This window comes from Melitaea cinxia, chromosome 30 (genome assembly GCF_905220565.1).
Source record: "Melitaea cinxia chromosome 30, ilMelCinx1.1, whole genome shotgun sequence".
Taxonomy (NCBI): Eukaryota; Metazoa; Arthropoda; class Insecta; order Lepidoptera; family Nymphalidae; genus Melitaea; species Melitaea cinxia.
Window position 1 is genome coordinate 5,449,970 of NC_059423.1, and position 61,960 is coordinate 5,511,929.

Sequence of the window (61,960 nt, forward strand, 5' to 3'; positions counted from 1 at the left end):
CCAAAACAAAAGATCTCCAGAACCATGTCGAGAACCTGTTTTAAAAGATGACTGAGACTTGCAGCCTATAAAGGACACACTGGTCATTTCTTAACGGATAAATTAAAAAATAATAGGGTGGTAAAATCAAAACAACTAGATACGTAAACGGTACGCAAAGAGAGGTTAAAGAAAAATTTAGTTTACGGTTGAGACATTTTTTACTATTGACCAATATTTTAACAAACAAAATGACCGTATTTATTTATGCTTAAAACTCTAACGAAGCTTCCCAATTACTCACCAGAGTACAACGTGGCCCGTGGGGACTTCACTGATAGTTTAGTGGGGTGTTAGCTACGAAGGAGCGACTGAGCCACATTTTTGTGAAAAGGGTATCAAAACATCGATTCAAGTGTATCAAAATACCATTCTTGAGAAGGAGTTAAGCCCCTTAGCAACACCATGTTCAATAACCAAGAATGGTCCTTTCAGCAAGACTCGGCGCTGATATAAAGCTCCACCCAATCTTGGTTAGAAATCAACGTTCCGAACTTCATCAGAGCTGAAGAATGGCCGTCATCTAGTCCCGATCTTAATCTGTAGTAGTGTAGGTTTGTAGTCAGTTTTAGAGAGTATGACTTGCTCTAAATGCCATGATAATTTGTAGTACCTGAAACAATCCATACAGAAAGAGTGTGTGCTTCTATTGATAACTGGCCTCAACGTTTAAAGTACTGTATTTCAGTCGATGGAGAGCACTACAAATCATCATCATTGGCCTTAGTCCGTCTATTGCAAATGATTTAGACAGTGTCAAACAGACACTGTGTCGCCTAGGACACTCTTCAGGAAAACGCAGAGTTGCCTAAGCTCTGCGCCACCCTCTCGACCTCACTGGCAAATCGATACGTATGGAGCCAGTTCGGCTTCAAATAAGCTTTATATATTTTTAATGGATTTATATTTAAAGTATTAATCTAACACACTGTGATATGCAAAATAAAAAATGTTTGTTTTTTTGCAACAATATTCACGGCAATACTATGTATACGATTATGAATGTGTAATTGTAGTAACCTTTGCCCTATTAAATTTATTTTATTCAAATGACAAGTGGAAGTCGTTATTTTATGTTAACTATATGATAAAAATGTAAATTACAACAAGGAATGTATTGAATTTTTTTTTAATGACAGTGAAAACGTTTGTAAAATAAAACATATACATATTTCATAATGAAAAGAAGAGTATTCGTAATACAGTGCTGGAATTTTTTTATGTTGTAATTTTCAGTGTCCATATCACTGTTTATTTAAAAGTGAATGACTGTAAAATTATTTACTCCGTGTTTAAATAAGAAAATCTTATATAGGTATAATAACGAATAACTTTAAGACTTTATACGAGCTTACTGGCCGCGGTTTTCCCCGCGTGGATGACACGATTTTGTCCCGCTTTCTCCCTTTAAATATAAGGGGAGGGGGGCTAAGGTCGGAATCGCGCTTGCGAAGCTTCTGGTGTAGCAGGCGTCTATAAGCTACGGTAGCCAATTACCGTCTGATGAGCCGTACGCTTGTTTGCCAATCTGGTGGAATAAAAACGACTTACCACAATTTTCAAAGTCGCCGATATATCGGGTGTTTCTAAATGATGATTGAGTTAACTACTACTGTTAGTACTGTGTGGCTACGGTACTAAAGAATATAGCCACCCCCTCTCTTCTTGTGGGTGTCGTAAGAGGCGACTAAGGGATAGCACGGTTCCGCTCCTACCTTGGAACTTATAAAGCCGATCGATGGCGGGATAACCATCCAACTGCTGGCTTAGAAATACACAGGCCGAAGAGGGGCAGCACCGTCTTCGGTGCGACAAAGCCAAGTACTGCGGTCACCAACCCGCCTGCCCAGCGCGGTGACCATGGGCAGAACACATAATTTCACGTTGTTTTTGGCGTGAACTTGTGGAGGCCTATGTCCAGTATTGGACTGTATAGGCTGTAATGATGATGATGGTGATGATGATTAAGTCCCACTCGCTTAAGTAATAGTATTATTTTATGCTTGTAATAAAAATCTAATTTCGCGAGATAGAATAATAAAAAATTACCTAAACATTTTTTAATATCATATCAAAAATCTACCGTTCCAGCGGGGATCGAACCTCCATCTCCGACTGACTGTGTCTGTGCTCTAGCCAATTAAGCTATGGAACGATATACCCGCTAGATCGAAATTTTTGATATGATGATTTTATTATGTACGATTTTATTTTTGTGTTACCCACACATTAGGTATTCAGAGCATTGACAGTGGTGGTATGGTCCTATTATTGCAAGCGTCCAAACATACGGTAACCGGTTACCATCGGATGGACCGTACGCTTGTTTGCCACAATATTGGTAAAAGGTCAATTGGTGTTGCAAGTATCAAAATATACATATAGTTGCTACCACTACCACCATCTCTTAATAGACTTGTAAACAAGTTATTATCTGTATCCTGTTCTTTTTTTAAATAAAGTCAGTGATCTTGATCAACGAACGTTGTTATTTTAATTGACAATATTAATTAACTTCAAGGTCTAAACATTTTTGAATATCATATCAAAAATTGAACGCTCCAGCGGGGTTCGAACCCGCGTCTCCGACTGACCGTATCGACGCTCTAGCCAATTAAGCTATGGAACGATGTACCCGCTAGAGCGAAATTTTTGATATGATGATTTTTATTTTCGGTTTAAGCGAACCGTGGCGCCGTCTATAGTGAGTTCTTTACAGAGACCCAAAAGACCCAAGGTAACACAAAAATAAAATCGTACAAATTAAAAAATTACCTACCTGCCTACTTTCCTGTGATATCAAATAACTTTTTACTGGGTGTACCGATTATAATGATTTTCTTTTATTCAAATTTTATCGAGATCTGTTCCAAATTGCTCCGAAATTTGAGCAAGACGTTTCCGTTATGACATTACACCCACACAGCATAGTTTATATTTTGTTTCATAGATGGCGCTAGCTAGGCAGACTCATGTCAAGATGGCCGAAAAATTAAAAGGTGGCGTCGAAGATGATTTGTCTGAATCTCAGATTAGCAAAATATTCGTCGGAGCGACGGTCTTCTTGACTGGTGGGACTGGTTTCTTGGGAAAACTACTCATCGAAAAATTACTGAGGTAAGCTTATTACTACTGTAAATAAACTTAGGTAGGGCACAGCAGGAAATTTTCTGCTCAAATATGGAGCAACCCGACTGAGGTACTTCGACATTACCATTACAGCGACTTTTTTTTTACGAAATTTGGTGATAACTTACCTTTTTATGTCCAAAACACAGTATTTTTTTTGATTGAATATATTTATTTTTTCACCATACTTTGACCTCAATATCGAAAAAGCACCCTAATTTTCAATACAAAATTCTCACGTCAGAATTTCAATTTTTTTAAAAAAGTCGGTAAGATTTTTGTTCGTTGATTTCTCTACTTTCTGAGTGTGTAAAAACATTTCTATGGTAAATGTTGTCAGAAAATGCAAAGAAATAATTGGTAGGCATTAGATGAACATTGAACGATTACAGTTTTTTTAAATGTATTTGTTGGCACTTACGCTGTCGTAGGTAATTAGCAAGGAATTTATAAACAACAGATGCACCGATCACGCCACCTGCCACATCGTTCGATAGTCACCTATCCTCACTCATTCTATTACTCGAGTCATTCTGACGTGTATAAAATGAACAATGCAACCGTAACTAAGGTAGTTTTGGCTCTGGCTTGGCATGGTGCACTTGTTGTATCCTGCTGGTAGCTTAACCTAGACTCTTTAAATAATTACTTTTTGCGATCGAATTAATTGTTACATATTATATCACGATTCGACTAGGCATTGCGGGCAACTCGTGCAGTGAAGGTGAGCGTTGATGCGCATCTCAAAGGGGGTCTCTTTAAACCTACACGTAGGTCGCAAGTCCTGGGAACTGTTCAGAGTTTTTCCCTCTGCCACACGATGGAATCGACGCCCTCACGATAAATCCATCGAATGCTAAGAAGTTAATCTCCCCGTTAACTAATAACTATCTTGTATTACCTTACATTGGAATTAACTAGTCTGACCTCCTTCTTTCCTACATACATATTTATTTACTAGCTAACTCGGCAAACATTGTCTTGCCGCTAAACGCAATTTAAAATAGGGGTTGGCGGTAGAAGGGTGAAAATTTAGGGTTGTATATTTTTCAACGCCAAATCATAATTAAATAAAAAATAAATAATTTATCAAAAAATTAAACAAAAAAATTTAGGGGTAGACTACCCTTAACATTTGGGGGGATGAAAAATAGATGCTGTTCGATTCTCAGACCTACCCAATATGCACACAAAATTTCATGAGAATCGGTCAAGCCCTTTTGGAGGAGTTTTACTACAAACTCCGCGACACGAGAATTTTATATGTCAGCAATAGCACTGTCGTACGCAATTATTCGATAGTCAACTACCCTCACTTATTATATTATTCAAGCTATTCTGACGTGTATAAAACGAGCAGTGCAACTGCCGCTAAGGCAGTCTTGGCTCTGGCTTGGCACGATACACTTGTTGTATCCTGCTAGTAGCTTAACCTAGACTCATTCATAATTAATTTGTGCAAACGAATTAATTGTTATCTATTACGATTAATTTGGCTAGGCGAGGCGTATAACTCGAGCAGTGAAGGTGAGCGTTGATACGTATCTCAAAGGAGATCTCCTTAAACCTACACCTGGGTCGCAAGTCCTAGGCACTGCTCTGAGTTACTCCCTCCGCCACACGATAGACACGTGTTCGGTGGACGTTACAATTTTGTTATGATCTTTTTAAGTACTACCTACATAATATTGTAAAGAGTGTGAGTATAACCTACGCCCGCGCCCTGCAAATATAGAAAAGGACCTTCCAAAATAGTCGAAAGACTACATCAGAAGTGGGATAAGATCCACCCCCACTTTCAAAATTTAACTAATTTAGTTAGTTACATTGAACGAAGAAATGTCTCTCTTCGCTTTCGGTATGGAAGCTATGTCAGAAAATAGCTGAAGTTATAGGCCCACCTCCTGACGATACATCTGTTTTTAGCGAGTGTGCAAGTTAGTTGCATTATTTTGTGGTGATTAGTGGGTACATCGATCATCGTTTTATTTTCTTTTATTAGTGGGTACATCGGTATTTTAGTTCTTTTCGGTCGTTCTGTAATATTCTTATCGGTTAGTTAGCTGGTTGAAGGGGCCTTGTACGCCCGGCCCACGCTACAGAGTGAGGGTGAAGGGGCCTAGCACGCCCGACCCACGGTTGTTAGCTGGTTGAAGGGGCCTTGTACGCCCGGGCCACGCTACAGAGTGAGGGTGAAGGGGCCTAGCACGCCCGACCCACGGTTGGTAAGCTGGTTGAAGGGGCCTTGTACGCCCGGGCCACGCTATAGAGTGGGGGCGAAGGGGCCTAGCACGCCCGACCCGCTAGTGAATTACGGTCTCAGCGTTTTGGTCAGGAATAGCCGAACAGTTATTAATGTCACCCGTTACTGTTGGTCGGTAGGTCGAGAGTAGTAACGCCGAGTTGGCGGATGCACGACATGGACGCACGAGGTCGTGCGATTGTCAGGGTTGGCCGTGTCAGCAATTGCACTGTCGTACGCAATTATTCGATAGTCAACTACCCTCACTTATTATATTATTCAAGCTATTCTGACGTGTACAAAACGAGCAGTGCAACTGCCGCTAAGGCAGTCTTGGCTCTGGCTTGGCACGATACATTTGTTGTATCCTGCTAGTAGCTTAACCTAGACTCATTCATAATTAATTTGTGCAAACGAATTAATTGTTATCTATTACGATTAATTTGGCTAGGCGAGGCGTATAACTCGAGCAGTGAAGGTGAGCGTTGATACGTATCTCAAAGGAGATCTCCTTAAACCTACACCTGGGTCGCAAGTCCTAGGCACTGCTCTGAGTTACTCCCTCCGCCACACGATAGACACGTGTTCGGTGGACGTTACAATTTTGTTATGATCTTTTTAAGTACTACATAATATTGTAAAGAGTGTGAGTATAACCTACGCCCGCGCCCTGCAAATATAGAAAAGGACCTTCCAAAATAGTCGAAAGACTACATATATATTAGATTTTGTTTATTTATTTATTAGAACACCAAAAAAAGTATACACCATATTTCAAGTATACCATACAATAACAGTAAAGAGTGTGTTTTAATTATCACTACATGGTATAAAGCAAAGTCACTTCCCGCTGTCTGTGTGCCTAGATCTTTAAAACTACGCAACGGATTTTGATGCGGCTTTGTGTAGTAAATAGTGATTCCAGAGAAAGGTTTATATGTATAATTCATGTATAATATAGGGAACACTGATAGTTTTTGCACCCGTGCGAAGCCGGGGCGGGTCGCTAGTAGGTTTAAACTAAGCGGTTTATAAGCTAATAGGTATAAAGCGGAGTTGTCGTTTATAACTACTCGAAACTATAACCTCTAATGTCATTTTACAAACAAAATTGAATTGCAAATAGTGCTGTACTTTGTAATAATAAAAAATAATGTGAACATTTTTATTGTAACACAATTACAGTTGACGTCATTATAATTTTTTAACGGGTACAGAAAATGTATATATATATGTGGAATTTGCCAGAAAATAAAAAAAAAGTTTATATCACAGACTAGCTGGGCCCTGCGGTTTCAAACGCATTATATTTGAGTGAAAAAAATAGCATATAGCCGTCCTCGGCAAATAGGCTACTTAACACAAAAATATTTTATTCGATTTGAACTAGCAGTTCCTGAGATTTTAGGTTTATACTATCAGTATATATGTATATATTTGAGGGTTTCGCCCATAGTTACCACGCTTGGCAGGCAGTCGGTGACCGCAAGTCTGGCTTTATTGCACGAAAGACGCTGGTGCCCGTCTTCGGTGGTATTAAAAAAAAAAACCAGCTGTAGGATGGTTATCCCGCCATCGGTCGGCTCTTTAAGTTCCAATAAGGTGGTATTGGAACTTTGGTAATCCTTAGTCGCCTCTTACGACACCCAGGGGAAGATAGGGGGTGGCTAAATTCTAGACTGTCGTAGCCACACAGCACACTTCACTTCGAAGATTCCGCAATGCTTGAAAGCAAAAGGCGTTGAGCAATACGTCCTGCCTGTATTAACATACGGAACCGAGACGTGGACAATGACGATGGGACTAGTTTTCGAAGATTAGCCCAGACAAACATAAAGATAGATAGACAAAAATTTTAAATCGTTTATTTTTTTTAGTCGATTAGGCTACAACTTTACAAGTCTCTGGTGGAATTGAAGTTATGGTTTATCAACTAATGCAGAACGTACAAAATTCTCTTAGATAAAATTATATATACATTACAATTATGAATTCTAAAAGAAATTGTTTCTATTAACATTAAAAATAAATTAAAATATAATTACCATCAATAATTTGAATTTTGTAAAATAATATCTACATTTTAAGTGAAGAATTTTTTAACGATTCCTTAAAAGTATTTATGAATTTAGACCCCAACAGTGTACTGTTACCGAAATACAATTAATTAATGCTGTGATAGTAGAATTATGTACTTTAGCATTAACGAATGTTTATTGATAATGTCGACAATACTATACGGTAAAACTCGAATAAGTTCATATTACGAGTACAACTTATTATTAATAATAATATTATTGTAATTTATATTCTTTCATGTATCATAATAAATAAATACTATAATGTAAATACGTATGAGTTATGGATTTGGAAAACACAGTTATTTTGAAACAACAGACGCGGACGCTCCAATTTTATTTATATGTGTAGATGTATAAATTATTTAACAGTTAGTTTAGTGGCGCAGTATTTTAGCTACTGTATAATAGAAATGCTGGTGCGTAATATTTTGCCTGAACAAAAATTCCACAGAAGATAAACATCTACTCCGACCTAAAATCGAACCTAAGCTAGAATCGTCATAAATAGAAATATATGTGTAGATAGTAACCCATAAACCCTGGAGACTAATACAAGGTGCACTGCACACTCTGTCAATGGGCTAGTTGAATTTTAATGCAAAGAAAAATCATTTTAGTATCTTAATTAAGAGTTAGCAAAACGTAGTGTTATAGTTTTATTAATTATCAATCATCTTTAGGAACGTGGCAATGGCTCGTTAGTAATATAGCCTTTACTTTTAAGCCCAGCTCAGGCTATTTATAGGTCATTTCAGTTAAGTTCAATTACGTTATTACTGAATTTTATTTTCAGATGCTGTCCAGCTATCAAGAAGATATATCTTTTAACAAGAGCAAAGAAGAATAAAAGTATATTGAAGAGACTGCAAGAACAATTTGATGATGCCGTATGTAAACTTAATTGAAAACTCTATTTACATAAACATCTTTAAACCTCAAATTTTTAATTTTAGTTAGATGAAGTATTTAATACATGTATATAATACTGCCCTCAAGTAGTGCTGTGTCCCTGTGGTGAGTGAGGTGGCAGAGCTCCTGGGGAGGATCGGGAGTAAGGTCGACAACGCCTTTACGAGGCTTCTGGTGTTGCAGGCGTTTATAGGCTACGCTATACAGTAACCGCTTACCATCAGGTGGTCCGTACGATTATTTGCAAACCCAGTCGTATTTATATATTTTTTAATATTTACCAATTCCGTTAACAGGTATTCGATACTCTTCGTAAAGAAGTGCCGGATTTCATTGAAAAGATAGGAGTAATTGAAGGAGATATGGTAGAACTGAATCTTGGAATAAGCGACGAAGACAGGACGAAACTAATCAATGAGGTAAAGTACTCGTGTATTGTACCTGATTAATATTAACATAATGAAGAAGTTTCCATGTTTTATGGATAAATTATAAAAACTTAAATAAAATAAAACAAACACATCAAAAAATCGATAAAATAGCTCAAGAAATGCGAAAGTTATGGGACTTTAGTTGTTGCGCTTGCAAAAATAATTTTGTTACAAGCGGCGCTCCAGCGTCTGACGTCATTCGACCTAGACGACGCAGCACGTATTCGCCGAGTACGTCCGAATGAATGTATTGTTGTGTAGTTGCTTACGCCGTTCAATTCGTATTTTGTTTATTAATCGATAGCAAAACTTTAAAAAAATGCCTACAAATATTGTATTGTTCATATATGTCAAAGCACAATAGTTAAAAATCCCAATAACTTTTAAGCAAAACGTCTTTACGCACGCTTGACTTGAAAAGTAAGCTGGTGAATACATGACGCGAGGGTTACGTAAAGTGTATTCGGGCGAGGCGAACGGAATTTGTAAAAGAAATATATAAGTTAGATGGATTTTAGAAGTTTTACGTTAGTCGTGAGGTCTAAAGCACACTCGCACAAAAAGGAAAAAGAAAGGTGATATATCGAAGTAAAGAGATGTATGTACGACACGATGACCGTTCGTATCCAAGACCAGAGAACAAGACCCATTTTTCTCCGGCATGGGTTAAGACAGGGAGATATAAAATGTTCACCACTGCACTGGAGAATGTCTGTAAGACAATGTATTGGGGAGAACGAGGCATCAACGTCAATGGCGAATGCATCTCTCACCTTCGTCTCGCAGACGGTATCGTCATGTTTGCGGTGACGTTGGATAAGCTAGCCCAAATGCTAGGCGGTTTAAACGAGTCCTTTCGACGAACCGGTCTCGGTATAAATTTGGACGAAACGAAAATTATGTTTAACAACCAAGTTATACCGACACCGGTAATCAGTCAATGGTATCCTTAACGAAGTTGTTTGAATTTCTTTAGGATTATGTCTACTTAGGTTACACCGTTCAACTAGACCGAAACTACTTCGAGAAGGAAACTGATGGGAGGATTTGGTTGGGCAGGCGGCATTTGGCGGGCTTCTTCAGTTCTTAACTTCGAAGACTCCGCAATGCTTGAAGACAAAAGTCTTTGAACAAAGCGTTTTGCCTGTTTTAACATACGGTGCCGAGTTGTGGAGACTGATGAGGGGATTAGTCTACAAGTTTCAAGTCGCTCAGCTATGCTTGGGGTCGTTCTTAAAGATACGATCAGAAATTAAACTATCTACGAGAGAACGAAAGTAACCGACACAGCCCACAGAATTAGCAAGTTGAAGTGGCAGTGGGCTGGTTACCTGTGTGCACGATCGATGGTCTTACAGCAGACGTGTCCTGGAGTGGAAACCGCGTGTTGGCAAACGCAGTGTGGGACGCCTTCCAGCCCGTTGGCTGACGATCTACGTAAGATTGCCAGTGGTGGCTGGATGAGAATTGCGGAAAACCAGGGTGTTTGGCGTGAACTCGGGGAGGCCTATGTCCAGTAGTGGACTGCGATAGCCTAAAGTGAAGGAAAAAGTGGTACAAACTTATGAAGCGTGATTTGATTGGCGATAAATACACTAAATATCTAAATATGCGTGTGAAGATCTTTTTGAAGTAACTATTAATAATAGCTGCCTACTTCTAATTGATATATCTATTGAGTCGTGAACAGGTTCGGAATAACTTATTCACAATAATAACTATATATTATTATATATTTTATGTAAATTTCTTAGTGTGTGTAACTTTATATGTATTATATGTACTGTAAAAATTTAATTTATTTATTGGTTAGAAATGACGCAGAAAAGTTAGTCAAATTAGTTTAAGTTTAACTTAGTCAAGTTTGTCCTTTGACAGAGCCTTCTTCCATTATAGTACACACTCATAAAAAAAGAAACAAATGACTACACACAGAAGCAAGAGCCCTAACGTGACTCTGAAACTAATACTTGTATGATTCGAGGTGCGATGACATCGAATAGGTCAAATGACGTCGAATGAAACTTGGTAAGATAGCTGGCGATCAAGAATTACACATAGGCTGCTTCTTATTCCTTACTTCTCACGAGATCGTTGGGCACAGCAAGTTGTAGGATAAAGTTAACTCCAGTTCAATTCTCATACATATCGTAAATGAATTACAGGTAAATTTTATATTCCACGGCGCAGCGACTTTGAGATTCGATGAAAGCTTAAAAACAGCAGTCAAGATCAACGTGCGCGGAACGCGAGAAATATTGAACCTTGCACGAGCTTGCAAGAAATTGCGCGCTCACGTTCACATATCAACCGCTTACAGGTAAATTTTACAACAGTATCATGACTGTATTTTACCCAGTAAGATTTATCGGTGTCTGTAAGGTCCTGTTACAGTAGGTGTCTTACATTTGGCAATACAAGTTGGAAGTTGTAAGTTGAAAGTAAGATGAGACGACGCAGCCCAAACCGATTTAGTATTACTAAAAGCTTATTAAATGTACTAACTCATCCATGGCATCCACTTGAGTAGTTAATTGTTCCTGAGCAAAAAATAATATTTGTTAAAAATAGATTCAGGAAATTCTGAGTTATAAATATATCCATTTAAAACTCTTCTATCAACACACAGTAAGAACGTAAAATATTAAGCTTTAAAGTCTTCGTTCGAATAGCAACAAGATAACAAAACGAATAAACTTAACAGTCGGTTACGTTATTTAGTTGGTAGAAATTAGGTATTTATTATCATTCTTATAATTCCAGTAACTGCACGAGAAAAGACATTGACGAGGTATTCTACGAAAGTGTTATACCGGGAGAGAAGCTGATTGAAATTGCTGAATACATGGATGAAAAATTATTAAACGCCATAACTCCAGGGTAAGACATTTTCAATATATGAGCTAAGTATCGCTGGTTTTTACATAAAATCTACTGCATAGATTTACTTAGTTCTGCAAGTTTTAAAATAATAACTCTTGTTCCTCGTCCGAATTTTTCAATTGAATCCACGCTCCAAATTCGGTGGTAATTTGATATGTGTATTGTCACTTTTTACCCGACTGCCAAGGAAGGGTTATGTTTTTCGCGCGTATCTTGTATGTATGTATGTAATATTCTTTACTACCTCATATTTCCAGAACCACTGAACGGATTTACATAATTGAGGTATCGTTAGGTTCGTCTTAGCTGCCCAAGTGTTCTTAGATAGGTGACATTAAAAAAAAAATCAAACATGGCGGCTGCGCGAAGCCATTGTAGTTAATGAAAAAACAATTTTTTCTCGAATACAACACATACAATATGGGTATCAAATTGAAGGGCACAATACAAAGATTTTAAAAAGGTATATCATGATTATTATGTGTTGTGTTTATTGAAAAAATAATTTAACTGAAATAATCAAATTAGTGCATTGTTCACGTAATGAGCGAAATTAATCTTTATACACAGTTTTTCAGTTATTTTGTAGTTTTCAATAAATCTTTACTGATACTGGTTTTTTCAAATCAATTCCTTGAGAAATAAAATGATACCTTAAGTCGGGTAACAGAGAGGGCTCTGCATGCCAGAGGTTTGACTACCACATTTGTGTAAAAGATGGTGCTTGAGAGTGGATATAAAAATTAGTCTTAGGTTAAATGTAGACATTAGTAGACAATAAATATACAATATATTTATCTCATCTTTTCGTTCTCGATATATCTGTACAAAATAAATAAAATTGAAGTGTCTTTTTGTAATATTAAAATAACCGCTTTTTACTAAATGCGTATGGATGTATACATGGTACATATACCAAAATTACATTTTTTACAATTATTGTCTGTCTGTCTGTTTGTTCCGGCTAATCTCTGAAGCGGCTAGACCGATTTTAGCCGGACTTTCACTATCAGATAGCTGACGCAGTAAGAAGTAACTTAGGCTATTTTTTTTAGAAATTTATTTATTTTATAACTGCGAACTGAACAATAAATTTTTCTTAAGAAGAAATAGGAGATCGGCTTCCTACCAATTAGTATACCAAATAGCAATATTTGTAAATATTTTAAGAACTCTAATTTACAGAAGTCGTTGTTAACAAATAAAACTTGATTACAGATTACTGGGTGACTATCCAAACACTTACGTGTACACAAAGGCGGCAGCTGAAGACATAGTCCGAACATATTCAAAGGTTCTTCCGGTCGCTTTGTTTAGACCGTCTATAGGTAATAACTTTGTACTACTCTAGATTGGACTATTATATTATATAATATATTAGTAGACCTAGGCATACGTTTCGAGACCAAATAAGGGACGTCTTGAAAAAAGTAACCTAAACCGAAGAGCTTGTATGAAGGAATAATGAAAGAGAACGAAGCGAAAGAAGTGTGTAAAGGTCGTAGCAAGTGGAAAATAGTGGTCTCTGCCTACCCCTACCCCTAATTCCAGGCGCTTATTTATCATCATATATTGTTTTCTTACAGTTTTATCAACCTATAAGGAGCCTGTGCCTGGATGGACAGATAATCTATACGGACCAACTGGTGTAAGTAAAATAATTTATTTACTTTTAAGTTAAATTTTTAAAAGGTTGATAGTTTAGTTTAATTTTTAAATAATAATTGTTTGCTCGCAAACGAAAAAAAAGCAACTTCGGTTGCAAATTAACATACAACACAAGTAATAACTTTGTCGCAACGCCATCTATCGAAATTAGGTCAAACTATTCGGTGACTATCGATCAAATGGCCACTTTTACTATAACGCAGTGAGCTGTATTATCCACTAGAGGGCAGACGCTGTCACAGAGGGTGTCTGTTTTTAATATTAAAATAACCTCTTTTTACTAAATGCATTTGGATGTATCCACGATACGTATACCAAAAGAACACTGTTTACAATTTTTATCTCTCTGTTTGTTCCGGCTAATCTCTGAAACAGCTGGACTGATTTTGACGGGACTTTCACTGGCAGATAGCTGATTTAATAAGGAGTATCTTAGGATACTTTTATTTTAAAAATATATTCATTTTATAAGACTGCGAACTGAAAAACAACTTTTTGTTAAATTTCACGCGTACGAATTCGCGGACACAACTAGTTGTAAATATATTTGAGCATTTAATTTTTGATTTATCGCTAGTAAAATATGTCCAATTTCAATTAAAAATTGTAAAAGGTTAATAGTTTAGTTTAGTTTTTACATTATAATAATTATATTGGCGAGCAAACGAAAAAAAGTCCGATTTCAATTATATCCAATAACACAACATAGGAAAGTACATAATAGGATAATAGGAATAGGGAATAATAAATAATTGTGTTTGCTCGCAAACGAAAAAAAAAACCGACTTCAATTACATCGAAGAATAATACAACGTAGATCGACGAAAAAATAGTCAAGTAACTACGCGTTATCAAAGATTACTCAAAAAGTAGATATCAGAGCTCAATAAAATTTATATGTGACCACATGACAAACGTCAGCTTTCGATTAAATTAAAAATTATTAAAATCGGTACACCCAGTAAAAAGTTATTGCGGATTTTCAAGAGTTTCCCGTGATTTCTCTGGGTTCCCATCATCAGATCCTGGTTTCCTTATCATGGTACTAAACTAGGGATATCTCCTTTCCAACAAAAAAAGAATTATCAAAATCAGTACAACCAGTAGAAAGTTATGCGGTATAATACAACATAGGTCGACTAAAAAAGCGTCAAGTAAAAACGCATTATTAGATATAGTTCGAAAAGTAGTTGTTAGATCTCAAATAAATTTAAATGGGACCAATTGACACACACCACCTTTCGATTAAAAAAAATTGTCGAAATCGGTCCACACGGTCAAAAGTTCTGATGTAACATACATAAAAAAAATACAGTCGAATTGAGAACCTCCGCCTTTTTTGGAAGTCGGTTAAAAAAAGTCAGCTGACCATAATATGGTGGATTATACGTCAGTTCATATTATAAATCCCTAATGCATTTTACGAAGTTTCGATTGGGTGGAAATTGGTCAATTCACCATTTCATTTTACATCAACGCATTCCTTTTAAACGCCTACGATTATCTCCTATTACTGCTATGTAGCATTACTTTCACCTGATTTCAATAGATTTTTATAATACTGTATAATAAAGTAAACGAATAACAATAATAGGAACTAATCTACAAAATCATTTTATTGTCTAGGCGATTGTTGGCATGGCTGTTCGTCTTCTGCGTGTTCTGAACTGTGACCCAAAGGCTGTAGCTGATATGATCCCAGGTGACTTCGTGGTGAACGGTTGCCTTGCTGTCGCTTGGAAGACCGCTAAGACTTATCTTCGTAACCACGAAGAAACGCCAGTGGATCAACTGCCAATGGTGTATAACAGTGTATCCTCGGTAGAAAAACCCATCACATATGGTAAGATATCAGATCGAACTGAACCGAATCCAGTAACGTTGTCGCGACGTTTTATCTACATTATTGTTCTCATGATGCTTTCCAGACTTCTACCGCGACAAAAGGATATTGTCTGGATAATAAATTTCAGAAATCGAGTGTTCACACTCACCTAAGTTCATGATCCGGTACCTTCTCCAGTCTGTTCCGTTACCAATGACTCGAGATGTCTAGTCATGTCAATGAGATCTGCTTCGCATCCTGTAAGTTTAAAAATACCAATGACGCTGCTGTATGCAACGCCATTGGCACATGAGGTCAGACCTCTGACCACCGGGGTGGTCAGAGTCACCTCGTTTCTCTTTGGGTTTCTGTAAACAATAGATTCATGGTATAGTTCGAGATATGGCTGGCACCTTCATGCCACACGGTTATATTTAGTCCTAACAACCTTTGTCCCTTGTAGAGGGAATTCCTTGTGTCCATAGTGAAACCATCTCAAGCTAGTGATCCTTGTCCCTCTAAGGGAATTCATTAATCCTTGCCTCAATACAAGAGGTCCTTGTCCCTCAAAGGGAATTCATTAAACCTTGCCCCAATACAAGGGGTCCTTGTCCCTCAAAGGGAATTCATTAGGTCCTACATTCTCTGGTGCGTCAAGCACCACAACCTGCACCAACCGAGGTGCCATTCTCAGTGTGTCAAGGAAGACACCCTTCAGTATAGTTAGTCAAGGAAGACATTCTTCAGTATAGTTTGTCTAGGAAGACATCATTCATTATGTACCTGCATTTATTAACAACCAGAAGTCATATATGTCATATATCGAACTATAATCAAACGGTTAACATTTAGAGGATAGATTCTTATATACTTAGAAACTCAATCTTAAATACTTCGGTAGAAACCCAAATACTTAACGGCTTATATATGCTTATATTATGGGTTGTCTGGAAGAAATGGCTAATTAGCCATAAGTCCGCCCATTGTACTTCACTGTCTGTAACTATCTTTATGCTTTGTTTGTAATATATTTGTGGTGTACAATAAAGTATAAAATAAATAAATAAAATAAATACTTAGATACTTAGGTACTTAGCTTTCAGTGAAGGTGACTCGTTGGACTTCTCTGGCTTTAGTTTAAATAACAATTTATTGTTATAAAGGTAAAACACTCTACTTTAAACACTATTTACTTTCATTTATAAATCCGCGTCCACCTTCGCCGATCACCCGCATGTGAAAAGAAAGAAATATGTCATACTCACAGACAGGTCGGTAAATTGGTGGGCTGTCAAAATATAGTGATGTTACATGTCATAGCTGGGTTGTCTATGGAATATCGCGAATCGACGCGACAAACGTCCCACAGCTGAGTGTAGGAGAAAGGTAGCTTAATCCACGCTGCTGCACAAAAGATGTGGGCAGTTTCTCTAGCACGAGTAACAATCGCTATAACGATTTCTGATAACAACCGGGACAGAAAAATTTACTTTCTTCGAAAAATTCGAAATTACGTTCTTCCCTGCGGTCACCAACCCGCCTGCCCAGCGTGGTGACTATGGGTAAAACACATGAGTTCACGTATTTTTGGCGCGAACTTGTGGAGGCCTATGTCCAGCAGTGGACTGCAATAGGCTGGAATGATGAAGTACGATGGGGAGACCTAAAACATATAATCATAGACCAAAACCAAATATTTGTAGAAATATATGGCCTAAACGTGAATCGGTAATACCGGATATGATCTAGGTATGTAGTGGTTTTAGGAGTAGCGGAGACAATTGAAACTCGATATTAATTCTTGATTACGATATATTTCAGATTATTCTGTGCTCAACTATATAATGTAGTTTGGTGATAGAAATAGTACAAATATTAGCCAAATAAAATAACTAATTACGAGTCATAAACTGATCGCGCGTCCCCTCTCTTCCAACACACATGTAGAGGTAGTAAAATATAGTGAGTCAATACTCGCTCACTAGCCAGTGTTCAAAGTATTTTGGCGCTGGGGTGTTGTTGAATGTGGAGCCTAAGATAAAGTGGCGTAAATATTTAACGAATCTTATAGGTACATTACGCGCACCACTGCATCAGAACGGTTGTCACATATATAATTAATAAATTAATAAGCGTCTCACACTTATGGCCTCCAGTAGGATTGTTTGTCGGGGGTTGGGAAACACACACAATACACAGTCACAAAAACCCAGATCACAAAAAACGTCTGTGTGACCTGTAGTCCTATACGAATGTTTGTTGCGAGCGCGGATCTAACCCACGACCGCAAGCGCAGCGCTGTGACCGCTGCGTCAACGGGTCGTCAAATAGAATTTGGGATACATATTTATCTCGGAAGTTAAATATGTTACACCTACATATGTGTGAAAGGAAATACTATGTACTATTTTTGTCCTTTATAAAACTTACATTATACTACTTATTACAGAGTTATTCGTCAAATACACCAAAGCGTACGACTTAGAAGCTCCGTCGACCAAACCTATATATCCTTATCTCTTCATCCTTATGCCGTATGCATTTTTCTACCGCTTGTTGAACTTAGTCCTACACTGGATCCCGGCTTACATAGTCGATGCATTTCTGGTGACGATCGGCAAGAAACGCATGTAAGTAATAGCAGTTGCAATAGTACAATCATTATATTACAAACATTTAGGAACTCTTTGTAAACTATATTTATGGTTCACCTTTCCTTTTTTTTAACGTGGTGAAAATCCATCATGGATACACTCCAGCGCGGGGGCGCCAGAGGGTCCCGACTATAAAAAAGGTCAGGCTCCACCAGATCATGTATCTGGACCGGATCAGGATACAATGTGGTATGCCGGATCCGGCAAGTTCTATCAGGACCAGGTCTGGCCCAGACAAGGATAGACTGCTGTAAAACATAATCAAGTATGGTAAGGCATACTGGATCAGGACCCGGTCCGGTCCAGATCAGGATAGCCTGATGTAAAATATAATCAAGTATGGTAAGGCATACTGGATCAGGACCCGGTCCGGTCCAGATCAGGATAGCTTTAAAGAAATTACGCGAACTGAGTCTGAATCGCGCTATTAATGTTTTTAAGCGCACTTAGTATATATACAGTTATCAGGACAGTCTAGCTGGGAGTCCATTTCTACACAGTGGAACAGCCGTAAGTAATAGGAAATAGTTAATTATTAGAAGTTAATAAATAAAATTTGATTAATAATAATAATTAATTAATAACATAAAAATAATTAATATTTTAAAGTAAAAACATAAATAAATAATACATTGGAAAAAATAAATGATATTACTTCAGCTAGTAAATAAATAAATAAAAGTGTGTGTGTGTGTGTGTGTGTGTGTGTGTGTGTGTGTGTGTGTGTGTGTGTGTGTGTGTGTGTATTTGTATGTGTGTGCATGTCCTCCGACGCACGACTGGAGCTTAACTCCAGATTGACTGTCTAAATAGGAATAAAAAAGGCTTACTAGTGTAAGAAAAAGATTAATACCATATCTAATGGTAAATAAACGCATCAAATAACACCATGTATCGGATCTAGATGGCGTTACGAGAAACGTAACGAAGTAATTCGTTCAGTAAATTTTACTCCTCATATTTTTTTCATACGGGGGCCTTATATGACAATCGATACTTAAGGGGTAAGCTCCAATTATAATACTTAACAAGTATTAACAATGTTTATCTTTGTTTCAGGTTAGTCAAAGCCTATACGAAAATAGCAAAATTTATAGCGGTAACCGACTATTTTAGAATTCGAGAATGGAAATTCAGTAACGACAATACTCAGAAACTTTTCAAGGAACTCTGCGACGTCGACAAACGTACTTTTAACTTTGACGTGAGCTCGTTGGATTGGAAGGAATACTTTATAATTTACATCAAAGGACTTAGGCAGTATATTTTAACGGATTCGCTGAAGACAAAAACCCTCAAGGTATGAGGAAACACTTTCGATTAAAAATACTACATTATATCGTTTTCGTTTTTTTTTTTATGAATCTCATTGGAAAAGTAATAGAATACAACGAACATGAAAGGAAAAATAAATTACGGGCTTATTATACATTAAATAAGAAATAACATGTAGTAAGGCCCAGACCCTCTGAGCCCCTTCCCCACTTCTCACATCAAATACCTTTTGATGGACTAAATTTTTTTTCATAATATTGTAGACGTCTTTTTGCATTTTCTGAAACTACCATAGTAATGTATATTTTTTTTACACCACCAGATAGTAGAGATTTCAACGAACAAAAAGCAGACTCTAAAAAAAAACTGATATTTTGACGTGAGAATTTTCGATTGAAAATTAGTTCTTTTTCGTTATTGAGATCTAAATGAATTAAGGTGAAAAAATAAATATTTTAAATACAAAAAAAAAAAAACAGTATGCTTGGGACATACAAAGTTAAGTTTCACTAGATTTCTTAAAAAAAAATGTAAAAGAAAAATAAAATACCAAAAACTCGGTTTTTTTTTATTTTTCACATGTAAGTACATGGTAAGTACTAAAGTTGTAGATCTTTTTATTCTTGATCTTGCCATTTATCTTTTTTTCTATAAGACGGAAGATATAATTTGGCCGGAAATTGAGATAAACCGTTTCTTACTCTTAAAACCCTCCCACCACTTTCCGACCTCACATCGACATCGCCCGTAATTTTTTGCCTTTCATTTTCGTTTTATTCTCTTCCTTTTTCAATAGGTTCCATCCTACTATATTTTTTTTTGTTTAAAAAATTCTCGACCCTGATCTATTACGTTTTTTATCGTTTAAACCTTTCCTGAACTTTCACAAATGTTTCAAGATCAAAATAAGCCAAATCGGTCCAGTCATTGTCGAGTTTTAGTGAGACAATCAGCTTTTATATATATACAGATTAAAATTTTGGGATGATTGATAACATAAATAAAATGATGTTCACTTCTTTTATTTTAAGTGAATTTAAAATTTACAATAAATACACAAAAACAGAATACAATAGTAATATCTTTATGCGGAATTACGGTAGTGACAGATATTATGTAACTTCAGCCTATCGGAGGCCACTGCTAGACATACGCCTCCACAAATTCGCACCAAAATAGCGTGAACTCATGTGTTTTTCCAATGGTCACTACGCTGGGCAGGCGGGTTGGTGACCGCAGGGCTGGCTTTTGTTGCACCGAAGACGCCGCTGCCCATCTTCGGCCTGTGTATTTCAAAGCCAGCAGCATGGATCCCGCCATCGGTCGGCTTTTTAAGCTCCAAGGTGGTAGTGGAACTGTGTTATCCCTTAGTTGTCTCTTACGACACCCTCGTAAAGAGAGGGGGTGGCTATATTCTTTACTGCCGTAGCCACACAACAGTATATTTACAAAGCATATATCTCTCGTATAACTCCATGCGATGATTGTGCCTCCCAGTTCTTGTATACTTTCCAGCCATTGTCTTTTATATTATGACAAAATGTTAATTTTTCTGCATCCCTTAAATTCCCAAATCGAACGAATTACCTTTAGGGCGTCAATTTACATAGTTCATTCCAACACTTTTTTCTTGACCGTAAAATTTTGCTAGTGAAAATTGCTTAGGCAACTTCTCATATAGGTTATGCAAATATCAAATTTCTCGATTTTTCTTTTTTTTTTTTGTCAGCTCAATAGCTCCTATATAAAGTCCTATCTTTGTCTATATTACCCTCATCCTCATCCGCATTGTGTAAGTTCTCATCATTATTAATAAAATGAAGTGGGTTTAACCCTGTGCGTAGCCTTTTTCCTCAATATCATCCATAATTATATTAATATCCTCAGGTTGATTACGATAATACAATGCGTGCACACGTTACTGTTACTGTACTGTGCACTCGTTACTCGATAACGAATTTATACTCATTTATATATACTGACCCCCCAAACGTTGTTTTGCTATATATTTTACTAACCTTCTCAATATCCCCGCCCCTTACAACATAGGGGAATGAAAAATAGATGTTGGCCGATTCACAGACCTACGCGATAAGCACACAAAATTTTATGAGAATCGGTCGACCCGTTTCGGACGAGTTTAACTACAAACACCGCGACACGAGAATTTTATATATTGTTTGTGTTTGTGAAAGCGTATAGTTTCATAAGTTTGTATAAAAATAAAGTTCAGAGAGTAAATGATAAAGACACGTACAATGTTTAAATTAAAAAAAAAATACCAGTAATATACCAGTGAAAAAATCTTGACTGGTATGGAATATATTTTTAAATGAATCAAGAAAATTAAATAATGTTTATTCAAAAGTTATTAGTATCTAAATGTTTTGTAATTTTTAAATGAAGAAATGATACAATCTTAAATAACTCCACCGACTTTTTTACATCTATCAAAAAATATTTTTATAAAAAAAAAAAATATAAAATCATGAAATGAGGTTTGAGGGTTATGCTGATATTAATGGTTTTTGTAAATTATGTTTTTGTATAATATTACAAGTTTTTGTTAATAAAATATATTTCTTATTTTTGTTATTATATATAAATGATTTTTATTATAAATGTTTTTTTCCTATCCCTTTTAAAACTTACGATTCATCCTGGAATATCCTACTGGTAGGCATAGGCTTCTAATCCATGTAGGAGAAGGATTTAAAAACTTAAGTACTTTAGATTAAATTTAAAATGAATAGTTTATCAAATTATAAGCATTATTCTGGTTGGTCAATGACAAGATTTTCTATTTTGTAAATATTCTTTTCTGTGCTATAGTTTTTTTTTCGTTATAAGAGTCAAGTCTCTCAATACAGGAATAATGTAGGTACTTAACCTTGTCCATGCCTAAACACCTAATGTAAAGTCCAACTAGATATTGTGGCCTAATACAGTTTACAGTCATGAAACGACGATCCAATGACTACTTGACAGAAGACATATCTTTACTAATATTATAAAGAGGTAAAGTTTATAACTTTGTTTGTATGGAGGGGGTAATCTTCGTAAATACTGATCCGATCATGAAAATTCTGTCACTAACAGAAAGCTACACTATTCAGGAGTGCTATAGGCTATATTTTATTGTAATTAAACAAAAAATTCAGTAAATAAGAAAAATATTAAAATATAATATCAAAATGGTAAATAAACTAGCGCCATCTATCGCTATTAGAAAACAATTTATTAGTCTTTTGACGTTATTAATTTAGTCTTATTTTAGTCTATCGACGACGTTTTCTCGATTTTTGATAGATGGCGTTAGAGCAACATATTATTTATTTAAGTGCTATAAAATTTGTTATTTGGTTCTGTAATTTAAAATAATAAATATACGATATTATTACGATTTTACTCATCACTGTAGGCGCCCGCTGCCGTAACTCGTAAGCCGCTGCTGACAATTGGACACTGCGCATCATTTACCGCGCATCGCATGACCGTTTTATTGTTTTTTCATCTATACGATAGGATGCCTCGCGGCTCACTCGCGCGGTCGGCTGCCTACGTAGTAGACGTCGACGAAATTGAAACAAAACATAATTGCATCACAAAGATAATAATTACCGCCCAACGAAGTGGGCACGCGTCGGCTAATATGTATATATATTTACAGAAACCCAACAGCTTATAACTTCTATTATAATATTTACTAGCTGTGCCCACGACTTCGTCCGTGTGAAAGTTAACAAAAAAGTGATTGTTCAGTTCGCAGAGTTATAAAATAAATAAATTTCTAAAGTAAAAGTAACTCCTTATTACATCAGCTATCTGCCAGTAAAAGATCGTTACCGTTAAAATCGGTCTAGCCGTTCCAGAGAATAACTGGAACAGACAGACAGACAGACAGACAGACAGACAAACAAAAATTGTAAACGTACCGTATATGTGCCGTGTATACGAGTACATATGCATTTACTAAAAAGTGGTTATTTTAATATTACAAACACTCCAATTTTATTTATTTGTATAGATTAACAACACTGAACACATCTTTAATCTTAACAATGTCAACTTGTCATTTTCAAACTGAAAGTCGTTGCGTTCGCATAGCGGCAGTGATTCCAAATGTACGATAATTATCGTAATCATCACATCACAGCCTACTTGTAATACAGTCCACTGCTGATCACAGGCCTCCATAAGTTCGAGCCAAAACTGGAGTGAACTTCACAGTCACCACGCTGGGCAAGCGGGTTGGTGACCGCAGGGCTGGCTTTGTCGAATTCCTGTGGTCACCAACCCGCCTGCCCAGCGTGGTGACTATGGGAAAAACACATGAGTTCACGTTATTTTTGGCGTAAACTTGTGTCCAGCAGTGGACTGTATAGGCTGTAATGATGATTCCTTGTAAACATCATAAAGGGAAACTCTGTGCAAAATTTCAGCTTTTTAGGACCAAGGGTTTGGGCTGGGCGTTGATGTGTTAGTCAGGACTTGTCTTTTTATATAAGTACGATATACGATCCATACCCTAGGGTCGTACGCAATTTGTACGATAATTCTGTATATCCTACCGAAATACTGAAACACAACGATTTCTCCACAAATTATGAATTTGGAGCAACGACCTTTTTTTTGGCCAATTGAAATTTGAAACCAGCTGTTCAGTTTTTTTTTTTGGGTAGATGACCTATCTTTTTAGCTGATTGATATTGAAAATAATCTCATCATTTAAATTTTACTTTTTTACCACGCTTTTATTAGCTTGGGTTGTATGTATGTATGTATGTAATGGAATCTTTGAGTATAATTTTCACCGATTTCCAGAAGTTTGATTAATTTGAAACTTTGCACATGTATCAAGGACCGATGACAATGCAATAATTCAATAACAGTTTCCCGTGTTAAATTCTTTCGTGGATCCTCTGAAAGAAAGTAAGCGAGATTAAAGCTAGCGCGCGATCTGCACATGCCTGCAGTTTCGGACTTACTCTTTCGCTCGGGCACTCGGCACAGAAGAACGGGGGCAGATACTTTTTAACCGACTTCCAAAAAGGAGGAGGTTCCCAATTCGACTGTATTTTTTTTTTTTTATGTATGTTACATCAGAACTTTTGACCGTGTGGACCGATTTCGACAAATTTTATTTTAATCGAAAGGTGGTGTGTGCCAATTGGTCCCATTTAAATTTATTTGAGATCTAACAACTACTTTTCGAGTTATATCTAATAATGCGTTTTTACTTGACGCTTTTTTCGTCGACCTACGTTGTATTATACCGCATAACTTTCTACTGAATGTAACGATTTTGATAATTCTTTTTTTCTTAGAAAGGGGATATCCCAAATTTAGTACCATGATAAGGAAACCAGGATCTGATGGTAGGATCCCAGAGAAATCGAGGGAAACTCTTGAAAATCAGCAATAACTTTTTACTGGGTTACCGATTTTGATAATTCTTTTTTTGTTGGAAAGAAGATAATCCCTAGTTTAGTATCATGATAAGGAAACCAGGATCTGATGATGGGATCCTAGAGAAATCGAGGGAACTTCTTGAAAATCCGCAATAACTTTTTACTGGGTGTACCGATTTTGATAATTTTTAATTTAATCGATAGCTGATGTTTGTCATGTGGTCACATATAAATTTTATTGAGATCTGATAACTACTTTTTGAGTAATCTTTTGATAACGCGTAGTTACTGGACGATTTTTGCGTCGATCTACGTTGTATTACTCGTCGATGTAATTGAAGTCGGTTTTTTTTTCGTTTGCGACCAAACACAATTATTCAGGCTAGTTGCATTTTTACCTTGTTAGTCCTTATTAGCTGTTGCCCGCCCGCTTCGCGTGGAGTAAGTTCGTGGCTTCGCTCCGCGCGGAATACCTAGTTATTCTTTTATTGTTTATATTAATAATAGAAAACTATCATATGTCCACATTTAAATTTAGAAAAGTTTAATTTAATAAATGTTTAGTTAAATTTTAAAATGTTTTCAGAACTAATTTGAATAACTAAAATTATGTCGCTTTAACTCCAAAATATAAGTTAGCTACTGCTGTATAAATACATAAAATTTAATAACTTTACTATAGTAACAAATGTAATTTAAGACTTTATTGAAATTGGAATTTTAAATTTCACACCATTGCTACACATGCTGCCATTGCTCCACATGCTGCCATTGCTCGCAGTGCTTTTCGAAATGCAACCCAAATAATCGTTGTTCTGAATGAAGTTCAAATACTCGACAACAGATGGCACCACTACACTTAATTTCCAAGTAGAAGGGTTGAAAAAGCCCTTATATCTTTAAAAACACGCCCTTTAGGTTAAAACGGAAACTTTCTTGTTCGAGGCCTTATATAGTGTGATAGCCCTTTATCCCCCATAAAGGGCTATCACACTATATAATCCCTTTATCATGCCAGGACTCCTTTTTAAGTTTTATCGGCACGCACATTTTATCAACTTAGTTTTATTATATACAATTATAATGATAATGATATTTATTATTTTTTTCAATGCATATGAGTTATACTTTCATTATGTACTAGCTGACCCGGCGAACTTCGTATCGCCTAACACAAACTTTATCGTATGGTATTAAAGTTCAAATTGACTTTTAAGTATTATCACAAATCTTTTGTATGGGAGTATAGAAAAGTGTTGTTTTTAGACTTTTTCAGGAAATTTAAATTTTTTTTTTTTAGAATTTTTCTCTCCGTAAGAACCATCCTCGTACTTCAAGGAACATTTTAAAAAAAGAATTAGCGAAATCGGTCCAACCGTTCTCGAGTTTTGCGCTTAGCAACACATTTTGCGATTCATTTTTATATATAAGATTATATTTTTAATGAATGATTTACACAATTTAACATATAAGTTTATTATATAACAATACTGACATTGACAAGCCGTTCGCGCAGTTTACAGTGCTTTCTGCTCCAGGTGTTGTGGGATCTTTATTTCATTCAGGAGATCTTTATTTATATACTAGCTGACCCGTGACGACTGACGTTTTGCCATATACGTTACAAACCCCCCTTAATACCCCCCCCTATGACTTAGGGGTATGAAAAATAGATGTTAGCCAATTTTTAAACCTACCCGATATGCACACAAAATGTCATGAATACGGTCCAGCCGTTTCGGAGGAGTACTGTAACTAACATTGTGACAAAAGATTTTTTTATATATAAGATGTATTATTTGTATGTATATGTGTCAAAAAATATACAAAGCTATATCAGTCTGCTGTTGTCTTAAGAATTAAATATTCTTTTTTATTATGATACTACTTACTTTGTTCTATTGACTGTAACGTGATGTTATATAGCCAATAGTTCTACAGACCTTTACGACATAATGATAAGTATTCAATTTGAAAGAAAAAAATCGTGAGATTAGCAAGTTCAACCAAACAAACTCTTCAGCTTTATAATATTTGTATATATTAGCCGTAGCACCACGCTCTGTACGACACAATCTCATCTCTAAGCTACTATAAATATATATATCTCTCACGGTCAGTTTTGGGCTCACCATTTAATTAGAGAAAATAAGCTTTAGTTCGTAATTTGAAGCATGTAATGTTGAAAATAATACGCCTCAACGCTTTGAAAATTAAAATATAATAAAAAAGGCATGGTCACTCAAGAGCCTATGGATGTCAAAACTTAAAAAGAAAAAAAAAGTAAATATCTTGCTCAAATTTGGAACAGCCGGACTGGAAGAGTATCTCTACCTCATAGATAATCACAGCTTAATAATATTGCTCTCAAGTAGCATTGTGTTCCTGTGATGAGTGAGGTAGAGCGCTCGTGGGGAGGGGAGGGGATAGGGTCGGCAACGCGCTGGCAATGTGCCTGGTGTTAAAGGCGTCTTACGCTCTCAATATCGCTATAGTATCCAATTACCATAAAGTGGACTGTAAGTTCATTTGCAACCAAAGTAATGTACAAAAAAAATTAAACAAATTAAAACTCAGATTTTTATTATTATTAGATTTTTTTTATTAATCTCTGGTAGACCGGACTTCACCGAGCTCGAGCTCTCGTAGTCTCCCGCGGGGTTGAATTCAACCCCAGCACTCAGTCTATCTCACCACTCGCATGGCGCTGACCTCGCATCTCCCGCGTAATATGATTTGATAAGCGCGCTACTTGAGACGTTGGTTTTTAAATTAAAAATTATATAATTAATTTAAAGAGTATGAAAAAACTTTAATTTACCGTATAAAAAGTGTTGTACATGTGCGTATACCAATTATAAAATCGCGCTTGTTCTGGGAGGGAGAAAAAGTTTTTTTTTTATATCACTAGGTCGGCAAACAAGCGTACGGCTCACCTGATGGTAAGCGATTACCGTAGCTTATAGACGCCTGCAACACCAGAAGCATCGCAAGCGCGTTACCGACCCAATCCCCAATCCCCCACAGGAGCTCTGGTCACCTTACTCACCAACAGGAATACAATATTGCTTGAAAACAGTATTATTTTGCTGTGATCTTCTGTAAGGTCGCGGTACTACCCCAGTCGGGCTGCTCCATATTTTGAGCAGGAAATTCCTGCTGTGCCCTACCTCAGTTAAAGTTAAAGTGTTTACAGCTTTAATTGTGCATCTAAATATCTTGAGTTAATTAACTAATGCAAACATTTTCCTTTTGGATTCTGTAATCGATTATAGTTGAATCGATACCCAAATAATTTGATGAAAACTATCTTTCTCAATTTTCTCCACTTCCAGATTCAGAATTGAGGTGATATTTTATATTTTGTATTATATTTTGTAAGGTTGAACTATATTAATGTAGGTATATCTAAAGTTCAAATATTTTAATTATTTGTGATTTTTTGTGCTTTTAAACATTGTATTCCAAAATATTATGTACACTTGTAAGTGACATGCATATCAGATACTTAGTTATTATATATTTGTAATTTTAAAATGTTTATATGTATCTTGTAAGTGCGCTTTTGAAAATAAATAAATAAATATTTTAAGATAAAAAAATATGACTAATTTTTTAAAGCATATCTCTATTCATTACATTTTGGCCCAAAAGTCCCCATCTCCTTTTTGGTGTGAATTCAACCCCGCGGGAGACTACAGAGTACAAAACTTGTGAGATCGTGACATATGCGTAGATAAATAATCTGGGGTTGAATTCAACTCCGCGGTAGACAAGTCATTAATTTGCTTTGGTTGTAAATATAATTATAATGGACATGCAACTTGACAGCAACCATGGTCAAGGGAGATCCTCCCGTATATAGTTTTGGTGTAAAGTATCTGAAACGTCGGGTATCTAAAAAACTTAATAAACCGCGAAAAATCTGAAAAATTCGTTTCATTATAATGAGGGATATTAGCGTAAACATTAGAAAACAATATGTACATATTATTTTATGCGTTAAATCTGAAGGTCACAAGTTCGATGCATATATTTATTACAAAAAATTCTGCGTATTAATTATTTATATCCATAATAATGATGTTAACTAAAATAATTATAAATCATTTTTTGAACTGAATATAAAATAAATAATAAAAAAAGAATAGGAATAAAATAAGAATAGGCTACATTTATTATAGATTTTTTTTTATTTTGTAACTCTGCGAACTGAACAATAACTATTTTGTTAAATCCACGCGGACGAAGACGCGGTCACAGCTAGTTTATAATAAAATATGCTAATATCACGTATAACAATACACCATATCAACATATAAAGTACAATATAATAAAAATAAAAATAGGTAAAAAAACTTTTTAAGTTAAACGGTTTTATGTTAAATATACATTGCAATGTTTAAGATAAATGTACTAAAAACCAAAAAATAATAAAATAGATACAGTCGTGGGAATTATAAACATATGCATAGACTAGACTAAAATAAAACCGTGGGGCACGTCAGTTGTCTACAATCGTTGATTAAAATGTTTGTTTTGTAATGTTACACTATAATTAGGCAGTTGTTCAACCGACAACGATGGACGTGTGATAAGTAGGGCTAGAATGTGGAACTGCCTAATTATAGTGTAACATTACAAAACAAACATTTTAATCAACGATTGTAGACAATTGACGTGCCCCACGGTTTTATTTTAGTCTAGTCTATGCATATGTTTATAATTCCCACGACTGTATCTATTTTATTATTTTTTGGTTTTTAGTACATTTATCTTAAACATTGCAATGTATGTTTAACATAAAACCGTTTAACTTAAAAAGTTTTTTTACCTATTTTTATTTTCTAGTTTTTAGTTTTTATTTCGCATTCTGTTTAATTCATTTAGTGCTTCATTATTGCAAGGCCCATCTTAAATATTGAGGTTGTATAGTGCACTGTATTCTTCTTGTCAAGCCCTTTTATTCGATACCCATATTGGTGGGATTGATAAAAAATTGTTATCAGACATTTGGTAGCGGCGGCCAGCATAGATTTCAATTTTGCATAGTAAATTGTATTCTACTTGTTGAGACCTTTCATTTGATACCCATGTTGATGGGATTGATAAAACCTAAGTTATCCGCCATTTTGTAGAGGCCGCCATCTTGGATTTTAATTTTATATAGTACATTGATTATACTGGTTGAGCACTTTCATTTGATACCCATATTGATGGGATCGATAAAACCTACGTTATCCGCCATTTTGTAGCGGCCGCCATCTTGTATTTCAATTTTTTATAGTATATTGTATTCTGCTTGTTGAGCCCTTTCATTTGATACCCATATTGATGGGATTGATAAAACCTACGTTATCCGCCATTTTGTAGCGGCCGCCATCTTGGATTTAAATTTTTTATAGTATATTGTATCCTGCTTGTTGAGCCCTTTCATTTGATACCCGTATTGATGGGATTAATAAAACATAAATTATCCGCCATTTTGTAGCGGCGGCCATCTTGAATTTATAATGATAATGAATAAACATAATTGTATTGTCACCAAAATCCAAAGTTTATACAAAATTTCAGATCAATCGGTTGACAGGAAGAGGGTGAAATTTGAATTACTAAATTTGACCCAAGAATAATAAAAAATAAATAAAACAAACGGGGTGAGCTAAATAAAACCGTTTAATAATTATGTTTAGTAACCCCTATTTTATTTTCAACCAGGTTGACTAAGTGCGTAAGATTTTCGTCGTCGAATTCCGTTATATCGGTAATCTCTATGTTATTTAGCAACAGCTCCTGGTCTCGATCATTAATATCTCGCGTCTAGGATATCATATTCCTTCTTTTTAACCGACTTCCAAAAAAGGAGGAGGTTCTCAATTCGACTGTATTTTTTTTTTTTTTTTTTTTTTTTTTTTTTATGTATGTTACATCAGAACTTTTGACTCGGTGGAGCGATTTCGACAAATTTTCTTTCAATCGAAAGGTGGTGTGTGCCAATTGGTCCCATTTAAATTTGTTTGAGATCTAACAACTACTTTTCGAGCTATATCTAATAATGCGTTTTTACTTGACGCTTTTTTCGTCGACCTACGTTGTATTATACCGCATAACTTTCTACTGGATGTACGGATTTTGATAATTCTTTTTTTTTGTTGGAAAGGAGATATCCCAAGTTTAGTACCATCATAAGGAAACCAGGATCTGATGATGGGATCCTAGAGAAATCGAGGGAAACTCTTGAAAATCCGCAATAACTTTTTACTAGGTGTACCAATTTTGATAATTCTTTTTTTGTTGGAAAGAAGATATCTCTAGTTTAGTACCATGATAGGGAAACCAGGATGTGATGATGGGACCCCAGAGAAATCGAGGGAACTTCTTGAAAATCCGCAATAACTTTTTATTAGGTTTAGCGATTTTAATGATTTTTAATTTAATCGAAAGCCGAAGTTTATCATGTGGTCACATTTAAATTTCATCGAGATCTGATAACTACTTTTTGAGTAATCTTTGATAATGCGCAGTTACTTGAGTATTTTTTCGTCGATCTACGTTGTATTACTCGTCGATGTAATTGAAGTCGGTTTTTTTTTCGTTTGCGAGCAAACACAATTATCTAACTCAAATGTTCATCAAACACGTCTATACGCGACTCATTGTCCCGTTACGCTCATTGTACGCTTGCGCCGCATCTATTTCTCTTCCACGCAATTGGCCTTTGCGTCCGAGGAGATGTTTTGTTATGACATTGTCTTACAGACAACTGAACTTTACAGACAGTCAACTCAAGTAATCAAGTATGGCGTTCAAAAGGTTTTTGGAAGGTTTTCGTTTTTTCAAAGGTTCAACTTTTCTCGTGCGCAAGATGTTAAAATTTTTTTATATCATGTTTTTTTTATGATTCGCTCAGCGGATACGAAATACGCGTTGTTCGGACAAACACCAGAACAAAACAAAATAGGACGACATTCACAGTTTTTTTAATGAATATTTGTTTGTCATTTTTATTAATTTTTTTAATTCTTAGTCTATATTGGCGTCTTTGATAAAATTAGCTTTTTAATAATCTATAAGTACAGCAACTTTTTTCAATTATTTCTGGAAAGATTGACAGAAAACTTATTTAAAAATTTGCCAGATACAAAAGCCACACATTACTTTTAGACAAATGTTATCATCCAATTATCATATTTCTTGAAAATTGTAACACTAAGATGATTTTGTTTATTCTACATCCATTTGTGGCAGGAATTCAATGTTTGTAGACGCCGCGTTGGCGCAACGGTTACAGCCATGGATTGTGCCTATTGCGCCGGCGGTTGCGGGTTCGATCCCGCACATGGCAACATTGGTATTGGCTATACAGGTGTTTGCCGTGGTCTGGGTGTTTGTGCAGTCCTAGTGGGTATCCCCACCGTACCTCGGAGAGCACGTTAAGCCGTCGGTCCCGGTTGTTATCATGTACACCTGATTTTTTTTGTAACTAGATCGGCAAACGACCGAAATTCACTTAAAATAAAAAAATTAAACCTTATTTTATTTATCTTATCAATTATCGATCAAACATTTTAATTCGTATAAGGTGTAGGTACCGCAGCAAATTCCTTATTTATTACTATTTTACAAAACCACACACTTTCAACCACCATGAATAATAATTAAAATTGACCTTATAAATACGCTACTGCACTTATAATAACATATATTATATGAAAATCCCAACAAAATTATTTATTACTAGCTGCCCGTACGGACTTCGTTCTGTCAAAAGTTAATAGTAAAAATTATTATTTTTTAGTTTTTTTATTGTAATTTTTTATTTGGTATTAAAACCTTCCAGCCTAAAGGAACATATTAAAAAAATAGCCGAATAGGTCGAGCCATTCTCGAGTTATGCACTTAGTAACATTCATTTTTATTTATATAGATTTACATATTATTAATAGTAGTGTGTATAATGTTTGTTTTTTTGATTTAACGTATTTTTATGCATAATTTTAAAAAATATATTAGTATTCTGTACTCCTTGTCTGTATAAACTATAAGTGTACGAAATTTCATACTCCTCCGTCCGCGCAATTTTCGTAAAAATGGATACAAAGTTTGCTTCACTTATCTTAATATATATAAATCTCGTGTCACAATTTGTCCTCAATGGATTCCTAAACTACTTAACCGATTTTAGTCAAATTTGCACACCGTGTGCAGTTTGATCCAACTTAAAAGATAGGCTATATTTTATTTTGATATATTATGTTATTATTATATTTCAGAAAAAAATAAGGTGATACGAAGTTCGCCAGGTCAGCTAGTTAATATATAGATTTAACCAACGATTAATCGAGCAAAAACCACAAATAATTTTACAAGATACAAAACGAACACAGTGAAAACGATATAATGTAGTATTTTTAATCTGAAGTGTTTCCTCATATCTTGAGGTATTTTGTCTTGAGAGAATCCGTTAAAATATACTGCCTCAATCCTTTGACGTAAATTTTAAAGTATTCCTTCCAATCCAACGAGCTCACGTCAAAGTTAAAAGTACGTTTGTCGACGTCGCTGAGTTCCTTGAAAAGATTCTGAGTATTGTCGTTACTGAATTTCCATTCTCGAAGTCCGAAATAGTTGGTTAAGGCAAAAAATTTTGCTATTTTCGTATAGGCTTTGACTAACCTGAAACAAAAATAAACATTGTTAATACTTGACATATATATAATTTTAATTATTTATTAGCTGAAGTAACAGACGGTACACGATCTTGTAAGCTGCCAATTGTTAAAAAATCGTTATGTTTTATAAAATTTGTTTTATAATCATTCTAGCTGATCCAGGGCACTTCGTACCACCACATTATTTTTTCCCAAATATAATGAGATCTTTTTTTTAATTTTCTTTCATACAAACAAATCTTGACATTAACCGTCCTGCATTACTGCGCGTACATACATTTCGGTGAATCATTTATATTTATATAATTTAATATCACCACATATTTTTTTTTCGTAAATATTTTTCTTTTATACAGCTTTGTCCTTGTATATATATATATATCTATTGTCAATACTAATAAATGGAGAGCCGGTATTTTTTGCTCGGTTATACTGCGAAAACTACTAAACTGATCGGAGTAGTACTTATACCATAGGATGCAGGGTGTTTCAGAGAAGGTTTTGGTATATTATAAGTTGGTGATTACTTATCATGTAAAAAATATGGACAGACAGAGGTGGCAAGTAATTAAATATAACGAAGAAAATTATTATTAGATTAGATCTCTGACTAGGCTTCTTAATAAAATGACGTCAGTAGTATGACGTCACTATCTTCAATATAATCATGTTCGTGCTATACGTCGTGATAATTCGTTAAATACTAAAACTATTATACAAAACAATAACTTTAATTTTACAACACTTTTATCAATAACTTTAACGTTACCCCGACCCCCAAAACTAACATTCCTTCTGACATCGTTTTATCTTTTTTTTTTATGTCACTAGGTCGGCAAACAAGCGTACGGCTCAGCTGATGGTAAGAGATTACCGTAGCTTATAGACACCTGCAACACCAGAAGCATCGCAAGCGCGTTGCCGACCCAATCCCCAATCCCCCCAGGAGCTCTGGTCACCTTACTCACCACTTAATGTGAACTTTAATGACAGCCACCTAGGCGTGGCATAATTTAACTAAAGAGATTCTGTAGGAGTTTCTTTATTTTAATTATCTTTACTCTAACAAAAATTCTTTTCACAAATTCTAACGTTTTTAACATCCAAGAACGTGTCTCGGGCCGACACATATCGCACCTTCGGTGGAACAAGGGCTCAACTCCACTTTTTGTAATTTTACAGGAGAGCCATTTTAAAGTTTTTTTTTACATTCCGAGTCGTATTATTCGTCTTTGTACTGCTTCAAAGTGTTTGTTCTTTGCATGAAATACGACCTATTTATTTGTGAATATGGCCATGTACTTTGCAAGTGCCAAATATTTTTTGTTAATTGCTATTAATATTTTTTTCAAAATAAGGTGTACATTTATGCCTTTGTTCCACCAACATTTAAATCGTTTTGTAATTATGACCATATTTATCGTTCGTGTTTTAAAGATTTTGAAAAATAGAAACTAGTTTATTTGTTGCAGAAAATGTTTTATTTTATAATTAAACATCTTTTTTAGGAACTTCTGTTGAAAAATCTTAAAAAACTCTAGCGAAACTCTTTGGAATTTGCCTTTAAAATTAGCGTCAATATTAACGTTATAAAATCTTTGTCCATAGTAATCAGTCCGTTTTTACTTTACTCTTACAAATCAAACTCACTTACTAACTCCACTTGAACAAATCAAAACTAACAAACATAAAACTACAAACAATCTTCATAGCTGCGGACCGACGCGAAGCTCATTGAGTTGAAAGAAGCTCTCAGCAGGTTGAGCTGGGATATTATAGGCTTATCTGAAGTCCGAAGAGAGGGAGAGGACTCGATGTCTCAAGTCTGGCAACCTGCTGTACTATCGGGAGGGCGACCAACAGTCCCAGGGTGGTGCCAGGTTCCTCGTCCGCAAGGCTCTCGTCAACAACATCGACGTCGTCAGGAGAGTGTCGAGCAGGGTGGCGTACCTTATACTCAGAATATCCAAGTGGTATTTGCTAAAGGTCATACAGGTTTACGCACCGACCTGGACACATCCATATGACGAAGTGGAAGCTATGTATTATATGAGGAAATCTCTACAGCCATACATAGCTCTACATGCCACTACACTGCTGTGATGGGGGACTTCAATGCGAAGCTAAGCAGACGATGCGGTGATGAGTTGTGAGTGGAGCAATTTGGATACGAGCAACGGAACTTCCGGGACTGGCTACTGACTGACTTCATGGAGAAGGAGGGACTCTTTATAATGAACTCCTTCTTCAGGAAGCCGGAACGGTGCAAATGGACCTGGTTGAGTCCCAACGGCACCGTCAGGAACGAGATAGACTTTATCATGTCGACGAACAAGCACATATTTAGTGATGTCTCAGTGATCAATGCTGTGAAAACAGGAAGTGATCACCGACTTGTCCGAGGCACATTGAATATCGATGTCAAGTTTGAGAGGGGTCGGCTGATAGGGTCTGCGCTCCGACCTGCGCCTGCTCAGATTCAAAACCCCGAGAGCTTTCAACTCGAACTCCAAAATCGCTTTGGCCTGTCGCTTGGCCGACTGCGTAAACATGGACGAGCTCAACGACGGGCTGGTGGAAATTGCCCGTGCGGTGGGGTCTAAGTTCTTCAAGACCCGCTGCAAAAAAAAGAACCAACGCAGGACCGATCGTCGTCGAAAGTATTAGGGGAGGCTTATGCTCAGCAGTGGGCGTCCATGAGCTGATATGATGATGATGATGATGATTTTTCTATTCTAGTGGTCTTCAATGAAGGTGGCTTGGATGCTATCAATTTGAGGCACATGCATTTTTTCGATATTCTGAATGTCTTTGTCATCATTTAACATCATCAAAACTTTTCGACTTCGGGATCCCATTTTTCCCTGAAAATTTAACTGTATAACTTAGAATAAAGCTTCAGAATTTAAAAAGCAACACCATTTTAAAATTAAAAAAAAAAATATTTGTCACAGTGTAATCAACTACTCAGAGTTAGAAAGGAATTTGGTATGAGAAAGTATGAATTGTTTTTATGCCTATTTTATAAAACATGTATTGTGGAATAACAACACCACATTTGTTCATAACACTATAAAATAATAAAAATGTAGGAAGTACAAAGTCACAAATGTTGCAATGGCTTTGTCTTTCCAAGCATTTGCTCACGAAAAAGGCATAAGTGTGCTAAATATGACTTTGTCTCTCCAGGAATATCAAATATCAAAGGCATATTTACCTTCGCGGCTTTGGCGCTCCAAGATAAAAACATTGCGCGCGGGGGCAACGGCGCAACTGACCAATGAGACGATGTCGCGCCAAAACGCCCACCAATTCGATCCAAAATGACAAAGACACTATTGCCATGTAGCGACTTTTAAAGTGAATCTAATGGGAGTCTTTGTCCCACTAGATACTAGAGTGTTTTTTGGGCATTTCTGCATATTTAACTCATTTTACGATTTTTTGTAAGATACGCCCTTGTTCCACCGAAGGTGCGATATATTAAAAGAAGTGGCGAATGCTGTCGCGATCCCAACTCGCCCCACCCAGGCGGACGACTGCTCACACGTGGTAGCGTTTTTAGTAAGTAGAAGTCTGACATAACCCTCTGGCACCGACGCGCCGGAAGGTATCCAATAATAGTAATGGATTTTCCCCACGAAAAAAAAAGGAATGGTTACCATAAATATCGTTGATAAAGAGTTCCTAAATTTTTGTAATAATTATAATGATTATGCTAACTTTAGCCACTCTTTGTAAATATCAATTTCAACGAGAGTGAAGCTGCAGGCAACTGCTAGTACTTACATAGGTTTCCTTCCGATCATCACTAGAAACGCATCGACTATGTAAGCCGGGATCCAGTGTAGAACTAAGTTCAACAAGCGGTAGAAAAATGCAGACGGCGTAAGGATGAAGAGATAAGGATATATAGGTTTGGTCGACGGAACTTCTAAGTCGTACGCTCCGGTGTATTTGATGAATAACTCTGTAATAAGTAGTATAATGTAAGTTTTATAAAGGACAAAAATAGTACATAGTATTTCCTTTCACACATATGTAGGTGTAACATATTTAACTTCCGAGATAAATATGTATCCCAAATTCTATTTGACGACCCGTTGGCGCAGCAGTCACAGCGCTGCGCTTGCGGTTGCGGGTTAGATCCGCGCTCGCAACAAACATTCGTATAGGACTACAGGTCATACAGACGTTTAAGGCGTATTATGTATTTCTACAAATATTTGGTTTTGGTTTATGATTGTATTTCTTTTTCTGGTCTTCACATCCAAACTTCGAAGAAGGTAAATTTTTCTGTCCCGGTTGTTATCAGAAATCCCAATAGCGATTGTTACTCACGGTAGAGAAACTGCCTACATCCTTAGTGCAACAGCGTGGTGGATTAAGCTGTGGGATGTTACCTTTTTTTTGAAATCGCAGGGTAACCCATTTACGGGTGATATCCCGGATGCCCAGGTTGGCATTTTTAGACCGTATGTCGGCTTCAGCACTTGGGGGTTCACTACCGACCAAAACCCCTGCGGGAGCCTTCAGCCGCTTTAATTGAAGGGTCCCGGATCTGCAGACAACAGGATCCCTCCAGCGACCGGCTGGCCTCGGCGAAAAGGCCAGACTTCTCCTCCATGGGGACTGTCCGGCTCACCTCTGAACAATCCCGACGACACCATGTCTAGCAGGACCGGGTTCCTATCCCGGCCCGACACGGACACAAGGGTGTTACTGGAAGCGCATTAAGTAGCGCCTCCTACGCACCCCCGTTCGTCGCCTGCGGACGGAGACCTCGTCGGCGGCCCCCTCTCTCATCCGCTCGTCGTTCTCCTTCTGGGACATTACTGTCTCGCAGAAGGAGACTATCGCCTTCCAGGACTTGTCGTCGCCGAGCATCGCGGTGATAACGCTCGGCAGTGACAAGTCCCCTCCGAGGATTGTCGTCAGATCGCGACGTCATCCGCCAGCGCCGCCCATCTCGGGCACACCTCGAGGGTGTGCTGGGCCGAGTCCACCGCCGCGCCACAATCGTGACATCCAGTCGTCGGCTCCCTTTGGGCCGTCCGACACAAGTATTCACCAAAGCAGCCGTGTCCGGTGAGAACTTGCGTCAGACGGAAGGTGAGGGGTTTGCGCTTACGGCGCATCCACCGCTCAAGGACCGGGCGCAAGGCAGCCGTTACGCGTGTGCCATACGGCTGCTCCGCCAGGTCCTCCCCCCACCTCCGCATTAGCGCTTCTTGCCCCACCCGGCGTACCCGTAGGATCCCGTCCAACGTGGGGTTCTCACCTGTTACCTGATTCAGTTTAGTGCAATCTGATATCTTACCATATGTGATGGGTTTTTCTACAGATGATACACAGTTATACACAACTGGCAGTAGATCCATTGGAGCTTCTTTGTGATTACCAAGATAGGTCTTGGCGGTCTTCCAAGAGACAGCAAGGCAGCTGTTCACTACGAAGTCACCTGGGACCATATCACTTACTGTCTTTGGGTTGTAGTTCAGAACACGGAGAAGACGAACAGCCACGCCAACAATCAACTAGACAATAAAATGATTTTGTAAATTAGTTCCTATTGTTGTTTTTGTTTACTTTATTACACAGTTTTATAACAATCTATTAAAATTAGGTGAAATTAATGCTACATAGCAGTAACTGGAAGATAATCATAAGTGTTTAAAGGCAATACGTTAATTTTTAAATAAAATTGTAAATTTATAATTGTATTCGCTTGCAAACGAAAAAAAAAAAACTATTTTAGTTACATGGTCCATTAATCAATACGATAGTTACGTCGTCCAATTGAAACAATAGTCACGTAAAAACGCGTTATAAAAAATTACTCAAAAAGTTATCATGAGATCTCAATAAATTTTGAACCACAAGGCAAGCATTAGCTTTTGAATATAAAAAGAATCATAAAAATCGATACACCCAGTAAAGAGTTATGAGGTATAACACAACGTAGGTCAACGAAAAAATTTGTCAAGTAAATACCTATATCAGCCCACTTATTATCAGCGATAAATCAAAAATGATACTTATAACTAGCTGTGCCCGCGACTTCGTCCGCGTGGGATTTAACAAAATATTTATTGTTTAGTTCTTAGAGTTATAAAATAAACAAATTCCTAAAATAAAAGTAGCCTAAATTATTTCTTACTATATCAGCTATCTGTCCGTGAAAGTGCCGTCAGAATCGGCCCAGTCGTTTCAGAGATTAGCCGGAACAAACAGACAGACAGACAAAAATTATAAAAAAATGTCATTTTGGTATATATACCGTGTATACATCCATATGCATTTAGTAAAAAGCGGTTATTTTGATATTAAAAACAGACACTCCAATTTTATTTATTTGTATAGATGAGTAAACTGCTACTGCCGTAATAATACAGCTCCTGCGTTATAGTAGATGTGTCCATAGTGTCCATGTAACATAATCCTTCGACAGTCTCCGAAGTAGTTTTACCGGATTCCGATAGATGGCGTTGTGACAAAGTACTAGGTGATAATTTGCAATTGAAGTTGGTTTCTTTTTTCGTTTTGCGAGCAAATACAATTATCATAATGTAACAACTAAACTAAAGTATCAACCTTTTAAAAATTTAACTTAAAAGTGAATATATTATTTTACTTACGCTAGTTGGTCCGTTTACGTTATCTGTCCATCCAGGTACGGGCTCTTTACTGGTTGATACAACTGTAAGAAAACAATGTATAATGAATGATAAATGAACGCCTGAAACTAGGCCCTAGGAAGAGTCAGTAGTAAGTTCGGCAACGCACTTGCGATGCTACCGGTGTTATAGGTGTCAGGTATACTAGATTCATAAAGAAGTTGATCGTATATATTAATATACTTGTATACCAACCTATAATAAAAGCTATCAGGGTCAGATATATCCTTGTTTTTATATGCAGTCTCAGGAGTGCAAAATCTATAATATAAAAATGAGTCGCTGAATGTGTTGCTAAGCGCAAAACTCGAGAACGGTTGGACCGATTTCGCTAATTCTTTTTTTAAAATATTCCTTGAAGTACGAGGATGGTTCTTACGGAGAGAAAAATTCTAAAAAAAAAAAATAATAAAATTAAAGAATCGACTGTTAGGCGATACGAAGTTCGACGGGTCAGCTAGTATATTATAAAACGCATGCAAGGATAAGCTAAAATGCATCACCTACAAAAAAGTTCACTGTCACATACTAAGAGCACGCGGATGTTGCATTACTAAAAAAAAGTACAAAAACATGTGTACGAGTTACCGGACGACTGCCTACATTTACAGGCAAAGAGGGTGATTACCGCAAATGTGATGAATGTGAAATAATGAATGTAATATCGTGACAAGCAGAAGTCTGCAATTTTGTTGTATAGGTCGAGATTTGATGAATCAATTTATAGGTAATAAATTTTATCTTTGTACGTTCAACTTCAAATATTAAACGCGTTTCTCTCGAAACAGCTTTATCAAATCGGTGGCCGCGATATCTCAAAACCTAGTGAATTGATTTTTTTTTTAAATTTGTATACGTTTTCTTTGTCAGCAGTCAAAGCAGTCCTTTATTTTTTCGATGCGTAATTTTTTTAATGTTAGGAATATTTTGGTATGTTTTTTCACTGAAATTCAGACACGTTCGATCGAAAATTTTTTTCATAAATAAATATTTTAAAAAATCCTTCTCTCAAGGACTAGAAAATACTATACAAAAACGTAATTCATTTAGTTTAGATGACGGATGTACAAACTACAGTGGTCTCTGAAAAGTGCCACGCCACGAAATGTATTATCTTATACTATTAAACGAGCAATTCTTGTATATATATTATATATATATACTAGCTGACTGGGCAAACGTTATGTTGACCCGACTTCTCAATAATATTCGTGCCAAATTTGAAGTAAATCCATGCAGTACTTTTTGAGTTTATCCCGGACATACATACAGACAAACAGACAAAAATTCTAAAAACTATATTTTTGGCTTCGGTATCGATTGTAGATCACACCCCAAGTATTCTTTTAAAAAAATATTCATTGTACAGTTTTGACTTTCTACCATTTTATTATATGTAAAATAGATTAACTTTTTACACTAAATATTTATTTCATATTATTTTTTCTTATTTAAACATAAAGTAAACAATTTTGTAGTCATTCACTTAATAATCATATGGACCGGGAAAACTACAACATAAAAAAATTCCCAGCAGTGTAATACAATTACTCTTCTTTTCAATATATTGCTTGTTGTAAATTACATTTTTATCATATAATTAGCTGACTCGGCAAACGTTGTCTTGCCGCGAAACGCTATTTAAAAATAGGGGTTGGTGGTAGAAGGATGAAAATTTAGGGCTGTATGTATTTTTGAACGCAAAATCATAATAAAATAAAAAATAAATTGTCTAAAAATTAAAAAAAAATATTTGGGGTGGACTACCCTTAACATTTAGGGGGATGAAAAATAGATGTTGTTCGATTCTCAGACCTACCCAATATGCACACAAAATTCCATGAGAATCGGTCAAGCCGTTTCGGAGGAGTTTAACTACAAACACCGCGACACGAGAATTTTATATATTAGATATAATCTGAATCTCGGAAACGGCTCCAACGATTTTCATGAAAAGTTTGCAGGGGATTTCGGGGAAGATAAGTAAATCTAGCTAAAATTCATCTTTAGAAAATGTCGTTTTATTCTAGTTTTTAGACAATGAAAAAATGGCTAAAATATCGTTAGAATACGACGGTAAATTTCGCTATTGTCGATAAAGTTGTAATAACTCAGGTGGTAAATCGGCCGGTCGCGATCGACCGCAAAGATAACGGTTCAAATTCTCAAATTACCAGATCAATTATTATTTTTTGTTTTTTTTCTAATTGCATTTGCAATTTCTCATTTAAATAGCCAGTTCTTATTTTTTATTATTATGTCGGTAAAATCGAAAAGTATTATTCATATTTTATCATTATTATTTTTTAATTGATTTTTATATTTATTAATATTTTTTATTACTGTCGGTAAAAAAAATAGTGATCATATTTTATAAATATGTAATTCGTATTTCAATATAATTTCCAAAAAACAGGATTTAATAAAAAATACCGAGCTAAGCTCGGTTACCCAGGTACTAACTCCTTATTAAAGAAATTGTTGAAATATAAAAATATATAATGTGTTTGAAAATAATTATATTCTTCAATTTTATAAACAAAAAAAAAAAAAAAAAAAAAAACTAGCTGTACCCTGCGCACGTTGCTACGTTTTTATTTTGTTTTTATTTTTTTGGTCGTACCGACTCAGAAACCTTTGTTGGTTCATGCACAACACTGCTGAAGATCATGACATGATCAAATGCATAGTTTACGAATATATACAGGTCATACATACAAACATTCATTTTTATATACATAGACAAGCTATATATATCGAATATATATATATATATATATATATATATATATATATATATATATATATATATATATATATATTGCACAACATGCTTTTTTTTCTATTAACTAGGTATAACATCTTAATTTTAAATAACTAGTACTGCTAACTAATCTATACAAGTATAAAGTTATTACCTATAGACGGTCTAAACAAAGCGACCGGAAGACCCTTTGAATATGTTCGGACTATGTCTTCAGCTGCCGCCTTTGTATACACGTAAGTGTTTGGATAGTCACCCAGTAATCTGTAATCAAGTTTTATTTGTTAGCAATAACTTCTGTATCAATCAATTCAAGAATATAGCCATCCCCTCTCTTCCCGTGGGTGTCATAAGAGGCGACTAAGGGATAACACAGTTTCACTACCACCTTGGAACTTATAAAGCCTACCGATGGCGAAATAACCATCCAACTGCTGGCTTTGAAATACATAGGCCGAAGATGGGCAGCAGCGTCTTCGGTGCGACACAGTCAGCCCTGCGGTCACCAACTCGCCTGCCCAGCTATCCATATCCAATCTAGTAAATTGAAAATGTCTTACCCTGGAGTTATGGCGTTTAATAATTTCTCATCCATGTATTCAGCAATGTCAATCAGCTTCTCTCCCGGTATAAGACTTTCGTAGAATACCTCGTCAATATCTTTTCTAGTGCAGTTACTGGAATTATAAGAATGATAATAAATACCTAATGTCTACCAACTAAATAACGTAACTGACTGTTAAGATTATTCGGTTTGTTGATCTTGTTGCTATTAGTAGGAAGAAGACTTTAAAGCTTAATATTTTACGTTTTTACTATGTGTTGATAGAAGAGTGTTAAAGTGGGTATATAACTCAGAATTTCCCTAAAACTTTCCCCATACGACTCTGAAATGACCTAAATCTATTTTTAACAAACAAAATTATTTACGATCGCAGGAACAATTGTTTAACTCAAGTGGATGCTCCTTGTGTTTAGTACATTTAATAAGCTTTAAGCAGCACTAAATCGGTTTGTGCGTCGCCTCATCTTACTTACAACTTCCAACTTGTATTACCAAATGTAAGACACCTACTGTAACAGGACCTTACAGACACCGATAAATCTTACTGGGTAAAATACACTCATGATACTGTTGTAAAATTTACCTGTAAGCGGTTGATATGTGAACGTGTGCGCGCAATTTCTTGCAAGCTCGTGCAAGATTCAATATTTCTCGCGCTCCGCGCACGTTGATCTTGACTGCTGTTTTTAAGCTTTCGTCGAATCTCACAGTCGCTGCGCCGTGGAATATAAAATTTACCTGTGATTCATTTACGATATGTTTTTTAATGAGAATTGAACTGGAGTTAACTTTATCCTACTACTAGCTGCGCCTACGGATCTCGTGAGAAGTAAGGGATAAGAAATAGCTTATGAATAATTCTTGATCGCTAGCTATCATACCAAGTTTCATTCCAGTTGGTTAAGTAATTTTTGCGTGAAAAAGTACCAAGTCCATCCATCCTCATTCGCTTTAGCCTGTAATATCCCACTACTGGGTATAGGCTTCCTTCCCCATGTAGGATAAGGATCAGAGCTTAATCCACCACGCTGCTCCAATGTGGGTTGGTGGATATATTCCCTACTATGAGTAACCGACGGCTTAACGTGCTTTCCGACGCACGGTGGGGAGACCCACAAGGACTGCATAAACACCCAGACTACGGCAAACACCTGTATGGCCAATACAAATGTTTGTCATGTGCGGGGATCGAACCCGCAACCGCCAGCGCAACAGGTACAATCCATGACTGTAACCGTTGCCCCAACGCGGCGTCATCCATCCATTCTCATAAGCACTCGTATTTACAATATTAAGAGGACTTCTATAGAAATAGAGATAACATTTTTGATTATGTGTGTCGTACAAAGTTTTATTATAGTCAGATCAATATTTTTGCATGAAAGTACTTATTAAGCATCCAACCATCCCCACAAAGTTTAGAAGTTTATAATATTAGTAGGATTGAGCAGACGCATCTTTTATATAGGTCAAGTGCTAATGGGCTACTTTGCTTAGCGAGTAACGGAAACTTTTAATTTTTTTAAATAATCTTTTGCTTGGACTGTATTGTGAGTATGCCAAAATATTTAGAAAAAAATCTGAACTTGTTACGAAACGCTCTATGTCGGGATTTGCTGACCGGAGTTTTCTTCGAAACATTCCCACGTCTCGCATCGGTAGCCGGAGGTTGTTACAAAACTTTCCCACCGTGGCATCGCACCTGAGCATCGCACCTGGGCACCGTGTGTGGCGACCCAACACGAAGAAACCAAAACAACCCGATGCTCCGACTGAGCGATCTTTAATTTTAAGTCACTCTTGTTTCTAACATTGAACAACTGTCACGTGTAATTAATTAATTATAATTTAGTAGTAATAAATTTAATTTTAAATAAATCTTTGCTTTTTTTTGCAACCTTCGGCTGTCGCTTTTATAATTGGCGCAGTCGGTAGGATCGCTGTAAAGTAGAGTCAGTGAATCGATCACGTTCTAACGGCGGTCCAGAATCTACGGAAGCTGCAGTCCGGAGGAGATCAAGAAATCGATCTACGCAAAGAAACCAAAGATGCATATGTGAGTACCTAGATCTTACTAGAGTTGCTCTCCTTTCTTATTCCTAGTGTTTCCACAATTACTTACCAAGATTTTCCATTCACGGCAATCTCGGTCACCTAGGTTAAAAAATACGAATAGGTTTTTAGTATTAGATTTGCATAGAGGTTTAGATACGATCATGGAGTCGCAAACACCCGAAAATATTCACAGTGCTAGAGTGTCCGACACCCACGTAGAACAAATCTATGAGGTTCTCAGACTCATTCCCGACTTCGACGGGAATTCCGCCGTGCTTACGCGATTTATTAATCTTTGCGATGCAATAGTAGCGCAGTATATGAAAGCTGAACCCGGATACGAGCTCGGTAATATAGCTATAATTAACGGTATTTTAAATAAAATAATAGGCCCCGCGGCCCGTACAATAAACTCCAATGGAGTTCCGGTAAACTGGTCAGGAATACGAAGTGCTCTTGTGAATAATTTTGCAGACCAGCGCGATGAGGCTTCGCTTTATAACGACCTGTCACTTCTTACACAAGGTTCAGCAACACCTCAAGAATTTTACGAACAATGCCAAAGTCTTTTTAGTGTTATAATGACTTACGTTAGCTTATACGAAACCATACATACTACTATTGAAGCAAAACGAACCTTGTATAAAAAGTTAACCCTTAGATCGTACCTTCGCGGTCTCCGCGACCCTCTAGGAGCTCGTATAAGATGTATGCGACCTGAAACTATCGAAGATGCCCTTGAATACGTCAACGACGAGATGAATACGTTGTATTTACAGCAGCGCAACGATCACCTTCCTGAGAGAAAGTTGCAGTCTACGTCTTCATTTAATCATCAACCAAAATTTTCTAATAGCTTTCTACCGCAAATGCCTATAGCACCCCCGCGCACTTTCGGTTTTAATCCTTCAAAGCCTTTTAGTATGCCCGGTCCGTCAAGGCAATTTAATACCCCCGCTGGACCCTCTCGAACTTTTAACGTACAACAGCCACCGAGGCCAATGCCGAGTTGGAAGCCCCAACCGCCTCATTTCAGTGGTCCTACGCGCACTCAACAAATTTTCGCTGCACCCCCGCCTAACTATAGACCACAAAGTAACGTATTTAGATTACCACCTAAAAATCCAGGGTATAACTATAATAACGCGAACACCAAGGCTACTCCTATGAGTGGCGTTAGCCACTACGTATCTAAGCCGTTCCCCTCACAGACACCTTACAACTGGACTAGAAACGGAAATCCACCCCCATCTAACTATTTTAAGTCTCGCGAGGTAAATTTCAATGAATTTTACGATCAGGCTGAACAATACCAACCTTACTATGACTGCTACGACTATTATCAATACGAACCAGACTTTTATGATCAACCTGAATTTACCGACAGTTCTTACTATCCTTGCTACCCCGAAGAGCTACCCCCGCAAGACGAACCTAATGACGAAAACGCTACAAACAATAATGAGGATTTTCAGATTATTACAAAATCAGAAAAACCAAAATAGAAATTAATCTACATACGCAACGTCAATTACCCTACATTCAAATAGCTAATCCACCCCTTAAATTTCTTATCGATACCGGTGCCAACCAGTCTTTTATTAGTCCGCTAGCCGTAGAAAAGTATTTTTCTCATTTACCGTGCAACTACGATCCTTTCGAAGTAACTAATATTCATGCCACTACGCGAAATGATTATTCAATAACTGTACCTTGTTTTACGGAATTTAACGAAAGCAACGATATTACTTTATTCATTTATAAATTCCATGATTATTTTGACGGATTAATTGGTTATGATTTATTAGAGAAATTAGAATCTAGTATTGATTTAAAAAATAAAATGCTCGTTACAAGACAGTCTAAAATTCCGTTACTCATGTACGACTCACGTAATTGTAATCTATACGAGGAAATAATACCCGCAAACTCGTCTAAGCTAATTAGAATACCGGTAAATTTTCAAGATGGTGATGCGTATATTCCGGAGCAAATTATTTCTAATTGTCATATTAATTATTGTGTAACCACGGTTACTAATAATCGTTGCTTTGTAGAAGTTAGTAACCCGACTAAACATGACGTAATTTTTTCAATGGACAAGCCCGTCAGTGCGGAAATATTTAATATCAAGTGCACGCGCACCGAACAATCACGCGATCGCGTATCGGAAGTTTTATCTCGCCTTCGTACCGACCATTTAAATCCTGAAGAACGCGTAAATTTAGAGTCCCTTTGCGCTCGTTATGCAGATGTTTTCTATATCGAGGGTGAACCCTTGACTTTCACTAACAAAATTAAACATAGTATACGTACAACCGATGAGGTTCCGGTTTACACTAAATCTTATCGATATCCATTCATTCATAGACAAGAGGTACAAGATCAAATAACTAAGATGCTAGATCAGGGTATAATACGACCGTCACAATCAGCTTGGAGCTCACCTATCTGGGTGGTTCCTAAGAAGGCCGATGCGTCGGGAAAAACTAAATGGCGCATAGTCGTAGACTTTAGAAAAATCAACGAAAAAACCATTGACGATAAATACCCTATTCCTAATATATCCGATGTCCTTGATAAGCTTGGTAACTGTCATTACTTTACCACTTTAGATCTTGCTAGCGGCTTTTACCAAGTCGAGATGAACCCTGACGACATTCCGAAAACGGCATTTAACGTAGAACATGGGCATTTTGAATTTTTAAGAATGCCTATGGGACTTAAAAATTCTCCGTCCACATTCCAACGAGTTATGGATAATGTCCTTAGAGATCTCCAAAACGTAATATGTCTTGTTTATCTTGACGATATCATAGTATTTAGCGTTTCATTGCAAGAGCATATGGTGAATTTGGAAAAGGTTTTTAAAAGGTTACGAGAATCTAACTTCAAGATTCAATTAGATAAGTCGGAATTTTTAAAACTAGAAACTGCATATTTAGGCCATATAATCAGTAAAGATGGAATTAAACCAAACCCTGACAAGATCGCGGCTATCAAAAAGTTTCCCTTGCCAAAAACAGCCACTGAAATAAAACGATTTCTAGGATTATTAGGCTATTATAGAAAATTTATTCCTGATTTCGCCAAAATAACAAAGCCTATGACTCAATGCTTAAAGAAAGGCTCAAAGATAACACCTAATGATATAAATTATGTAGACTGTTTCGAGACTTGTAAAAAACTCTTGACAAATGACCCTATATTGCAATACCCCGACTTTGACAAAGACTTCATACTGACTACAGATGCCTCGAATTTTGCGATTGGTGCTGTACTTTCCCAGGGCACTATAGGCAGTGATAAGCCAATCGCCTACGCGTCACGTACCTTAAACTCTAGTGAAATTAACTACAGTACCATTGAGAAAGAACTTTTAGCAATAGTATGGGCTACGAAATATTTTCGGCCTTACTTATTCGGAAGAAAATTTAAGATAGTTACAGATCATAAGCCATTGCAATGGGTTATGAATTTAAAAGAACCAAATTCTAGATTAACGCGTTGGAGGCTAAAATTAAGCGAATATAATTTCACTACAGTTTATAAGCAAGGCAAGTATAACGTTAACGCCGATGCTTTATCCCGTATCGAAATTAACAACGAAGATACCAGTTCTATTATGGTTAATCCTTCCGAGAGACCACCATCATTAAGTGGATCTAGTACAGCAACAGCCCACACTAGTAATGAAAACCCAATACTCGAGATCCCCATCTCAGACGACCCACTGAATAAATTTAATAGACAGATATGTTTTATTTTAGTAGGAGACATTAAAAAGCGACCGACGGTGACAAAACCTTTTGAGACACACACAAAAACGACTATTCAACTATCAGAGTCAAACCTTGAGGAAGATGTTGTCAATGCCATTAAGGAATATGTAAACCCGAAAGTCCAGACTGGTTTGATCATTCATCCTCCTTTAGCTATGTATAAAATAATTCCTATCATTCAAAGTAAATTCAAAAGCTCCGCTATGAAATTAGTATTAACTAAAGTTGAATTAGAAAATATCAAAGATTATTTAAACCAACAAGAAATCATACAAAAATATCACGAAGGTAAAACTAACCATCGTGGCATTAATGAATGTTTCTTAGCTCTATCGTCCAAGTTCTACTGGCCTAAGATGAAAGAACATATTACAAAATATATTAATGAATGCAATGTCTGCGGATGTGCAAAATACGATCGTCACCCTATTAAGCAAAGATTTTCCATAGTACCCCCTCCTAGTAAACCATTCGAGATACTTCATCTCGATCTCTTTACTGTTCAAAATGAAAAATACCTTTCTCTAGTTGATGCTTTTTCGAAATATGCTCAAGCGTACTATCTTAGAGATAGCACAGCCTTAAGTGTAGTTCAGTCGTTACTTAAGTTTTGTACCCATCATGGCGTCCCCTTAACAATAGTTACGGATCAAGGTCCAGAATTCTCAAACCAGCTATTTTCCGAATTCACACGTCTCCATAAAATCCAGCATCACAAAATTCTTGCTCACACTCCGAATGATAATGGAATAGTAGAAAGATTACACTCAACCATTCTGGAGCATCTTAGGATTCTGAAAATTGAGAAAACTAATGAACCGATTATAAATCTAATGCCCTACGCAATACTTGCATACAATAGCTCCATTCACAGCTTCACTAAATGTAGACCTATAGACTTAGTAACAGGACATTTTGACCCACGTGACCCACTAGACATCGACTTGACAGAACACCTCCTACAACAATACTTGTTAGAACATAGAAAACGAATGACTAATGTATACGAAATAATTAATGAAACAGCCTTACATAATAGGACCGAATTAACTGAGAATAGAAAAAAAGACCGCGAGCCTGAAAAAGAGTATCACCCCGACCAACAAGTTTTTATTCGAAACCCATTAGCTAACCGACAAAAACTGGCACCACGCTATACTCAGGACACTGTTCTTGCCGACCTTCCCATCCATATTTTTACTAAAAAGAAACGTGGCGCCGTCGCTAAATCTCGCCTGAAAAGAAGTCCTAAAGACTCGAAATTGTTACAGGACACTATTTCTACCGATCCTGCTTCAACTGACCAAAGGACAAGACATAACGATTGACTCCTTGGACGACGGACCTGGAATCCTTCCTTTTAGATTAGGATCCACGAAAATCGTAGCTCATTATCACTCCTTCTTAAACAATATTGATCTGAATAATATTTCCATACAAATTAAGTTAGTTAAAATTCAATTACTTGAAATTAGGCCTCAATTAAATAATATAACGCAATCTTTATATGATCCACATATTGATCATTTACACACTAAATTAAATGAGATATACGAGCAATTATTAAGCTTTAAGCCAAATCGTAATAAAAGAGGTCTCATCGATGGACTCGGATCTGTAATTAAATCGATTTCCGGCAATCTCGATTATACTGACGCTATTAAATATAATAATGCAATTAAAGTACTACAAAATAACGAACAAAAATTAGAATCTGAAATCAATAACCATATAACACTTGATAAGGATTGGATCCTTCATAGTTCCAAGGCAATTGATAATTTAGCGAAAAATCAAGAGAAAATAAATTTGGTTCTTAAGGACATTATGACTAAATATACGAATAGGGACAACAACTCAATTAAATACGCTCATTTGGCGCAACATCTTATTATTTTAGGAGATAACGTCGATGATTTATCTCAAGAATTATATAGGTTAGAAAATATATTAGCTTTTATTCGTACATCGGGTACGCCACATTCCGTATTGAATGTTAGAGAAGTAAAAAGTATATTAAGTAAGTTGAAGGCCTTGTATCCTAAAGATGAGGTCATTAACGTAGATTTTAGAGATTTCTATGATATAATTAAATTAGGTTATTTTTACGCAGATAATCAGATAATTATAGTTATTAAGGTGCCGATTACCTACCCATCCAATTTTGATCTATACAAATTAGCTATTATCCCTAATAAAAATAATAAAGTCCTTGTATCACCCTTACCTTACATAGCAACTTCTGGAACAGATTATATGTACATGGAGGCTGAATGCCCGAAGGTAAACTCATGGTTTCTCTGTGAAGCACAATCAAAGTATAAAATCAAAAGTGATCCCGACTGTATCCAGCATCTGATCAACAAACAGCAACTGCACGAATTCTGCAATCCAACTTCAGTATCATTGAAGAAAGAAGCCCTTGAACAACTAGACGACAAACACTATACACTATGTTTCCCGAAGCCAACCAAAGTCAAAATAACCTGCGGCCAAGAATTGTACAGGACGCTACAAGGAAGTTACTTAGCTACCATCCCATTTAACTGTTATCTAAGAACACCAGAATTTACTATAGCTAACACTAACGAGCACATCGAAGGACATCCTGTGAAGATCATGGAAATGCCTCAGTATAAAGAGCCGAAGAATCAAGAATACCCACGTTTCATCTTAAACTCCGTTGATCTGAAAAATCTTCATGCAATCCACACGAAGATCTCCACACAGACTCCAATTCATCTGGAACAAGCCATTGACCCATCACTATATCATACTACGATTCCAGTCTACATAATACTACTATTGAGTATCGTAGCACTCTTCGCCGTCGTAGCAAGCCGACGACTACGAATACGAAATGTCAATACCAGAAGTAATTCCAAAAGAAGTAAGGGTAATGTTCCTGATGCAGCATATGCGATGTCGGACCTAAGATCCGTAGACCAACGAGTAGTAAAAGTGGATCCTAGAACCATCTCAGCGACCATCTCAACCGAAGGTTTTCAATAGTCACTGAACTACGGGGGGAGGTGTTACGAAACGCTCTATGTCGGGATTTGCTGACCGGAGTTTTCTTCGAAACATTCCCACGTCTCGCATCGGTAGCCGGAGGTTGTTACAAAACTTTCCCACCGTGGCATCGCACCTGAGCATCGCACCTGGGCACCGTGTGTGGCGACCCAACACGAAGAAACCAAAACAACCCGATGCTCCGACTGAGCGATCTTTAATTTTAAGTCACTCTTGTTTCTAACATTGAACAACTGTCACGTGTAATTAATTAATTATAATTTAGTAGTAATAAATTTAATTTTAAATAAATCTTTGCTTTTTTTTGCAACCTTCGGCTGTCGCTTTTATAATTAACTCTCTTCAATTGCAAGTTTAGGTTTTATTTATTTTTTAACCGACTTCCAAAAAAGGAGGAGGTTCTCAATTCGACTGTGTTTTTTTTATGCATGTTACATCAGAACTTTAGACCGGGTGGACCGATTTCGACAATTTTTTTTTAATCGAAAGTTGGTGTGTCAATTGGTCCCATTTAAATTTATTTGAGATCTAACAACTACTTTTCGAGTTATATCTAATAACGCGTTTTTAGTTGACGCTTTTTTCGTCGACCTACGTTGTATTACTCGTCGATGAAATTGAAGTAGGTTTTTTTTCGTTTGTGACCAAACACAATTATTCTTATATTATTATTATTATATATGTCTTTTGTATCACTAATTTTGAATGTATATATTGCAAAATAAGTAAATAACTTTTTTATTATATTTAACCTTTTGCTCAGTTTTTTTTTTTTCACTTTATCACTCTTGCGCTTATGAGTCCCGCGGTAACATCATCTCTCGCCACCATGGGTAGACCGGTAGAGATATATAATAAAAAAAAAACAAAAGAATTTTACTTTAAAAAAATATTGGGAGTTTTATCTGTTGTGCTTTTACACATATGAACAATACAATATTTGTAGGCATTTTTTAAAGTTCTGCCATCAGTAATATATTTATTACTCGAACGGCGTAAGCAACTACACAACAATACATTCGGACGTACTCGGCGAATACGTGCTGCGTCGTCTAGGTCGAATGACGTCAGACGCTGGAGCGCCGCGTGTAACATATTTTTTTTGTAAGCGCAACTTTAAGGTCCCACAACTTTTTCATTTCTTGAGCTATTTTATCGATTCTTTCGCGTCTTTGTTTTATTTTATTTATTTATTTATTTATTACTTCTTGCATACATACAAACAAACACTTTTACGTAGTAAGTTTAGTTAGTAGTTTTACTCCAATTTTTATAATTTATCCATAAAAAAATTAAAACATCTTCATTACGTTAATATTAATTAGGCACAATACACGAGTACTTTACCTCATTGATTAGTTTCGTCCTGTCTTCCTCGCTTATTCCAAGATTCAGTTCTACCATATCGCCTTCAATTACTCCTATCTTTTCGATGAAATCCGGCACTTCTTTACGAAGAGTATCGAATACCTGTTAACGGAATTGCTAAATATTAAAAAATATATAAATACGACTGGGTTTGCAAATAATCGTACGGACCACCTGATGGTAAGCGGTTACCGTATAGCGTAGCCTATAGACGCCTGAAACACCAGAAGCCTAGCAAACGCGTTGTCGACCTTACTCCCGATCCTCTCCAGGAGCTCTGCCACCTCACTCACCACAGGGACACAGCACTACTTGAGGGCAGTATTATTTAGCTGTGGTAAATATTTCATCCATCTAAAATAAAATAAAAATTGCGATTTAAAGGTTTTTGTACAAATAGTTTTCAATTAAGCTTACTTACGGCATCATCAAATTGTTCTTGCAGTCTCTTCAATATGCTTTTATTCTTCTTTGCTCTTGTTAAAAGATATATCTTCTTGATATCTGGACAGCATCTGAAAATAAAATTCAGTAATAACGTAATCGAACTTAACTGAAATGACCTACAAATACCCTTTAAAAAAATCATCATGGATACCCTCTGGCGCGGGGACGCTGGAGGGTATCCTGTATATTCTTTTATATCTATATCTATCTATATTCTATAATATATATAAAAGCGAAAGGTCACTCATCACGAAATCTCCGAAACTATAACACCTAGAAACTTGAAATTTGGCAGGTAGGCTCCTTATAGGACGTAGACATCCGCTAAGAGGATTTAACGAAACTCGACCCCTAAGGGGGTATATCTCTATATTATGTATTATTTTACAATATTCAAATTATTTGTGATAATTATTTTTGACTTTCTTTTTAATGTTAATTGGGACAATTTCTTTTAAAATTCGTAATTCTAATTTATATATTTTATCTTAGAGCCTTTTGTACGTTCTGCCATAACTAAATAAACTATAACTTACTATCGACTCAACCGGAGACTAAAATAAATGATGTTAAATTTTTGTCTGTTCGTCTGTCTTTGTTTATAAATAATACGCTTCAGCCTGTAATATCCCACTGCTGGGCATAGGCCTCTTTCCCCATGTAGGAGAAGGATCAGAGCTTAATCCACCACGCTGTTCCAATGCGGGTTGGCGGATATTTTCCCTACTATGAGTAACGATCGCTATCAAGTGTACATGATAACAACCGGGACCGACGGTTTAACGTGCTCTCCGAGGCACGTTGGGGAGACCACACTCAGATTATAAATAATAAGTCCGGGCTAATCTTCGGAAATAACTCTCATCGTCAGAGTCTTGGCTCCTTATTTCAAGATTACAGAATATTCGAAGTACAGTGTGCTGTGTAGCTACGATAGTCTAGAATATAGCCACCCCCTCTCTTCCCGTGGGTGTCGTAAGAGGCGACTAAGGGATAACAAAGTCCACTACTACCTCGGAACTATTGAAGCCGACCGGTGATGGGATAACCATCCTACAGCTGGCTTTTTAAACACACAGACTGAAAAGAGTAGCGTCTTCGGTGTGACAAAGCCAGACTTGCGGTCATCAACCCGCCTGCCCAGCGTCAAAATCAAAATTAAAAAACAGCTTTATTCAAATAGGCTCCAAAAGCACTTTCGAATTGTCATTTTACAAATTAAAACTTTAAAAATAAATTATTATTTTTGTAATAGTGAAGCTACCACCGATTCGGAATGTAGATTCTGCAGAGAAGAATCGGCAAGAAACTCCGCAGTTACTCTTTTGAAAAATAATATATAAACTGTGTTTTAGTACAAAATTAGTAACATGTTGCACAAAATACAGCGTCACTAAGTCAAGACAACTTTATCAACTATTTAATCCTCCACCGAATAATAAGCTTTATCTATTATTATTTTTTAAAAACTTTAAATTTATGTTTTTTTTTTCTTTTTTTTATGTCACTAGGTCGGCAAACAAGCGTACGGCTCACCTGATGGTAAGCGATTACCGTAGCTTATAGACGCCTGCAACACCAGAAGCATCGCAAGCGCGTTGCCGACCCAATCCCCAATCCCCCCCAGGAGCTCTGGTCACCTTACTTACCAACAGGAACACAATACTGCTTGAGAACAGTATTATTTTGCTGTGATCTTCTGTAAGGTCGAGGTACTACCCCAGTCGGGCTGCTCCATATTTTGAGCAGGAAATTACTGCTGTGCCCTACCATTCCAAAATTGTTTGTGGGAAACATATGTTGAGACAATTCCAAAATTGTTTGTGGGATTTTATTATACATGCGAATACTATAATACCCAGAAATTTCCAGAAAAGAGACGCTTAGTAGTTATTACGCGAATAACGTGGTAACTATGGTCAAAACCCTCAAACATACACATCTATACTGATATATAAAGCGAAAAGGGTTGTTAGTTTAAACTCGTTAACTTCAGGGACTGCTTATGCGAATTGAATAAAATATTTTTGTGTTAAATAGCCGATTTGCCGAGGACGGTTATAGGCAATTTTTTCACTCAAACATAATGCGATTGAAACCGCAGGACACAGCTAGTCTGTGTAACTTATTTTTATTTTCTCGCAATACCTTTAAACTTTTGTAAATCCATTAATTTTTTTTTAATGACGTAAATTGGTATTGTGTTTCAATAAAACCGTTGACATCATTTTTAATTATAACAATGTGCAGAACTATTTGCAATTCAATTTTATTTGTAAAACTAGCTGTACTACTGCTAGTGTGTGTCTTCGTCCGAGTAGAATTTAAGAAAAAAGTTATTATTTAATTCGCAGATGTATAAAATAAATAAAGTACTAAAGTAAAATTAGCCTAAGTTACTCCTTATTATTACTCCTTATATCAGCTATCTGCAAGTGAAAGTCCCGTGAAAAACGCTCCAGCCGTTTCAGAGATTAGCCGGAACAAACAGACAGACAGACATAGGTGGTAGGCTTCGGCCGTGGCTAGTGTGACCACCCATCGAGCAAAGACGCGCCGCCAAGTGACGCGTCTTGCGACACGACTTATCGTGCCGTGAGGCGCCTCGCGTTCCGGAACGATGCTCGTAATAGCCAGTCATAGGGGTATGGGTATGTACAGTTGCGCTGCGTCTAGTGACAGGATCCTGATCTGCGTAGTCACTGCGCCGGACGTCTCGACCTGGAGGGTAGCGGGATCCGAAGCACGGTGCACCGCTGGCCGACCGCAGGCAGTAGGGGGCCCAACTAGTAGGTTCGCCACCTATGAAAGGCTGCCCCGCCACCTAGCGAAAAATCCAGGGATGGCTTCCATCGTGCCGGTTGGCGACCGGTGAGAGGACCCGATGGCGATTTCCTGGGGGGTTCGGGCGTCCCCGCAGTCTCCAGTCGAGTCTTCTTTAGTGTGGTTTCTGCAAAAATCGTGGAGTCTATAGACGCAGCGCCTCGTACAACTACCATTTCCCCTCCTATTCACCCCTTGACCACAATGAAGAACAAGAAAAAAAGTAAGGTTAAACAGCGGCTGCACCTCCTCTCTCTCAAAGTGCACCTCACCAACATACGAGGATTGCACTCAAATCTCGTTGCAGTCCACCACCACCTGGAGACTGAGAGGCCGCATTTACTTTTTCTTACGGAGACGCAAATTGGTAGCCCAGCAGATGTAACGTACCTGCAGTACCCTGGGTATTCGCTCGAACATAATTTTAAATCTCACGCTGGAGTCTGTATGTTTGCTCGTGATGATGTTTGCTGCCGGCGTCTTCGTAACTTAGAGATACCTAACCTTTCCATCATGTGGTGTTTATTGGATACGGGCATGGAGCAGATTGTGTATGCCTGTACCTATCGGTCGCACAGTGGTGATCGGGAGACGACTCGGATGTTCGACTATCTCAGTGAGACGGCTGACGTGGTCCAACGTCGGTATCCAGCTGCCCAAATGGTATTTCTGGGGGATTTTAACGCTCACCACCAGGACTGGCTGTTCCCATACCAGAATACCGACCACGCCGGGAGAGAGGCGCTCAAATTTGCTCTGTCGCTAGATCTTACCCAGCTAGTCCAAGAAGCAACACGAGTACCCGACGTTGACGACCATACACCTAATTGTTTGGACCTTCTGTTGACAACTGACCCAGACCGGTCCTCGGTATCAGTTGCAGCTCCCCTGGGCACATCTGATCACTGTGTGGTAAAGTCAGTATCTAACTTTCACCCTCTACATACAGGTCCTACCGGAACCAGACGTGTGTGGCGATATAAGTCGGCAGATTGGGATGAGATGCGACACTTTTTTGCATCCTACCCTTGGCGGCGGACTTGCTTCTCTTCCAGTGATCCGTCGAGTTGCGAACAAGAAATATCGGAAGTGATACGTCAGGGGATGGAGTACTTCATTCCATTTGCTGATGTATCACTAGATGGCAAGATCCCTAGGTGGTATAATGCAGAATGTGCCGAAGCTGCAGCCCGTAAGGACTCAGCGTTTGCAGCGTGGGCTGAAGCCCGTACCCTTAAATCTCCGGACATAACTACGAGGAAGAGAGCGTTCAACTCGGCTGCCAAGTCCTACAAAAGGGTTCTTAAAAAAGCTCGTTTCAACCGTATTAAACGCATCGGAGCCCAACTAGCTTCCCATCCGCGCGGTAGTAGAGCATTTTGGTCACTCTCTAAGTCGGTTGAAATGAGCTTCTGCCGTCCCTCGCTGCCTCCTCTGCTTAAACCAGATGGATCGCTGGCCTTTACTGCGACAGACAAGGCTAACCTTTTAGCGAATCTGTTTGCAGAAAATTCGCTTCTTGATGCAGGTAGTGCCTCACCGCCCAGACATCCACCTTGCGACTCTGTTATGTCAGAACTACGCATTCGCCAAACTGAGGTTTTGAGAGTACTCCGTAACTTGGACGTGAACAAGGCTAGTGGTCCTGACGGGATACCAGCAAGAGTACTTAAACACTGTGCTCCTGAGTTGTCTCCTATTCTCACGCGCTTGTACCGCCTCTCTCTAAAATCCGCTCAAGTTCCTAAAGCATGGAAGATTGCCAACGTACAACCTGTACCTAAAAAAGGTAGTCGTGCCGACCCGGCTAACTATAGACCTATCGCGATCACCTCCATACTGTGTAAAAGTTTGGAGCGTATACTGAATGAAAAGCTCCTAGCATACCTTGAGTTGAATGACCTCCTGTCGGACCAGCAATACGGTTTCCGCCGTAACAGGTCCACGGGGGATCTTTTAGTGTACGCCTCGCACATCTGGGGCGAAGCCTTGGACAAGCACGGAGAAGCGCTAGCTGTCTCACTTGATGTATCGAAGGCATTTGACCGGGTCTGGCATGAGAGCCTATTGAGCAAGCTTTCAGCTTACGGAATACCCCCGGGCTTGTGTGACTGGATATCAGACTTCCTGAGTGGACGATCATTCCGGGTGGTCTTAGATGGCTCCTCGTCTGACTTGATGGCGGTTAATGCCGGTGTCCCTCAGGGATCAGTTCTCTCTGCAACCCTCTTCTTGCTTCACATAAATGACCTCCTCAGGCCCGGTATCTTTGGATACGCGGATGACAGCACTGTTACGGAGAGATACGTGTCCGGTCCCCGAGCTGGTCGGGCTGAAATTCATGAGCATAGAGAGGCTCTGGTTGAACGCATGAATTTGGCTTTGAAAGAGGTATCCGATTGGGGTGACGCCAACCTAGTCAAATTTAATGCTTCCAAAACGCAAGCGTGTCTTTTCACCGCTAAACGGAGTCCATTCCCATTGGCTCCGACTTTCCGGGGTGTATCTGTACCGATCACCGATAGTATTGATCTTCTAGGCATAAATATTTCGTCTAATATGAACTTCGGACAATGCATAGAATCCAAGGCAAAAATTGCTGGTAAGAAACTTGGTATCCTCAATAAAGTCAGGCAGTACTTCACACCGGAACAGCTTCTTACTCTCTACCAAGCACAAGTTCGATCGTGTATGGAGTACTGCAGCCACTTATGGGATGGCTCTGCCAAGTACCAGCTCGCTGCTTTGGATTCTGTGGATCGACGCGCCAGAAGACTCATCGGTGACAAATCGCTGGTTCGCTCTAGACTTCAAAGTCTCGAACATCGGCGCAAGGTTGCCTGTTTGTCGGTATTTTACAGGTTGTATTTCGGAGAGTGTGCTCTAGAACTATACAATTTGGTTCCACCATCACCTTTCTACCACCGAACCGCAAGGCATCGCATGAATCTGCACCGCTATGTGGTTGAAATCCCACGATCTCGCACTAAACGATTTGCTTCCTCGTTCTTAATACGCACCGCAAAAATTTGGAATGCCCTTCCGGCTTCCGTTTTTCCAACGAACTATAACTTGGGTATCTTTAAATCAAGAGTGAATAGGCATCTTCTAGGCAAGCGCGCACCACCTTAGGCTGCATCTTCACTTGACTTCAGGTGAGATCGCAGTCAAGCGCTAGTCTATATATTTAAAAAAAAAAAAAAAAAAGACAGACAAAAATTGTAAGAAAATATTATTTTGGTATATGTACCGTGTAAACATCCATATGCAAATACGTTTATTAAAAAGCCGTTATTTTAATATTACAATCAGACACTTCAATTTTATTTATTTGTATAGACGACATTGGAGGTTATAGTTTCGAGTAGGGACAAACGACAACTCTGCTTTATACCTATTCGATTGTAAATCCCTTATTTACCACCGGGCGCGTTGCCAACCTTGTCCCCGATTCCCCCCAGGAGCTCTGGTCACCTTACTCATCAACAGGAACTCAACACTGCTTGAAAGCAGTATTTAGCTGTGGTCTTCTGTAAGATCGAGGTACTTGCCAAGTCGGGCTGCTCTATATTTGAGTAGGCAATTTCCTGCTGTGCCCAACCTCACTTTATTTACAGTAGTTATAAGCTTACCTTAGCAATTTATCGATAAGGAGTTTCCCCAAGAAACCAGTCCCACCAGTCAAGAAGACCGTCGCTCCGACGAATATTTTGCTAATCTGAGGTTCAGACAGGTCATCTTTGACGCCACCTTTTACTGTTTCGGCCATCTTGACGTGAGTCTTCCCAGCTAGCGCCATCTATGAAACAAAATAGGAACAATGCTATGTGGGGTCGGCGTCTCGCTTGCAATACTTCTGGTGGTGAGGTGTCTATAGGCTACGGTAACCATTTACCATCAGATGGGCTGCATGGTTTTTACCCGCCGTGAAACCGGATTGAAACACTGGTTATTGCAAATTTACATTACGATAGTCATTTCACAATAATATCTATGCTATAAAGTTAGTATTACAGCTGCCGTACATCGACAGGGAAAACCTGTTCGAGATGCGGTACAGCAGACCTTACCTGACAGTAGGTATCTCATGCGAGCTGTCCTGCACGCATCGAAACCCAAAAGACGTTGCTTTCGCCATCAGTGAGGTGTACGACGGGATCTACAGCTCGAGCCCGATCATCCACTCGTTGCGCATGGAAGGATTCATCGACTCACGAATACCAGCAGAACAGGACCGGACCCTGTACCTGACTTTCACGCAAGAGGAGAAGTTGATAGGTCGGGGTTACGGAGCTGGGGAGGGGTCGAAAATCCTGACCATTCATGAGGCGCAGGGACAGACGAGTGAAAACGTCATTGTTATCCAGACGAGGGCGGAGAGGCTTCGAATCCATGATAGTGTCTCGCACGCGGTGGTCGCGGTGACTAGACACACTAACACCTGTGTCTATTACACCGACGACAAGGACGACGCAATTGGCTACTTCGTTAGAAGGGCGGTGGAGGCTAACCGTAGGCAAATTCTTGAGCACAGCCTCAAAATGGCGATCCATAATAGGGATGCGAATGTTATTGAGGATGTGCTCGCGAAACTGGCGGCGGGCGCTGGTTTAGAAAAATGAGAGTGGCCGTCGACAATGCGGTAAATTAACAATGTAAGTCACACAATGTAAATTATAAAGCATGTAGTGCATTATAAAATTAATGGAGCATGTAGAAAAAAAAAAAATAAAAAAAAAAAAAAATAAAATAAAAAAAAAAAAAAAACCATAGTCGTAAGTGATTATTCTAGTTATTGTTATTTAATTTAATTCTAATAATTATTCTAATTATTATTATTATATAATTATATATTATATCTCTCACGGTCGGTTTTGGACTCACTACGAATACTGCAATGTTGAAAATAATACGCCTCAATACTTGAAAATTAAAATTTAAGTAAAAAAAGGCATGGGCACTCAAGAGCCTATGGATGTTAAAATTTAAATAAAAAAAAAAAAAAAAAAAAAGTTAGTATTACATAATTTGTTACAAAAAATACGTTTTTGGTAAATTCGATACTGTAAAAGTAATTTTTTAAATTAATTTATTCTATACTTATTTATTTTTAGTCTTTCATTTACTAAATGACTCGCGGGAACTTCGTACAGCCATTTCATGGTTGTACCGATTTATTAACCGACTTCCAAAAAAGGAGGAGGTTCCCAATTCTACTGTATTTTTT

General features: G+C 37.3%; 2 protein-coding genes across 2 annotated transcripts; one reads left to right on the plus strand and one right to left on the minus strand.

Moving 5' to 3' along the window:
• Positions 1–3,019: 3,019 nt before the first annotated feature.
• On the plus strand, positions 3,020–19,200 carry LOC123668115 (fatty acyl-CoA reductase wat-like). Its single transcript, XM_045601908.1, has 10 exons — positions 3,020–3,156; positions 8,285–8,378; positions 8,697–8,819; positions 10,997–11,151; positions 11,595–11,711; positions 12,933–13,042; positions 13,301–13,362; positions 15,009–15,225; positions 17,657–17,837; positions 18,921–19,200. Exons 1-10 carry the CDS (start codon positions 3,020–3,022, stop codon positions 19,165–19,167), a joined length of 1,443 nt encoding a protein of 480 aa, XP_045457864.1. The 3' UTR covers positions 19,168–19,200.
• Positions 19,201–32,929: 13,729 nt separating this feature from the next.
• LOC123668116 (fatty acyl-CoA reductase wat-like) lies at positions 32,930–60,502 on the minus strand. The gene is made up of 10 exons (XM_045601909.1): positions 60,366–60,502; positions 53,885–53,978; positions 53,443–53,565; positions 43,809–43,963; positions 43,221–43,337; positions 42,815–42,924; positions 39,858–39,919; positions 38,540–38,756; positions 37,009–37,189; positions 32,930–33,223 (listed from the first exon to the last, which is right to left on the minus strand). Exons 1-10 carry the CDS (start codon positions 60,500–60,502, stop codon positions 32,977–32,979), a joined length of 1,443 nt encoding a protein of 480 aa, XP_045457865.1. The 3' UTR covers positions 32,930–32,976.
• Between the last annotated feature and the right edge of the window lie 1,458 nt (positions 60,503–61,960).

Bases quoted from the DNA above. Each gene is read 5' to 3' on its own strand.
- LOC123668115 (XM_045601908.1), top strand. From the start codon at position 3,020: ATGGCCGAAAAATTAAAAGGTGGCGTCGAAGATGATTTGTCTGAATCT. The intron at 8,379-8,696 runs GTATGTAAACTT...TTCCGTTAACAG, and splicing joins AAGAACAATTTGATGATGCC to GTATTCGATACTCTTCGTAA. The intron at 13,363-15,008 runs GTAAGTAAAATA...TTTATTGTCTAG, and splicing joins ATCTATACGGACCAACTGGT to GCGATTGTTGGCATGGCTGT.
- LOC123668116 (XM_045601909.1), bottom strand. From the start codon at position 60,502: ATGGCCGAAACAGTAAAAGGTGGCGTCAAAGATGACCTGTCTGAACCT. The intron at 42,925-43,220 runs GTAAGACATTTT...ACTTGATTACAG, and splicing joins TTAAACGCCATAACTCCAGG to ATTACTGGGTGACTATCCAA. The intron at 39,920-42,814 runs GTAATAACTTTA...GTTTTCTTACAG, and splicing joins TTTGTTTAGACCGTCTATAG to TTGTATCAACCAGTAAAGAG.